Source organism: Gossypium arboreum, chromosome 9 (assembly GCF_025698485.1).
Source record: "Gossypium arboreum isolate Shixiya-1 chromosome 9, ASM2569848v2, whole genome shotgun sequence".
NCBI classification, from domain to species: Eukaryota; Viridiplantae; Streptophyta; class Magnoliopsida; order Malvales; family Malvaceae; genus Gossypium; species Gossypium arboreum.
In genome coordinates, this window is record NC_069078.1 from 75,499,977 (window position 1) to 75,572,065 (window position 72,089).

Sequence of the window (72,089 nt, forward strand, 5' to 3'; positions counted from 1 at the left end):
ACCGTTTGAAGTGATTGAGAGAGTCGGACCATTAGCATATTGGTTAGCTTTCCCGGTTGAGTTAGAGAAGATTCAAAATGTATTTCATGTGTCTATGCTACGTCGTTATCATTCAGATCCGTCACATGTGATTTCTTAGACAAAGGTTGAGATTCAACCAGACATGACTTACGGTGAAGAACCGGTAAAGATTCTAGCTCGAGAGGTAAAGCAATTAAGGAATAAAAGTATTGCACTTGTGAAAGTACTATGGAATAGACACGGGGTAGATGAGGCTACATGGGAACCCGAAGAGGCTATGCGAAAATAGTACCAAAATCTCTTCACAGGTACGATTTTCGGGACGAAAATCCCTAAAGGGGGGGAGAAATGTAACATCCCGAAATAGGGCCTAAACGGAACAGTGGTTGCGAAACCACAAATCCGAGGTAGAATGTAACGGCCTAATTTTCAGTGGTGTCAAAAATGGTGATTTTAAATCACTAAATCAGACAAATAAGATTGAACAAGATAGTAACTTAATATTTATGAGTCAAGTAAGAATTTAGAAGAATTTGTGAAATGGTGAAATTAGTGAATTAAAATAATTTATTAGGTCAGACGGGTCAAAAACAAGGTATCGAGACCTCGAATTTGAAAATCGAGCTATAAATATTTTTATAAATATTTATGAAGTGTCATTGAGTTAGTATTAAAGTTTCGTTAGAAAATTTTGATGTTTGGATAGCTAATTAATTAAAAAGGACTAAACTGAAAATAACTCAAAATTTATTAAATTGTGAGTAAATAGCTTAAGTATTTAAAAAGATGGATTTAAAGAGCAATTAGACCCAAAGGTTAATGGCTGGACGGTTTGGGTATGAAATAAGCAAGAAAACAATGTGAACAAGGGACAAAATTGGAATTAGCATAAAAGTTAATAGTTAAAAAATGATGTGATTGAAAATCTAGACATTTCTTCATCTTTCTCAGCCGAAACACCGTAGCAGGTCTCCTATGCTGGTTTTTCATATTTTTGCACCATGTAAGTTCAATTTTACTATTTCTTAGTAATTTTATGTTTTTGTGACTTTTACAATTAGGTCCAATCATCTAATTCATTAGTTTTTGATTTGGTGGGTGAAATTGGAAGTTACCCTGGCTGAGTAAGGGTAGTTTATGATGAATTATTATGAAATTGAAGTTCTAATTTCATATTAAGATTGTTTTATTAAGTCATTTTGATAGAAAATGGTATTTAGGACCTAATTGTGAGCAAAATTGTGAATTAGATGTTGGTGTTGAAATTCAGAATATCAAAGGCTGTGAAATAGTTTATAATGATAAAATAAAAGTGTTAATTTAGAAAAAATTAGTTCAATTGATGGGTGAATTGAGTAGGGACTAAATTGTAAAAACTATAAATTTTGGGGTAAAAGTGCAATTTCGAATTTTGAACAGCATAAATTGTGAAGTGAAATAGAAATCAAATAAATGCTAATGGGTAGAAATATTTTATATTATAGATCAAGAATCCAAAGAAGAACGAGGAAAAGAAAAAGTAAAGGACTAAAGTGTAAGGTTTAGTCACATTTTGTATCAAGGTAAGTTTACAGTAAATAAATGCAATATTCTTTTATTTTACATTATTATTGTCAATTTCCAGCATTATATATTTATGTTATGAAAATATTTAAAGTCAAATTTAAGGTGAAGTGACAGAGGAAAAGTGTTAGAAAGCCGGTTGAACCCTAGGAATGTTAGGATATTAGGGTTGACAGATGTAGCAGAAATGAGCCATGTAAGTCCATATTAGAAATATGGCTTTGGAGACAGGATTGAGCCATGTAAGTCCATATTATATATGGCATTGGAGCAGGAATAATTCATGTAAGTCCATGTCAAAGACATGGCATTGGCGAGATATTGATGAGCGAGAACGGCCCTAGTATCCTTAGTATTCCGAGTGGTTCAACGGGTTAGGATACGAGTTAAATTACAGTGAATTAACAGCAAAGGAAAAGTAGATTATACTTATGAAAAGGAAAGGTCGGGTAAGAAAGAAGGTAAGGAATAAAGAAGAAGATAGAAATTGAGAAGTAAAGAAATTTATGATGTTAGATGATATTATGCATAATTATCCATTATGTTGAATGTTGTGATTTATTTGCTTGTAAGCTTACTAAGCCTAGTGCTTAATCTCTTTATTTTCTTCTTCTTATAGTACTTATCTAGTCACTCGGGGATCGAAGGAAATGTCGGAGGCCGATCACACTATCAAAGAAATAACTCGGTATAACTAGACGTTTTGTTTTGGGTATGGCATGTATAGAAACTTAGCTACTTTTGGTATAATATGAATAATGAATGATGTGTAAATACTTACTAGTGATTAGCTAAGAAAATAGCTGATGATATACATGTTTATTAATATGTATGATTGAATGATGATTATCACATGAAAATTATGAAAAATGTGAAAGTAACCTAAAACAGATTCAAGTAATGAAATGATGTAACTTTGAAAAATCACTAAAAATTGTAGAAACATAGTTTGAAGATGAATAATATAATAAATTAAAGCTTATTATGTATATTTTCTTATGGAATAAGCAAAACAGGTAAAAGTATTATATTTTATGATATATCTGAGTTTTAGTGAAACAGGGTCGAGCAATTTTGGATCCCCTGTTTCAACTTTGGAAATTCACCATAAATTGTACAAAACTAATTAGAAGGTATAATTTATATGGTTAGAATTCTTGTTGAATCTAGTTTTGAGAGAAACAAACAACTTAGTCATATGAATTTTTTACATTAAGAAAAATGGTTCGTAGTAAGAAGAGGTCAGTGCAGTCGAGTTTTGAAATAGGGGAAACTTTAACTAATAAACTGTACTAATTGGCTATGTCAAAAATTCTAGAAAAAAATTAGTAGATATATATATGAGTCTAGTTTCATTAAAAATTTACGGATCTTAATTTCGAGTTTTGAAACTCGAGAAATGAATTTTTAAGTAACCATGATGCAGAAAAACAGTTTATTCCGAAAATTAAAATAAGTGATTTAGAGTTGTTTAAAAGGTAAGATAAGTTTAGTAACACCTCAAGCTTGACTCCGGTGACGGTTTCGGGCGTGGGGGCGTTACACCGAGACACTGCAAAGTCTTGAAGGAAATTCATCTCATGGAATTAGCCTTGTATGCTGATACCCTTACCCAAGATTACGACATATGGAGGAAGCAACGGGTAAATAGTCAGCAAATCTCGTCAACAAACTACACTATCCAGAATCCTTTCTCGGAAGAAATACCGTCCGAGCTGGAAATAGTTAGACAAGAATTTGAACGAGAAAAAACTAAGATGTCTCGAGACCTTAGTGCCCTTCAAGAAGAAAACTATCAACTGAAGATTGAAGTTCAGGTTGAAAGGTCCAGAACTGAAAAAGTACAAAGAGAAGCCGAGATTGTGAGAAACGACTTAAGGGACCTTCATTTGGAAAACAAGAAATTAAGAAACACTATAAAGAATAGTGGGTTGGGCAAGTCGACAATGAGAATGGAAGGAAGAAATTAGCAATATCAAGGGAGGAATGGAGTTTTGGAAGGGAAAAGCAAAGAAAGAGGAGGAAAAGGCTGCGCGCGCTGTGATAGAGTTAAGAAAGAAGAACGCCGAGTATGAAATAGTGACTGCAGAATTTGCGAATAGTCAGTCTGAACATCAATAATTAAAAAGGAAAACACGAGATCTAGAAAATATGCTGCAATCTCGTCAACAACAATTAGATAACCTCCTGAAGGCTCTAGAAGAAAAGAGTGAGCAGTTTGATAGGGACATTCACGCGTATGAAGGAACTCTCAAAGAAAAAAAAATGCAACTCGACTTCTTGATCAATGAAATTCGCAAAGCGGCTATGCAAGTTGTTCAATTATCAGATGAAGCCGAAGTTCTCAGTTGCCAATTCCCTTCGAGCCAAAGATCGAGCATATCAAAATTTTTAGAGTAAGTGAAGAAACAAGGCAATGTGGCTAGGAAATTTGTGTAACCGTTGGAAAAATGGAAACATTGTGTAATAGACTATGTTGATAAATGAAATGCCTAAATATGGGGCTATTTTGAAATCAACACCAAATTCTTGCATGTTTACTCATAACTAACATTTATGCATCATTTATTCTTTGGACATTCATCCATTCATATACTCAGTCATTCATTCATCGCGTGTACACATCACCATAATCATCCACTGAAACTAAATAACCGTATAATCCGCAGTTGCAAGATTTCAAATCTGGAACCACGCCATTCCTATAAAACGCGCCGGCAAACTAGAGTAATGGAAGCTGAATTCAATGAGAGAATTGAAAGGATGGAAAGGGCTCAAAAGGAATTATAAGAGCAACTGGCCAAATCGCAACAAGAGACGAGAGACCTAATGGTGAGATCTCGAGAGGAATCACTCGAGCAAAGAGATCAGTGGCTAAAATGATGGAGATGATGACAACTTTGGTCAAAGGAAAAATGCAGAACCTCGATGTTATGGAACCTCAGTCAAGAATTCACCACGATCAGGATCCACTCTATCCCCCGGGATTCACTCCACCGCCCGCATATACAACACAAAGAGGGTATACTCAAGGGGAACCCACTGGCTTGGAACATCGACCTATGCCACCTGCTCCACCCACTAATTTGGGGCAAGGAATATTCGCGTCGAACCCAGGGGCTAGTCCTGCTGATCCACTAGTTCCAGATCTGGATGACCCAGCAGAGGTAGCCAAGTTGAAATTGGATAACCATGATGCAAAATATAGGAGTCTAGAGGAAAGACTCAAAGCAATAGAAAACCTGAAGTCTTCTCCGCACTAGGTGCCAAGGAACTCAGTTTGGTACCTGATCTAATTTTGCCCCCGAAGTTCAAAGTGCCTGATTTTGAGAAGTATGATGGGACAAGGTGCCCAAAAGCACATCTCATTATGTTCTGTTGAAAAATGACCGGTTATGTGAACGAGGATAAACTACTCATACATTGCTTTCAAGATAGTCTAACAGGGTCAGCTCTTCGGTGGTACAATCAACTTAGTAGAGAAAAGATTCGATCTTGGAAGGACTTGGCGTCAGTATTTTGCGATCAGTACAAGCATGTATCGGATATGGTGCCAGACCGTATGACCTTGCAAATGATGGAGAAAAAGTCATCAGAGACTTTTAGACAGTATGCGCAGAGATGGAGAGACGTCTCGGCTCAAGTGGAACCCTCACTAACAAAAACGGAGATAACCGTTCTCTTTATCAATACTTTAAAAGCACCGTTTTATGACAAATTAGTGGAAAGTGCCACGAAGGATTTCGCGAATATTGTAATATCCGGTGAACTCATAGAGAATGACGTCAAGAGCGGTAGAATGGAAGGATCAGAAGGCTCAAGAAAAGCAGCACCCGTAAGGAAGAAAGAGCCAGAAACCCACATGGTGGGAACTGGGAGTCGTTACATTCCCAATTCGTATCCTAACCAACCCCGACCTCAAAATTATCCACCCCCGAATTTCTATTATCCCCCTCAAACCCCTTACTATCAAGCACCACATCCGTCCTACCCCGTATACGCCACGAACAACCAAAGACCCGTCACCACTTTCCCACAAAACACGGTACCGGCCCAAAGCCAACCCAGAAACGAACCAAGACCAGTAAGGCATAATCCCGAGAGACCGCAATTTACCCCCATCCCTGTGTCGTATGGGGAATTGTACCCAAAACTTTTGGAAAACAGCTAATTTCTCCCCATTACATGGCACCCCTTAAACCTCCATACCCAAAGTGGTACGATCCAAACGCTAGTTGTGTATACCATGCAAGAAACCAAAGGCACTCTACTGAGAACTATCTTACTTTTAAAAGGAGAGTTCAAGGACTCATTGACGCGGGTATCCTACGATTCAATAGTGCCAGTAACGCCACGAGGAACCCGTTCCCTAACCATATCGAAGGGAACATGAGCACAATGGGGAAAGAGGATGAATGGAAGGTCAGAAGATGTGTTTCAGAAATAAGGACGCCTCTGCAGAAAATCTGGGAGGTATTGGTTAAGAAAGGATTGCTCTGTCACTCTGATAGAATTTTGGAGAAGAAGGTCAAAGTTTTTGCAATTTTCATGGGATTGTTGGACATGACATTCAGTCATGTGAGGACTTTAAAAGGTTACTTCAAGACCGGATGGATAATAAGGAGATCAAGGTCCTTAACAAGAGGAAGATGCCAACGAAAGAGAAGTATCGTCTCGATAGCCAATCATCGGGGCCCCTTATAGTCTGATCGACCGTTGGTAATTTATTACGACGCGATGAGAGAGCCATTGAAACCACAGATGGTAATTAAAGTACCGTCTCCTTTCCGTATAAGGACAACAAAAGCGATCTCGTGGAGATATGATGTTAATATCGTTACACGGAAGTTGAAAAGTCCAAAGCCATAACTGAAGATGTTGGGGAGGTAGGTCATTTTACTCGAAGTGGACGATGCTATTCTAAAGAAATTGAACCGGTAAAGAAAAGTAGCGACTCGAAGCAAAAAGGGAAAGCAATGATGCACGAAGTTGAAGTCGAGCAAGAAATTCCACCCGTGCAAGAAACTAAAAAGCCTGTGAATGAGGAAGAAGCTCAAGAATTCTTGAAATTTATTAAGCACAGCGAGTATAGTGTGGTGGAACAATTGAGCAAGCAGCCAGCACGAATCTCAGTTCTGTCTCTACTGTTAAATTCAGAGCCACACCGGAATGCTTTATAGAAGGTGTAAAATCAAGCTTATGTGGCCAACAACATATCTGTCGAAAAGCTTGATAGGTGGGTAAACAATCTGAATGCGGACAATTTCATCTCTTTTAGTGATGATAAGATACCGCCAAATGGTAGAGGCTCGGTGAAAGCGCTGCATATCACGACCCGCTGCAAGGGCTACATAATACCGAACGTACTCATCGATAATGGGTCAGCATTAAATGTTATGCCATTGGCCACGCTTTCCAGAATACCGATGGATTTGTCCTACTTAAGGCCCTGTCATTCCACGGTAAGGGCATTCGATGGGACGAGGCGCGAAGTTATGGGAAAGATCGAAATCCCTTTGGAAGTGGGCCTTACATTTATGAGGTCGAGTTCAAGTCATGGACATTACACCCTCTTATAAGCGCCTTTTGGGAAGACCTTGGATCCATTCTGCTGAGCAATCCCATCATCCCTCCATCAAAAGTTGAAATTTATCATGGATGGTGTTTGGTCACGATCGAGGCGAAGAAGACATTGTCGCATCTATCTCTGCCGATCGCCATACGGAAGTAAGCAAGGACGTAGTGGAATGTTCCTTTCGATCCCTTGAATTCATCAATGCCACTTTCGTCGCTGAGGGAAACAGAATTCCGATGCCAAAACTGTCGAGAAATACCAGAATGGGTGTCAAGTTGACCGTAGGAAGGGGAGCTCGTGCGGAAGAGGTTTAGGGAGACATCTGCACGGAATAGTTAGGGCTTTAAAACCAGTGCACCACAAGGCCCGATACGGTTTAGGGTTCCAGCCTGACATACGTCAAAGAAGAAGACAGTGGAAGAAGGATCAAGAGAGAAGAGTTGCAAGAACTTTGGGCCGAGAACCAGAATGGGAACCAATAGAGTACCCTCCTTTGTCAAAAACATTTACATCTGCGGGAATGATGTACCCTGGACAAGATGGTCCACGAAACACGCTATGGTTAATTGAAAAGGGTCTTCAAAATGTCAGTATAAATGTTATTGACAAAGGGGCTGATGTGAGTAAAGACGTCTCGAGGATACGTCCTTGTCCCCCTGGTTTCATGTTGAACAATTGGACTGCCGAGAAGCTTCTTGTAGTTTATAAGTTTTCAGAGTAATGCCAAACATTAACCTTCTATTGTGTCTTTAGATATAGTAGAATTCTTTTGTAAGAGCGTGCATTCACTCTTTATCATTCAAATGAATATCAATGAAGATGCATTTTGTCACGATTTTTTTTTCGCATTATCGTTAATTTCATAATCATTTTCTCATTTCATAGCCTATACTCACATTTGCCTCATTGCCATGACATGACATTTCTTTGTTGGTTCCAATACTTGGATGCCCCTCTATAGCTTCCTTTTCCATTCAACTTTCAGGTGCTCAGATATTGACGACATGAATAAGCCCTATTCTGAATCTTGAAATTGATTTTGAGAAAATTTGTTTGCTTAGGAGAATTTGAAGTCGAAGAAAATGCTGAAGATTATGTCTCGTCTCCTGAATTGTTAAGAATGGTGGAACAAGAGGATAAACAGATTTTGCCTCATGAAGAATCTATGGAAACAATAAATTTAGGCACGGAAGAGAGGAAACAAGAAGTGAAGATTGGGACTTCTATTTCAGAGAGTACCAGGCATAGTTTGATCACTTTACTCCGCGAATACAAAGATGTTTTCGCATGGTCATACCAGACATGCGAGGCTAGATGAAGATTTAGTGGTCCATAAGCTCCCATTAAAGCGAATGTAAGCCCATCCAGCCAAAAATTAAGACGGATGAGACCCGAAATCTTGTTGAAAATAAAAGAGGAAGTCAAGAAGCAATTTGTCGGCTTCCTACAAGCCTCAAATATCCGAATGGGTGGCTAACATAGTCCGGTACCAAAGAAAGATGGCAAAGTACGAATGTGCGTGGATTAACGTGACCTGAATCGAGCAAGCCCAAAAGATAATTTTCCCTTGCCACATATTGACACGTTGGTGGACAACACAGCAAAACATTCATTGTTTTCTTTCATGGATGAATTCTCGGGGTATAATCAGATCAAGATGGCCCTTGAGGATATAGAGAAAACTACCTTCATAACAATGTGGGGAATGTTCTGCTACAAGGTGATGCCATTCGGGTTAAAGAATGCTCGGGCAACATATCAGAGGGCTATGGTAACGTTATTCCATGACATGATGCATAAAGAAATAGAGGTCTACGTCGACGACATGATTGCTAAATCCCGAGGGGAAGAAGAGCATGTAGTGAACCTCAAGAAGTTGTTTGAAAGGCTGAGAAAGTTTCAGCTAAAGCTTAATCCAGCCAAATGTACATTTGGGGCTACCTCGGGAAAGTTGCTAGGCTTCATTGTCAGTGAAAGAGGTATCGAAGTTGATCCGGATAAATTAAAAGCCATCCAAGAATTACCACCTCCAAGACGCAAAAGGAAGTTAGAGGATTTTAGGAGATTAAACTACATCGCCCGATTTATCGCTCAACTTACCAACCAATGCGACCCAATCTTTCGCTTCTTGAAAACATAACCCGGAGAATGGAACAAGGAATGCCGGTGGCCTTTGATAAGATAAAACAATATTTGTCTAGTCCTCCAAAGGCTAGTACCGCCAACTCTGGAAGACCATTGATATTGTATTTGACGTGTTCGAAAGTTCAATGGGTTGCATACTGGGGCAACACGACGAGTCAGGAAAGAAAGAAAAAGCGATCTACTACCTCAGCAAAAAGTTCACTGAATATGAGGCATAATATCCGTCCATTAAAAAATACTGTTGCGCTCTGGTTTGGGTAGCTCGGAGACTCAGACAATATATGTTATATCACACGACATGGCTAATTTCAAAGCTGGACCCAATAAAATACATGATGGAATCGCCGGCACTATCAAAAAGAATGGCACGATGGTAGATCCTCCTTTCGGAATATGACATTGCCTATGTAAGTCAGAAGTCGATAAAAGAGAGTGCAATAGCTGACTTCTTAGCAACTCGAACGACAGAGGAATATGAGTCTTTAAGATTTGATTTCCCAGACGAAGACTTAATGTGCATCACAGAAATAGAATCCGAGTCATCAAAAGAGAAGTCATGGAAGATGTGCTTTGATGGTGCGTCAAATGCTTTAGGGCATGGAATTGGAGCAATCTTGGTATCACCAGACGGGAATCATTATCCGTTCACTGCAAGACTAAACTTCTTCTATACCAATAATATCACAGAATATGAGGCCTGTATCATGGGGCTTCGTGCAGCTATCGAACGAAACATCGAGATCTTGGAAGTGTACGGGGACTCAGCCCTAGTGATTTACCAAATCCGTGGAGAGTGGGAAGTGAGGGACTCAAAATTGATTAAGTACAGTGATTTAGTGGCTGAATTGATCAAGGAATTCAAAGAAATAACTTTTCATTATTTCTCGCGAGAAGAAAACCAATTGGCTGATGCCCTGGCCACTTTGGCTTCAATGTTCAAAGCAAGTAAAGAAGAAAAAATAATGCCTCTCAAAATGAGCATATACGAGGTCCCTGCACATTGTTGTAGCATTGAAAAAGAAGCAGATGGGCGTCCATGGTTCCATGATATCTTAGAATATATCAAGAATCAAGACTACCCCGAACAAGCGAATGAGAACGATAAAAGAACAATCAGAAGAATGGCAGCGGGATTTGTTCTTGATGGGGACATCTTGTACAAGAGAGGAAAAGATCAGATGCTCTTGAGATGTGTGGATGATGTTGAAGCTAGAAAAATACTTGAAGAGGTCCATGAGGGAATCTGCGGAACACATGCTAATGGTTTCAATATGGCCAGAAAGATCATGAGACTCGGTTATTATTGGCTGACGATGGAAAGTGACTGCATCAATTTTGCAAGAAAATGTCACAAATGTCAAATCTACGGTAATAAAATTCATGTAGCCCCTTCGCCCCTTCACGTCATGACTTCTCCGTGGCCTTTTGCTATGTGGGGCATGGACGTTATAGGGCCAATTTCTCCAAAAGCATCAAATGGACATCGATTCATTTTTGTGGTCATCGATTACTTCACAAAATGGATAGAAGCCGCTTGTTTGCCAATGTGACGAGGACTGCAGGTTTGCGAGTTTTGAAAAAGAAATCATTTGCGGTATGGTTTGCTCGAAAGAATCATTTCAGATAATGCCACTAATCGAACAATAAGATGATGAAAGAAGTGTGCGAGCAGCCCACATAAAGCATCATAACTCCTCGCCCTATCGTCCAAAGATGAGCAGGGTCATTGAAGCGACCAACAAAAATATCAAGAGGATCATTGGGAAAATGGTGAGACATATAAAGATTGGCACGAGAAGCTTCCATTTGCTCTGTTTGCATATCGCACATCTCATGCGAACATCTACTGAGAGCAACTCCTTTTCTCTAGTCTATGGAATGGAAGTCATGCTACCTATCGAGGTTGAGATCCCTTCTCTGCGAATCTTAATGGAATCAAAGTTAGAAGAAGCAGAATGGGTACAAGCTCGATATGATCAGCTGAACCTCATTGAAGAAAAGCGTCTCAGGGCAATTTGTCACAGGCAGATGTACCAAAAAAGAATGATCGCTGCCCATGAAAAAAAGGTACGACCAAAAGAAATCCATGAAGGAGAACTCGTGCTGAGGAAAATTCTCCCAATACAAAAGGACCTACGAGGAAAATGGGCACCAAATTGGGAAGGACCATACGTCGTAAAGAAGGCATTCTCAGGAGGAGCTTTGATCCTTACCGAGATGGATGGCAAGGAGCTACCGAATCCAGTGAACTCAGCTGCGGTGAAGAAGTACTATGCTTGAAAAAAGAAAGTCAAGATGAAAACCCGAAAAGGGCATCTTTAAAAAAAAAAAAAGGGGATCAGAGCGAAAACCTGAAAAGGGCGCTTTGATTAAACATAAAAGATTAGAATGAAAACTCAAGAGGGCGTTCTAATGAAGCAAATATTCGGCTTACAAGGCAAGGCATTTTAAACTGTACGACAAACAGTGAGACTACAGTATTTGAAGCATCTCTGAAAGCTCGAAATCTTCTACGCAAGGAGCCAGACTCTAAAAGATTCTTAATTGAGGAACGTGAAGAGTTCATGTGTCGAATATCTAAAGCATTTGTATCCGTTGAATACGATCTCTTCTTTGCACATTTGTACTATCATTGGTTAACTTTCTTTGTTTGCCACATTTGAAATAAAGGAATATGAGATATCCTTTTTGTCCCTACCTGACCATTTTCATGTATCTCATTATGTGTTTATTTAATGATAAATAGTGAAATGACATACTCTAAACAAAAGAAATGTTAAGCATTACCTGGATGAAAATTTGATAAGTACAAGAGCCTTAAAGCAAGGACAAAATTCAACTAGGGAAAAAAGAGTGTTATCTGAGAAACGTCGATTACTCGTGAAGCTTTTAGAAGGGTACATGGCGTAAAGAGAAAGTCAAGAGCCGAAGTAATGAATGCGGACCATCACAAGAATCGTGACGAAAAAAGACATACGACAAACATGCTTAAGGAACACTGCATAATCATGTAGGCATAAAGACATTTAAGACAAACATGTGCATATCATGATAACATCATGCATGGCATATACAGTTAATCCAATAGAGCAAAGGATGTGATGATAGTTGTATTGAATCAAAGGAAAAGACACATGAGTTCCACCAGATGATATGTTTTGGGTACTCTGAGGTATCTTTAATTCATGTTTTCAAAAATCAACTCATATTATGAGAAATGAGTTGAGCCTCAGGTCACACGCTGAGGTATTTTTAGTTTATGTTTCAAAAAAATTGACTCATATTACGAGAGGTGAGTCAAGCCTCAGGTCACGCTGAGGTATTTTTAATTCCTGTTGTTTCAAAAATCAGCTCATATTGCGAGAGGTGAGTTGAGCCTCAAGACACGTTGAGGTAATTTCAATTTATGTTCCAAAATCAACTCATATTGCGAGAGGTAAGTTGAGCCTCGGGGCACGCTGAGGTATTTTTAGTTTATGTTTAGGAAATTGACTCATCTTGCGAAAGGTGAGTTAAGCCTTTTAATTTCTGTTTTTCAAAAATCAACTCATATTGCGAGAGATGAGTTGAGCCTTGGCTCACGTGCTGAGCTATTTTCAATTTCTGTTTTTCAAATTCCGTTCGTCAAAATCAACTCATATTGTAAGAGATGAGTTGAGCCTCGGGTCACATGTCGAGGTATTTTCAAATTCTGTTATTCAAATTCTATTTTTTAATTTTTACTTTCCTAAAACCAACTCATATTGCGAGAGGTGAGTCAAGCCTCGGGGCACGCTGAGGTATTTTCAATTTTTATGTTTTAATTTCAACTCATATGGCGAGAGGTGAGTTGAGCCTCAGGACACGCTGAGGTAATTTCAATTTCTGTTGTCAAAAAAAATCAACTCATATTGCGAAAAGTAAGTTGAGCCTCAGTTCACATCTTTGAGATATTTTTAGTTTTTGTTTTTAATGTCTTTTTAAAGAGTCAATTCATATTTGAGAAACGAGTTGAACTCAAGATCACATGCCGAGTCAAGAATAAAGATTGGAGCTAATTGAAGATGTCGATTTTGTCTCCCGAGTTCTGAGTGGAGTGATCGAGGATATCGATCTTGCCTTGCTAGAGTTACTGAAGAGAAGATCGCAAATTTCATCTCACAGAAGCAATAGAAAAGCATATCAAAGCTGTAGACTTTATTTCTCTGGAGTTACAATAAAGTAGATCGAAAACACAAATCTCATATCCTTAAAGTTACATTGGAGTAGATTGAAGCTACAAGGCATATGTCAGAAGATGTAGTGGATTGAATCTAAAGCTACAAGATGCAGTGGACTAGAAAAAGACTATCTGAACAAGAAGAGCACCAATGAAGTCTAGACTCGCAAGACAGGGCAAAATTGGTCTTTCTTTGTGTCTTTGCTCTATTCTCGTTACACGAAAATGAGCAAAGAGGGGCAGCTGTACAGGCCAATTTTAGCTACTATTACAGAGAACCCATTTACAATTTTATAATCCCTCAACCCAAAATTCAAACCCCATTTACAACCAGAACCCAATATCCCTGAACCCATATACCCGAAGCCCAATAACCTAAACTACCAGCCCACTAAACTAACAGCCCATTACACAAAATCAGAAACAAAAAATACCTAATCCCAAACCCTAGCCCCCTAGCATTCGGCGTCCACTTGCCTCTGTCACCACTGACGTCTGCCACGCCCCATACCCCCACTACAACAGTCCCATACCTCCACAGTCCTCGTACGTCACGCCCACACCTCGTACGCATGACAACAGACTCTGTACCTGCAAAATTTTTGTACTCTTCTTTGGAACATTAGGCTATAAAGCCGAAATGGAAAATCTGTAAAGGGGGGGAATTTTTTTCTCTGTTTTTCGTTTTTTGATGTTTATACGAGTGCTCAAGGAAAAATATTTAAGTTAGAATATCATACTTGTACAAACAGTGATTCGAACACTCAACATCAGAGAATCAAAAACGAAATATTAGACTTCCGAAACTAAGGTAATTTTTTGGACTTTTTGAATCGATTTTCTTTGTTTTGTTTTGCTCATACTCTTAAATATGCATATACATATACACATGTAAAAAAATATATATAAGATAAATTTATAAAAAAATAAAAAATAAAAAATAAAAAAAATAGAAAATTACCATCTCCGCCCACGTGCAGTGCTTAAGACACTGGCCATGAGCCTCGGTGGCCGTCAGATGGCCAAACCTGGCCGTGCTCTCCCTTCCTCTCTCCTTCTCTTCCTTTTTTTTTTTCTTTCTGCTATCTCCAAATGAATTTTAAAATTTTTTTTAACTTATATAAGGGACCAAAACGCACCGTTTTGGTCCCCCCCCAAATAAATAAAACGACGTCGTTTTGGAAGCGGGTCGGGTCGACCCGATCCGCACCAGGTCAGATCCACGTGTTTTTAAGGGAGGGGTTATTTGCGCGTTTAACCCCTCCGCTTTTTCGTGGATTTATAATTAAGTTATTTTACCTTTTAATCTAGCCCTTTAATTTGTTGCGCTTTGTGATTTGACCTCTCGCCATGCTGCTGCGTTTTTAGGAAGTGGTTTATTACCGATTTGGTCCCTTAGGTTTGTTTATGTGTGCAATTCAGCCCTTTTCCGTTTATTTTCTTTTAAAATTTACTTGAACTTTGTTATTTAATTCAATGTAGTCCTCTTTTTCAATTCATTGTCTTATTTTCAATTTACTCACTATCATTTTTTATATTTATCGATTTTAATATTTGTATTTATTATATTAAATGTATTTATTATATATCTTGCTGTATAATTGTATATATATGCATGTATGTGTATGTATTTGTATTTAGTTTTTCTAGTTATTTTATTTTAATATTCTAATGCTATATTAGTCTTTATGTTTCAATATTTTTATGATCCTTCTTGTTGTCATAATATATATATTTGTTATATATGCAATATTATTTGTTATGTATACTATTATCTTATTATATATTATGTACATGTTGAGTATTGTATTACCCATGTATTTTATTATATGTATATATCGTTAATATATATATATAAGTATTTTTTATGTAACATTAGTATTATTATTAATATTAATATGTTCTTAGCATTGTAATTATGTGTTATATATACTAGTATATATATATATATATATATATATATATTAGTATTATCAGTTGTGTTCTATTTATGTTTTTGTTTTCTTGTGTACATTACTATATTATCTTTATTACTATTGTTGCTAATTTTAGCATATGTATGTGTATATTTCTAATATGTATGAGTATATATATATTGTATAATATTTTAATAGGTTTCTCTCCTCATGTGTATACATCATGTAAATATTAAAGTTTTAGATTATTTTATATGTATATATATTTTTCAATATCGTATTTTTACATATCATGTATACATTTCTAATATTATATTATATTTTTCATATTATATCATGTACATATACATATATATATTTTGTTGTATACTCTTAATATTTTTGTGTGTTTTCATTATGGTCCGATCTTCAACATTATTATTATATTCAATCTTGCAAGCATAGCTAGTATTTTTATTGTCATGCATGTTCTTTGCTCCAACGTATTTTACCCTCTTACTTTTATTCCATATTAATTTTGTTTTACATTGCTTTAAAAATCACATTCTTGTTTTCTAATTAATTTCGATAATCAAGGCAATATATCGATTCAACATTAAGTCGTAAATTTCATCGCTATGTTGGATGGAATTTATCGACTCGTGTTAAAACGATATATCCTTTCCAAAAACCAAAAATTAAAAGCTTTCGTTTTTTTCTTCCATCGGATCACGATTGAATTTTACGTTGAACGCGTGTTTTTAAAAATCAAGACAATACGTGTTTAGGAGATACCAATTTTTTGGCGTCGCGAGGGTGCTAATACCTTCCTCGTGCGTAACCGACTCCCGAACCCTAATTTTTCTTTGGCTTTTAACGTAGACCTTAACTCGGCCTTTTCTCGTTTTTTTTAAGAAAAAAGAAATTTAATAGGTGTCCGATCACACCTAGAAAAAAGATCGGTGGCGACTCCCGGTTTATTTTAAATCAAAGTTCAATTTCCAAGTTTTTTAATCGCCACAATTAGCGACCGAAGCTAAAGCTAAAATTTTTACGTCGCTGCATTAGGTATTAAAACACAACTTTTACTTTTTACGCGATTTAGTCCTTTTTCGAAATTGGACTAGAAATCGCTAAACTTAATACACCAAAATTAACATGCACTTATAAAATCATATTATAACACATAAAATAATACTAAAATAATTTTCTCTGGCCTCGAAATAGTGGTCTCGAAACCACTGTTCGGACTAGGCCCAAAATCAGGCTGTTACACACCGACTGAATTTCTTTCTATCATAAATATTTCTAAATAAGGTAAATAAAGCATACTCGAATTATTCAAAATATCCTTGCTTGACTAAATATCTTCACTAAAAACAACTATGAAAATTTCTACTCAGAACCCCCTTAAAATATGCATAAAATTAATAGTCATTATAACACTTTCAAAATATGCCAATAACATAGGCAAGTTGCAACTAGTAGCATTAACATTCTCCTCCTTAGGCTTATTTTGACCAAAAACTCTGCAGCAAATTTTCCCAATCAAGTAAAGCATAAAATCTTAAAATTTAAACCCCTTAAATATTATAGCACAAATTATGAACAATAATATTAATTCACCATTAGATATGACAACAAAATATTAGCGTCACCCATCAAGTTAAGTATAGACCCAAGGCAAAATAAAAGAAGTTTGTTTCATCATCAAAATCAATAAAAACAAACCGCTATATCCATTAGCCAAAGCATAATATCAACAAGAAAAACAACAAGAAGCAAAATAGTAGCAAGAACATCCAATCCAACTCCCCCTGAGCAAAAACTCCCCAGTAGCAGTAGTTCCCCATCCTCTCCTAAGACAAAAATCCAAAAGATATCAAGGTGCACAAGCAAGAATATCAACCTTATAATAAACAATGTGATTCCTCCTTATGAGAAGCTTGATCTACTTATTTAGACTCTTGATTTGTTTATCTATACACTCAATTTCTTCCAACTACATAGGTTTTTAAAGTTTTTATTATATATATATATATATATATATATATATATATAACAAGTGCTTCATACTTTTTTCTTAGTTTTAATAAAAATTCATCAAATTAAACAAAATTAATTTTAAGTCAAAATAAACAAAAAAATACAAATAGATATTAAACGATTCACTTAAAAAATCAATGGTGCAGAATAAAACTAAAAAAAATGTTAAAAAGTTAAAAACAATTGCAATTGTACTGTCACACATAAACATTGAGCATTTTATTCAAATTTTTCTAGCTTAAAAAAGTCTCCAAAATCGTGATTTAAAAGCATACATAAATACATGCATGCATATGGTAAAAGCCAATGTTATTATAAGATTTACTTCTAACTCCAAAACTCATTTCAATTTAAAAAAAAAAGAAAAAAAAGAAAAAAGAAAGAAAGCAAGAGAAGGATTATAAAATCTAAAATCCAAGTTATAGTAAAGGCAAACAAAATAAAATTTAAAATATACAAAATAGAACCCTAGTAGCCAAGAGTGCTCTCCTTGGTATCCTAACGAAAATAGTGGCTGCTACGGCTTGGGATGACGGAAAGTGGTGGCAACGACGGGTTTGAGGGAGATGAGGTCTCCCTATTATCGGAGGAACTTATTCAACTATAGGTCAAAAGCTCGATGGTGGAACCAAACGACAAGCCAACTCTAATCTACACTATTTGGACAGAGAAATCTTGTAATCCGGACAACTTCAGGGCACAGATGAAGAGTATTTGGAAAACAAAGAAAAAATTTGAGATACAATTGGTAGGGCAAAAACATTTTTTTATTGTGTTTGAATCTGAGAAAGATTTAGAAACTATTATGGAAGGTCAGCCATGGTTATTCAAGAAAAACTTAGTTATCTTTGATCGATTGACTAAACCGATGGAAAGAAATCAAATCAGGCTTACTTCAACCCCATTTTGGATCAAGATTGGGCCGTGCTTACCAGAATTTGACAAAAAAAGATCTCTTGCATGCTATAGGGGTTATTTCTGGAGGCATTCTCAGATTTGAAATTAATGGTGAGTTTTGTCACCTTAGAATTAAATTAAATGTGCAGAAACCCCTTCATACGGGTATATTTGTCTCAGTAGATAATCAAAATAGATCTTGGATTTCTTTCAAGTATGAGAAATTATCGACATTTTGTTTTGGTTGTGGAAGAATGGGGCATGGTCTCCAAGAATGTATAGTAATGAAACCTGCAAAAAAAAAAAAAATAGAGAATATCCACATTTCTCTTTGGCGTTAAAAGTAGAATTAAATTTGCTTGGAAGGGAGAGTTTAAAGTTTAAGGCCCTATCAAAAAAGTTGCAACCACAATGTTAGTATATAGGAAGTATCAAGAAAAATCAGGAAACGCACCCACAAAATGAAAAGAGCAATGGTATGATTCAAGAAGTACAAGATGATTCTCGGTTGACATTAACAGAAAAAGTGATAAAGATACAAAAGGAAAGGGAAATCATTGAAAAAGAGACTAGGAGGAATAAAACAAATGAAGATATGCTGAAACCAACCAGGAAATCCAGTTGCAAAAGAATTGAATCAGCAAAAGTGATGAAATATTATGGTGCAGAAAGCAAACTGAAGAAAAGAAAATCGGCAGAGATTGAAGATGATGATTACGGTATAGACGAGATCCAGGAAGATGCAGCAAAACGGATGAGATATGGTGGATAGGATTTAATAAGTGATGTGATGTGAATCATGATAAGTTTTATAATTTATGAATGTTCGTTCTTGAAAACTAACTATTATCACGACAAAGGCAAGCGCACCTTATAAAACAGTAGTATAGCTTATGGCAAGACCGGGATGTCGAACCCAAATGAACTAAAAGTACTAGTATTAACTTTCTTTTTATTATCTAGCCTAAAAATAAAGAGGTTGTTTATAATTACTAAACTAAGAATTGACAGAAAGTAAATTGGGGAAATAACTTTTGGGAAAACTGAATAATTTGGACAATACCTAAGGGAAAAATCCACCTAGACCTCACTTGTTATTGACTCTGAATCAAACGATTTATTCACTTGACTTGATCCGTAGAAATCTCTAAGTTATATTATTATCTCTCTCGAGACTAACAACATCTAAACCTAGGTTGATTAATTGAAAACTCTTTCTAATTAAAACCCCTAGTGTTGCATTAACTCGATCTATGGATTCCTTTATTAGGTTTCACCCTAATTCGGCAAAATTATGTCACCCTATCTCTAGGCGTGCAATCAACTCTGCTTAATTATGTTAGATCTACTCTTAGACAGGGACTTTTGCTCCTCTGAATAAGCACATCAATACTTGAATCAATATCTTGGAATATTAAAGTAAGAATTAAGAACTCATAACTAAGAACAAGTCAAATATTTATCATATAATTCAGATAATAATAACAAAATCCGTCTTAGGTTTCATTCCCCTTAGGTATTTAAGGGGTTTAGTTCATATTTATGAAAGAAAACATCTTAAAAGAATAATGATAACAAAACATAAAGAAAACCCAAGAACTCCTGAAGGGAATTGAAGGGAGATCTTCAGTCTTAAAGGTGAATTCGACTTCTGAGATGGATCAATCGGCTTTCTTCGAGTAATTCTTTACCTCTTACTCCATGTGTCCCCTCTAATCCTCCTCTATTGTATTTAAATAGGCTTTAGAATGCCTAAAAGCCCTCAAGAGTGGCCTTTTCCGAATAGGATTAAACTTGGGCCCTACAGGGACACGCCTGTGTTCAATTTCTTCAATCCGTGTTCAAGGCTGTTAAATAGACACGGGTGTATGGTCTACCCATGTAAGTCATACTCGATTTTACTAAAAGGACACGGGTGTGTGGTCTGCCCGTGTACGAAAGTTCAGGCTATGTTGATTTTACATGTTGGTCTGTTTTCTTTGTTTTCGGCCCATTTCTCGCTCTTTTTACTCTCCTATGCTCACCTAAGTATAAAACATGAAATTAAAGGATTAGGAGCATCGAATTCCCAAATCTAAGGAGAAATCATCCATAAATGTGTTAAGCATGGGATAAAAATATGTATAAATTACGGTTTATCAATAAGAGAGTCTGGAACAAATTTGTCAGTAGAAAACCCCAACCAAAATAGATTAGCTGCTACTAAGAGGCAAGCCGACCGGACGCAATAAAAATTATACGCTAGAACATCTGCGGATTGGGGAATCCACGGGCAGTGCGAAGGTTTCGGTTTTTGCTGAAGCAACATAACCCCCAAATGGTTTTCTTCATAGAGACTAAAGTTAATGAAAGACGTATGGAAAAAATTAGGATGAGGTGTGGTTTTATGAATGGGTTTGATGTAGGAACAAAAGGTACGTGTCGTGGGATCTGCCTGGCATGGAAGAAGAAATCCAGGTCAGTTTAAAAACTTTCTCAATAAGTCATATTGATGTGTTGATCAAAGAAAAATGTGTTAATGAAGAATGAAGATTCACAGGGTTTTATGGGTCACATTATATACAAAATAAAACTACCTTATGGAATTTACTAAGAACTTTGGGCCAGGAACAGGATCATCCTTGGCTAGTGAGTGGGGATTTTAATGAAATAATGTATTCTTTTGAAAAAAAAAAAAAGGAGGCCAGCCAAGGGAGGAGAAAAGAATGGTAGCATTTCAGAAGGTTCTAGAAGAATGCCAACTTATAAATGTAGGCTATACGGGAGTATGGTATACATGGAAGAGAGGGAATTTACCGGAAACAAATATTAGAGAAAGACTGGATAGGGGTGTTGCAAATGAAAAATGGATGAAACTCTTTCCAAGAGGTAATATACATCATTTAATATCTCCACTTTTAGATCATTGTCCCCTTTTTATTAGCACAACTAATGGAAATAGTTTCAAGGGTACCCCAGGATTTAAATTTGAGGCATGGTGGACCATGGAGGAATCGATTGAAGAGGAGATTAAGAAATCATGAAAGTCATCAAGCGGATAGATTTTTGAAAAAATTGAAAGACTACAAATCAGTATGACAAGATGGGCAAAATCAATAAAGATGGGACGAGAAGGGTTGAATCACAAGCTCACAAAAGGAGCTAGAAAATTTAATGGAGAAGGAAAAAGATGAAGATACAATGGCACAGATAATTGATACGAGAATTCAACTTAATATGGAGATAGATAAAGATGAAATGTATTGGGAACAAATAGCATGGGCCAATTGGCTTCAGCTAGGGGACAATAATACGACCTTTTTTTCACAAATATGCCTCAATTCAGAAACGAATCAACACAATAAATAGGCTGGACACAGAAGATGGAAAGGAAATTTTTAAGGAATCAGAAATAAGTAAGACTGCTACAAAATATTTTCAAAATCTATTTTCGTCTAATGGAGTAGGGAATTTATCTCATCTTTTGACAACCATTGATAATAGCATTTCTTCATATATCAATACAGCTCTATTGGCAAAACATACGACAGAAGAGGTCTTCTTTGCGGTGAAAGGAATGGGATCTACTAAAGCACCAGGCTACGATGGCTTCCTGGCACTATTTTTTCAGAAATTCTAGCACATGGTGGGTAAATATGTCGAAACTTTTTGCTTGGGAGTTTTGAATGATGGTAAGAATTTCAAATATTTAAACCTAACTGAGATAGTGCTTATCCCAAAAATCTCCAATCCCACAAGTCTTATTAATTTTAGACCTATTAGCCTATACACAGTTATATACAAAATTGTAGCCAAAACAATTGCTAATCGTATTCATGAATTTATTGGAAGATGTATGACAGTGCTCAAAGTGCGTTCGTTCCAGGAAGGCTAATATCTGACGATGTACTGATAGCTTATGAAATTCTACATACGTTATGCCAAAAACGAACAAGGAAAAAGGGATTCATGGCAGTGAAGCTAGACATGAGTAAAGCTTATGATAGAGTTAAGTGGGCATTTTAAAAAGAAGTAATGCTTCGTATGGGATTCGCAGAGGAATGGGTGTGATCGCGTGATTCGTAACAAGTAATAAATATTTATAATGAAGATCAAACCTAGACTAACTATTATCACGACGAAAAGGCAAGCGCACCTATCGAACAATAGTATAGTAATGGCAAGACTGAGATATCGTACTCAAGGGAACCAAAAGTACTAGTAATAACTATCTTTTTATTATCTGGCCTAAGAATAAAAGGGGGTTTTATTTGTTTTAATTAACTAATTATCTAAACTAAAAACACACAGAGAAAAGAATTGGGGAATTGCTTTTGGGAAAATCGATTGACTTGAGACAATACCTGTAACATCCCCTAACCCTATACCGTCGCCGGAACAGGGTTACGAGATATTACCAGTCAGTACAGTCCAATTCTGGTCATTAATTAAAATAAATATTCACACTCATCCTAGTTTTAAGATGTCGTCCCTTTAATAGGCCCTCGTGGTCCAATATGAATAGTAAATTCAATTTGGAACTAATTTAGAATCACTACGAATTTTTAATAAATTTCAAAATTCATACTATATACTGTTTCCAACCATAATTTACTTATTTCATCAATACTTTTACAACCTAAATGACTCTCATTAAACATCCTAGGTACATGTCATTATCAATACTCAACATACTTTACCTAATTGAATTTGGGATCGGCCTGGGATGCTGATTCAACAATCTAGCCTTAACTTAACCTGCGCACGGAAACAAACCGTACGCTAAGTATACACTTAGTGGTATTTCTATAATCTGAACACTTAAGCAATTATAAAACTTATTATTTTATATATATATCGAACTATTCAAACTCAATGAGTATTCAAACATTCACTTTCCAACCAATGTTTAATTTCAAATCATTTATTAATTTCAATAGCAATTAATCAATCAGTAATGTTCATTAACAATCAGAACAATTATTTAGTCAGTAATAGTCAGTTATTCGGTAACAATCAATTATTCAATAATAACCAGTTATTCAGTATCGATCAATTGATCGGTTATCCAGTAACAGTCAATTATTCAGTAAAATCAGATATTCAGTAACAATTAAGTTATTGAGATGATCATTCATTCAATGACAATCGCTTTTTCAAGAATGATCAATTATTCAAGAATATTATTGATTATTCAAGAATCTAATATCCAATAACAGTCAATTCTCCGGTAACAGTCAATTATTCAGTAATAATAAGTTATTTTATACCTTTATTTACCCCTATTAACATGACTCGGATTCAGACGGATACACGGATCCAACCAACACACCAGTACGGCACATAGTGCCTCATTGGTCGAGGCGAACGAGAATGATAAGATAAAGAGCGATGACGGTACACGAGTACCTCATCGAACAAATCCGAACGAGAATATAGAATGATATTCAACACACAAAGTAATTGAATCGACACGATAATAGTAATGATTCGACACACAAAGTGCCGAATCGAATAAGATATGATAACGATATGATGAGTCGGAACATAAGTGCTCGATCAAGAAACCGCAAAACCCGTACTCTTCCATATCCTATGGCATGCCAACTATATTCGACTAGCCCGACTAGTTAATAGGGTATTTAATTCACTTTTCAATTTTCAATTAATTTATATTTTAATTAATTAACTATATATTTTCAATTCAATATAATTCCATTCACTTTTCACTAATGAATATTTAATTTCACAATAATCACAATTTTCTATCAATTTCATCACACTTCCAACTACATATATTTTCCAATATAACAAATATTTATTATTCAATTTCCACATCAATATTCATTTCAATTGAAACATTCATATATATATTCATAAATCAATTCAATATAATCAATATTCAATCCAATTCAAATAATCATCTCAAAACACCTACTACATATATATATTAAATAATAAATCCAACAATTTAAGTATTAAGTTTGGATTATAGAAATACAAACCGTAGTTTTTGAGCTAACTCCCGTTGACTTTGTCTTGTCCTTTCTTAGCCGAGATTTCCGGTACCACATTGACTACGAAAGTAATACAATTTATAATCATTAATACATTACTAATTTATATCTTGAGTTACAGAATTCTAAATTAAGATCCACTAATTTCTTCTGAAACTAGACTCACAAATCTTCTTACCATAAAATTTTCAGAATTTTTCGTTTAGCCATTAAGTACAGTTTATTCTTTAAATTCACCCCTATTCTGCTGTCTGACAGTTTCGACCCTTCTTCACTAAAAATTAATTATCTCACAGTACAGAACTCGGATAATATTCCCGTTGATTTATCCTAAAAATAGACTCATTAGGGATTCTAAACATATAACTTTAAGCCTATAATTATTTTTCTCCAATTTTTGGTGATTTTCCAAAGTCAGAACAGGGGAACCCGAATTCATTCTGACCTTATCTCACAAAATTCATTATATCTCATAATTTACAATTCAATTGCTTATACCGTTTCTTCTATAAGAAACTAGACTCAATAAGCTTTAATTCCATATTTTATTCATCCTCTAATTCAATTTCTAAAATTTTTTGTGATTTTTCAAACTTAAATTACTGCTGCTGTCCAAAATAGTCTTAGTACAAAATGTTGATTTTCTACTTTTAATTTCAATTTAATCCTAACTAAATTCACTTACTTTTCTATCTTAATTCATACTTTATTTCTACTAAATTTTTAACATTCATACTTTATTTCTACTAAATTTTTAACCAAACTTAGACATAATTATCTATTTTTCATCATAAAACCATAATTTCGAAATTCTTTCAATTTAGTCCTTAAAGCATAAAACTTATTAATCACTTTACAATTCAATCTTTATTTCATTTCTAACTTGAATTTCTATCAATTTAGCTCTTAATTCATCATTTTACTCAACATGAACATTATCTAGAAATCTAATAACTTTCAAAATATCAACTTAATTTCGTCAAAATCTTGTTTCAAAGCTTCTAAAACATCAAAATTAAGTAAAAATGACTAAATTGACTTACCAATTAAACTTTCAAACCTTGAAATTTGAAATTTCCCTTTTTTCCCTTTCTTTCTTTTCTTTCCTTCCTTGCTCTCTGTTTCGTTTCATTCTGTTTCTTTTCTATCTTTTTTTTTTCATTTCTTTTCTTTTGTTTTACTTTATATATATATATATATATAATATGTTAACTTAATAAATATCTAATTAATATCAAATATTTATTTTACATTTGTATCCATTTATTATCCACACATTTGTCATAATTTAATATATTTATTACATAAAAATCTTATAATATAATTATTTAATTAATAAATATCTTTTATAAATAATAAATATCTACTAATAATTAAATATACATATTACAAATGTATGTATTCAATTTATTACACATGTATTTTATAATTACCACACATTTGTCACTATTTTAATTTATTTCATAATATAATATAATATTAATATTAATTAATAATTATAGCAATAATTTAATATTTAAATAAATATCTATTTATTATCAAATACTTGTATTACAAATTTGTATATTTTTATTTCTACACTTATATCAAATCACTTTCATACACTTATCTTTCTTTTATTTATTTGTCATATAATATCAATTTAATAATAATAAATACATTAATACTTACTTAAATAATAAGTAAATACATACATGTATTACAAATGTATGTACATTATTTATCACACATGTATTTTATTTTATCACACACTTGGCACTCACTTTGGCTTATTTGCTTATTTAATCCTCTCAATTTTCTTTATTCTATAATTAAACTTTCACACTTCATTCAATTTAATCATTTTATCCATTTATCCTTAATTAAGCTAAATTTACTTCATTAAACTCTAATTAACCACTCGACTAACTTCATAAATATTTTAATAATTATTTACTAATCCATTTTTCAGAAACGGAGACCTGAAAATACATTTTTCTGATAACCTTAAAATTCGGGTCGTTACAATACCTAAGGAAAAATCCACCTAGACTTTTCTTGTTATTCTGGCTCTGAACCGGACGATTTATTCATTCAACTTGTTCCGTAGAGATCCCTAAGTTATGTTATTATCCCTATTCAAGACTAATGACGTCTAATCCCTAGATTGAATAACCAAGACTTTTCTCTAATTAACACTCTAGGGTTGTATTAACTCGATCTATGGATCCCCTTATTAGGTTTCACCCTAATCCGGCAAAATCTTGTCACCCTATTTCTAGGCGCGCAATCAACTTCGCTTAATTATGACAAAAGTACTCTTAGACAGGGTCTATTCCTCCTCCGAATAAGAGCATGTCTTGAATCGGTATCCTGGGATATCAAAACAAGAATTAAGAACACATAATTAAGAACAAGTTAAATATTTATCATACGAGTCAGAAAATAATAACAAGATTCGTCTTAGGTTTCATTCCCCTTAGGTGTTTAGGGGTTTTAGTTCATAATAAAATAAAAGTACATCTCAAAAGTATGAAAATAACAAAACATAAAGAAAACTCTAAAACCCCTGAAGGAATTCTGAGAGAGATCTTCAGTCTTGGAGTAGCTTCGGCTTTTGGGATGGATCGTCTGGCTTTCTTCAAGTAGTTCTCGGCGTGCAGTTCTGTACTCCAGAAAAGTTCTGGAGAGAGCGGCCCCTTTCTAAGTCATACTTAGGGTGTTTATATAGGCTTTGGATTGGCTTTCTTCCTCCCTAAGTATCCTTTTTCGTGTAAAATATAACTCTTTAAAAAAGGGACACGCCCGTGTGCCACTACCGTGTGACGTGATTGCCAGGCCGTGTTTGATCCGTTAAATTAGACACGGCCGTGGGTCAATGGCCAGGCCGTGTGAATAGTGAAAGCCTTGGTCGACACCCTCAAAAAACACGGGCGTGTGAGCTGCCCGTGTGACAAGGCTTAAGCTGTGTCATCTTCTCGATTTGGTCCGTTTTGTCCCTTTTTTGGTTTCTTTTGACTCTTGGTGCTCTTCTGAGTAAAAAACATGAAATAAGCGAATTAAGAGCACCAAAATCCATAAATCTAGTAATAAATATCCATAAATATGCTAGGTATTTGGGGTAAAAATATGTATAATTTGGCGTTTATCAAATACCCCCACACTTAAACATTTGCTTGTCCTCAAGCAAAACTCTCATTTACTGCTAGAATTCATTCCTTTCAATCACATAATCATTACTGATAATGTTACAAGTTATTCCACAAAAAAATCATGTAGTGAGAATTCAACTATAGGGGCATTAAAAGCCTCAAACAATCTAAATTGAATATTTTGATAATAAAATCATAGGTAATCTCCTTCCTTTAAGTAATTAACTTTAGTCCTAAATATACAAGAGATGACATCCTCATTAAAGATTCACTCAAATCACTCAAAGTGTTTAAGGTTCAAGATTGAGCACTCGATTGTCTAACATGAGAAGTTACTACCATAGGCTTGCATGAAAATCAAATCTCCACCACTTGTAAATGATATGATACACAAATCAAAAGGTCTTTGCATGGTTGTAACGAGGTTTAGGTTACGGGTATGGATACAAACTGAAGAGACAAAGGTTAGAATCAAGATAATTTCAATATATTACCCCACTATCAAAAACTTAATTACTGAATCACAAACAAATATCTAGAACTATATTACATGAGCTTTCTCTCTCTCTTTTTTTTTAGAACAAGTTAAATCAATACAATATAGAAATCATACTTCCTGATTCAATAACAAAAAATGGTGAACATAGTGAGGTAACAATATTAAAAATAATCCCAATAAAAAAGGGTAAATTAAGTAAGAGGATTTCAACAATAATGGGTTAATGGGTTAATAATGAGGGTTAATTAATAAAAAGGGTTAGTAAGCTCAAGGGGGTTTACTAAGGGTTTAATTATGTGGGAAGGCTTTTTATGGAGTAAGTGAGTTAAATCCTAAGTGCCTTTATCATCTCAGTATATCAAATCATATGTGTGATCTCGACATGTATAATCGAAGCAAGTTCTAGAATAACAGTTCAATGTTGACACACTCAAACCACAAAAGAAGTGCTTAAGAAAGAAAGCTATATGCTCAAAAGGCTCAAAAATCTCACCAAAAATTTGGGTTTTTGATGTCATTCCTATATACTTCAGATTTCAAGATAATACCTCAATTTAAGAAAATAGTCTAAAAATTTTAGTTCTCAAAATATCAACTTATCATGCTCGATTCTCTAATGTCCTATAATCAAATAATCATGCATAATTCCCATGGTCTAATTCATGACATATCAACAATAATTATAGATCAATCAGAATTCATTCGATCAAGATTATGAGAAAATCACTTAAGCACAAGACCAAATTCAGGGATTTGAGAATAATGCAAAAATGTACAAAGATAGACTATTCAAAATAAAGAAAATCATAAGAGGGAAAGAGTTGAAACTCCCTGTTATATGGATATGGAGCTTGATTTTGAGGCTGGAGTGTTTGGGAAAAGTGGTAGTTGCCACTGTTCTTGGCTAGATGAAGAAATTGGGTCGTTGAACATGGCACTCGTTGGGTATTATTCCCTATTTGTTTTCTTATTCTGTAAAATACTCCTAGCAGCTTTGCTTGGAAGTCTGTAGAATCATGAAGAGCTTATTAAGAGTTGGTGTGGAAGAGAGCGTAGTGGGAGTACTTGTTAAAAATACCAGAAAAATGAAGAAAGTAAAATTTACTAATATAGATATGTCTTTCAAAAGAAAATAATAAAATTGAAATGAATATAAAAATAAAAATAAAAATAAAAATAAAAATAAAAAATAAAAATAAAAAGATAAGAGGATTCAATGATCCTCGTCAGTGGGGCCCTCAGGTGGTGGCGCTGGAGTAGCGATGTGGAAGTGTTGGCACAACTGCTGCATGATGGCCTGCATGTCATCCATCTGTCTGTCACGTCGTCGATTTCGGTCGTGAATCATCTCGAACTGTGTAGTGCAATACTGCTCGAAGTGAGCAAGTCGATCAGAAAGGTGTGCCAATGAAGCAGCAGCATGAACTGGTCGTTCCCTAGGTCGCGTGGTAAAAGGCTCCTCAAGATCCTCCTCGTCAATGGCTTGAGTGAGACGGCACTAAGGAGGATTGGACCCCCGTTGGCGCTCGATCATCCTCATGTGTAACATAGTCGTGATGTCTTGCGGGGACATCTGACCGATCAGTGTAAGCGCTGATGACTGGGCCACAGTGTTGAGGATGCCGAAGAGTCTGGCAAGGCGCGTCACGTAGGGGCCGATAGAGATTACTGCCTTTCGATGCCACTCGATCTGATGGCGAATGGCGAAAGTGATAAAATATGCCAAGTCAGTCACGTGTGCATTCGCCATGCACTATAAATAGTAGGCGTCGTAGGTGTTGACGATGCCGGTGCTCTCTTTCTTTCTGGTTAAAGTGTGTGCTAATATGGCATGGAGATATCGTAGGGAAGGGGCGAGAGCTGAGGCCTTAAAGCGGCTGGGGTCGTAGGTGGAAGAGAGTGATGCCAAAGCCTTCCAGCACAATGAGGGAGAAATGTGGATATTGCGTGGTAGTGCATTCATGTCCTCCTCCTCCATAAACGTATCGGTGTAAAGTCCCAGAGCGACTCCAAACTCTGGGACACTCATCGCTCGAACTAGACCGCCTAATCGGAAGTGAATGGTGTCTGGGTCGTCATTGTTCGTCATCACTACCTATAAATGAAAAGTAGAGCATAATTCTAAATTTAGCTCTAAATAAGTGGGCTCAGTAATATCGAAGAACTCTTCTCATGGGTCTGTGGTTAGGAGGGCACGAATGCCATCAGCTAGCTAGACTTGTTCTACAGCAGCCCAGTCAATACAGCGACCTGTAGTGAGGGGTCGCGCGCGTAGTATCTGAAATAGTTCCTCCTGTGAAGCTTGCGAAAACTCAAGGAATGGGTGCCGAACTTCGACTGTAGCACGTACCGAGGAAGAATTCGGTCCTTTACGTCTCTTTGAGGATGGGACTACGGCTTTCTTGCCTCTCGATAATGACATAATGTACCTGAAAAGGTATAAGCATTGATATAGTAGTTCCAAATATGTTAACATTTACCGATATTAAGCGAGAGGTGAAAATTTTATATGATTATTCAGAAACATATACTGAAATAAAAAATGCATCATCGGTTAAGCAAGAATCCTAGAACTAGTATATGCTATTTAGTAGTTTAAACAATCCAAATATAGAAAATACTAATGTAAATTCCTAACTTAATTAGAACAAATTGGTAATATTAACAATATCTTTGTAAAGCATATAGAATTCTAATGTAGCAACACAAATTGGAAAAACAAGGTTGATAAAGTGAACCAAAAATTGCTGTTGGGCAGCGCACGGGCGTGTTGATGGCGAGCACCGGCGTGGGGCGTGAGTGTACAACCGTATGAAGGAAAAATAGAGGGAAAAGAGAGGGGAAAGTGAGGATTGATACAGGGGGAGTGGATGAGGAAGTGAGAATCTAGGGAATGGTGGCTGGAATAGGGATTAGAGAGTGGAGAATGGGAGATTTTGGCTAGGGTTTTGAAAGGAAGAAGAAAATGAACAGTGATTTGCTTATATAGGGGAGGTGCATACGGCCTAGGGCCACGACCGTGTACTCCAAATGTGAGTCTGCGGTTTTTCAAATTTTGAAATTTAGGTCGTTTTCGACTATTATCCCACGCCCGTGTGTCTTAGGCGTGTGTGGCACACGGCTATGTCGCACGGTCGTGCCTAGCTTTGTTCGCTTCTCCCACGTCCGTGTGTTTGGGTACCACGCCCGTGTATTATTGTCCACGGTTTAACGGCACGGGCATGTCTCATGCCCATGTCGAAGAAACAGAATCAAGCCTTGCCCCTGGCATGCTCGTGTTGTTCCATTCCCACGCCCATGTTAATCCTATCAAGTTCACCCACAACCATGTCGCACGGCCATGGGGATGTATCGTATCCCGTGTTTTGGGAAGATTATGTCCTACTTCTACAAGGCCGTATCGCACGGTCGTGTCTCTTCCCTTGTTTGGCCACAGCTTTAGGCATGCCCGTTTTCCTGGCCATGTGGGCTGAAAAACTTTGCAATTCAAAGATAAAGTTAATGATTCAAAGTGTTAGAAATTAAAAATAAAGAAATAAAAATATGTTAGTGCTCGGGTTGCCTCCCGAGAAGCACTTATTTATAGTCTAAGCTCGACTTACCTCTTTAATGAATGGTCAGGGTGGTTTGAGGTGTTTATACTCCTTATTCTTGCAATCAATCTCATCAAAATAGGGTTTTAATCGGGTGTTGTTTACCTTAAAAGTGCCGAACTTGAGGTGACTCACCTCCACCATATCGAATGGAAAAATACTGAGTATCGTAAGAGAGATTTCCTCATTCGGTGTGGTAGTGGTAATATAGGGATCTGCGGCATCTAGTAAGACTTTATCACCAACCTTAAGTTGATTAGGAGGGGTATCGGGCTTGTTTTGGCGTAGTTTCGATTTATCATATGTTCTTGGTTTGTGTGCTTGCCATTCATCTAGCTCCTCTATATGTAGCCTTCGTTCTTCATGAATGTGTCATTTATCATTTCTGGAACATGGCTCATGAACTTCTTTGAAGCTTAATTTCTGCAAAGTCATATTGTCAGTTTTAGTAGATTGGTGTGGACTATTAACTTCAATGTTCGATGTGATGCCAGAAGTACGAGCTTGAAGGGTGGTCGTTTCGTCTCCCACACAAAGTGTAAGCTCACCTGTGCCAACATCAATAACTGTTTTAGCAGTTGCTAAAAAGAGCCTTCCTAAAATCAAAGGGGTGTTATTATCCTCCTCTATGTCTAGAACAACGATATCAACGGGGAATATGAAGTTATCTACTTTCAAGAGTACATATTCAATAATACCCTTAGGGAATCTTATAGTTTTATCTGCCAATTGAATGCTCATCCTAGTTTGTTTAGGTTTCCCAAGACCTAGTTGTTTAAACATTTTGTAAGGCATAACGTTAATACTAGCCCCTAAATCAGCTAATGCATGACTTATATCTAAACTACCAATTAAACAAGGAATTGTAAAACTCCCTGGATCTTTCAATTTGTGGGGTAGCTTATTCTATAGAATAGCTGAGCAGGTTGCATTTAGCTCCACATGCGACGCTTCGTCTAACTTCCGTTTATTTATTAAAAGCTTTTTTAAAAATTTCATTACATTTGGCATCTATGACAAAGTTTCAATAAACGGTAAGTTAATATGTAATTTTTTTCAAAAGTTTAAGGACATTACCGAATTGTTCATCTGAGTGGTCTTTCCTTGTCGCGTTAGGGTATGGCACACGAGGTTTATATTTGACAGTCACTGGTTTGTTTGTATTTTGACCTGCCTCATCTCTCCCTTTGCTTCCCATAGTTTCTTGCCTCGGTTCTGGTTCAGGCTCAACGACTCCTTCATCTTGAGTATTAATTGCGTTGAGTTGTTCCCTTGGGTTAGGTTCGGTATTACTTGGCAAACTACCTTGTGGTCGTTCGGAGATCAGTTTGGAAAGCTAGCCTATCTGAGTTTCGAGTCCTTGGATCGATGCTTGTTGATTTTTAAGTGCTGTCTCAGTATTTTGGAAATTGGTTTCTGACATTTATATGAATTTTGAGAGCACCTCCTCAAGGTTCGATTTTTTCTCTTGTTGATAAGGTGGCTGTTGAAAACCCTGAGGATTTTGTGGCTTTTGATTTCTTTGACCACCCCAGGAGAAATTTGGGTGGTTCCTCCAACTTGCATTATAAGTATTACTGTATGGGTTATTTTGAGATCTAAAGTTATTATTATCCATATAGTTGACTTGTTCCTCTTCGGTTGTGGGATTGAAGGATTGATATTCTGTATGCACACCTCCTCCGCTTGAGTCACACCTCATTACTAGATGTACCTGCGTAGAGCCAAGTAAACCATCAATCTTTTTATTGAGAAGTTCTACCTGATTTGACAGCATAGTAACTGAGTCGACGTTATAAACGCCGGCTGTTTTTGTTGGCTTAGTCCTCATGACTTGCCACTAATAGTTATTCTGTAACATTTCTTCAATGAATTCATAAGCCTCTTCAGGTATTTTGTTGTTGATGGTTCCGCTAGCAGCTGCGTCAACTATTTGTCGAGTCAAGGGATTCAGACCATTGTGGAATGTTTGTACTTGCAGCCAAAGCGGTAACCCATGGTAAGGGCACCTTCTCAGTAAGTCCTTGTATCTCTCCCATGCATCGTAAAGTTTTCTAAATCCATCTGCACAAAAGAAGAGATATCATTACGTAATTTAGCCTTTTTAGTCAGCGGAAAATATTTTAGTAAAAATTTCTCGGTCATTTGTTCCCAAGTAGTGATAGACCCTCGTGGTAACGAGTTCAACCACTGTTTAGCTTTGTATCTCAGTGAAAAGGGAAATAACCAAAGACGAATGGCATCATCAGAAACGCCATTGATTTTAAATGTATCGTAAAATTTTAGAAAATTTGCTAAGTGAGCGTTGAGATCTTCATCCTGTAGACTATCAAACTGAACAAACTACTGTATCATCTGAATAGTGTTAAGTTTTAATTCAAAAGTATTTGCAGCTACAGCAGATCTAACTATGCTAGATTCAGTTCCTGTTAGAGAAGGTTTAGCATAATCATACATAGTACGTGGAGCAAGATCTTGATTAGCGCAATTGCGGAGGTAGTGATTGCCTTGGTTTTCGACCATCTCTTGATTGGGGTTGAGTATCGTCTTCTTGCTCGTTCTCTGTGTATCTTAAGCTTCGTATTATTTCTCTTTGGTTTCTACTGAATCGTGCGATCGATTTCTTCGTCAAAAGTAATGGTCCGATGGGTTTCTTCTAGTCATAAACTAGGAAAACTCGCCAAGAGAAAGAAAAAAGTAAATTAATTAGTAATAATTAAATTGAAAGAAAAAATAAATGGCTAAAGTAATAAAAAATGAGTGTTCCTAAGATTTTAGTTCCCCTGCAACGGCGCCAAAAACTTGATCGCGTGATTCATAACAAGTAATAAATATTTATAATGAAGATCAAACCTAGACTAACTATTATCACGACGAAAAGGTAAGCAAACCTATCGAACAATAGTATAATAATGGCAATACCGGGATATCGTACCCAAGGGAACCAAAAGTACTAGTAATAACTATCTTTTTATTATCTAGCTTAAGAATAAAAGGGGGTTTTATTTGTTTTAATTAACTAATTATATAAACTAAAAACGCACAGATAAAAGAATTGGGAATTACTTTTGAGAAAATCGATTGACTTGAGACAATACCTAAAGAAAAATCCACCTAGACTTTACTTGTTATTCTGGCTCCGAACCGGACGATTTATTCATTCAACTTGTTTCGTAGAGATCCCTAAGTTATGTTATTATCCCTATTCAAGACTAATAACTTCTAATCCCTAAATTGAATAACCAAGACTTTTCTCTAATTAACACTCTAGGGTTGCATTAACTCGATCTATAGATCCCCTTATTAGGTTTCACCCTAATCTAGTAAAATATTGTCACCCTATTTCTAGGCGCGCAATCAACTTCGCTTAATTATGACAAAAGTACTCTTAGACAGGGTCCATTCCTCCTCCGAATAAGAGCATATCTTGAATCGGTATCCTGGGATATCAAAACAAGAATTAAGAACACATAATTAAGAACAAGTTAAATATTTATCATACAATTCAGAAAATAATAATAAGATTCGTTTTAGGTTTCATTCCCCTTAGGTATTTAGGAGTTTTAGTTTATAATAAAATAAGAGCACATCTCAAAAGTATGAAAATAACAAAACATAAAGAAAACTCTAAAACCCTTCTAGAAATTCTGAGAGAGATCTTCAGTCTTGGAGTAGCTCCGACTTTTAGGATGGATCGTCTGGCTTTCTTCAAGTAGTTCCTGATGCGCGGTTCTGTACTCCAAAAAAGTTCTGGAGAGAGCGACCCCTTTCTAAGTCATACTTAAGGTATTTATATAAGCTTTGAATTGGCTTTCTTCCTCCCTAAGTATCCTTTTCCGTGTAAAATACAACTCTTTGAAAAAGGGACACGCTTTGTGTGCCACTGCAGTGTGTGCGTAATTGCGGTAGTGTTCGATTCGTTAAATTGCACACGGCCGTGTGGGTCAATGGCTAGGCCGTATGAATCGTGAAAGCCTTAGTCGACACCCTCGAAAGACACGGACGTGTGAGATGCTCGTGTAGCAAGGCTTAAGCCGTGTCATCTTCTCGATTTGGTCCGTTTTGTCCCTTTTTGGCTCGTTTTTGGCTCCTTTTAACTCTTGGTGCTCTTTTGAATACAAAACATAAAATAACCGGATTAAAAGCACCAAAATCCATAAATCTAGTAATAAACATCCATAAATATGCTAGGTATTTGGGGTAAAAATATGTATAATTTGGCGTTTATCAGGGTGTCACTAGTTTTGAGATGTATTTCTATAGTCTCTTATATAGTGACCATTGGGAGTAGAGGCCACTAGTTTTGAGATGTATTTCTATAGTCTCTTATATAGTGACCATTGGGAGTAGAGGCAATGTTTTCAAACCTACTAGAGGACTCTGACAAGGTGACCCACTTAGTCCTTTTCTTTTTTCTGATTTGTAATGAGGGACTTTCGTCCTTGATCAGGCTGGAAACAAAAGAGGTTCAATAAAAAGAGTTAAAGCTAGCAGAAGAGGCCCAGCAATTTCACATTTACTGTTCACAGATGATTGTATTTTGTTTGGTGAAGCTACAAAGAGAGGAACAAAGATTTTAAAAGATATTTTAAGGGAATATGAGATTTGCTCCAGCCAATATGTGAATTTTAATAAATCCACGATTTTCTTTATTTCTAATTCAGCGAGAAGGGACAAAGAAGACATCTCGAATGAAATGGGAGTGAGGCACTCAACAAATATGAAAAAATATTTAGGACTCCTTAACATGGTAGGTAGACGAAAGAAGGAATCTTTTCAAAACCTTCAGGATAGGGTTAAGCAGAGGATTGAAAAATGGAGTACATGACTTCTATTTCAAGGGGGAAAAGAGTTTTTCATAAAATCTGTACTTCAAGCAATACCAACTTATGCTATGACATGCTTTCTTCTACCAAGATCACTATATGGGGAGTTTGAAAATATTTTTGCTAGATTTTGGAGGCAAAAAGGTAAAGGAAGGAAAGGAATTCACTGGTGCCAACGGAAAGTTATGTGCAGCCCTAAAGAGGAAGGGGTATGGATTTTAGAAATATGGCTCAATTTAATATTTCTTTATTACTAAACAAGGATAGAGGATTATTAATAACCAGAATACTCTCGTTACGCAAGTATTTAAAGCAAATATTTTTCAAATGACCATTTTTTAAATTTCCGTTTGGGAAATTCTTGCTCTTATATGTGGAAAAGTATTTGGGCAGCTAAAGCTATATTGGCTAAATGACTATGCTGAAGGGTTGGTACGGGTACTAATATATCCATTAATGATGATGCTTGGATTCCATATGCAATTAATTTTAGATTATTTATAGCGATCAATTCGATGCGTGATTTTAAAGTAAATGAGTTGTTTGATAGCAATAATAGACTTTGGAATAGGTTGTTGTTAAATAATACCTTCACAGAAGAAGACGCTGGAAGAATCCTTCGGATCCCCTTGACACAAACACCTCATGAGGACTTCCTCATCTGGGAGGAGAATCGTCGGGTGAATTCTCGGTCCAAAGTGCCTATAAACTATTACAGAGTTCTGATGCAAATCCTAGAGTTTATGCTTTACAAACCATCTACAGGAAATTTTACAAAAAACTTTGGAGCCTAAATCTACCAACAAAAATAAAGATTACAATCTGGAGACTCTCATGGAATTATTTGCCTACAAAAGTAAATATGCAGTACAGAAAGTTAGCAACCAACAAAAGCTGCCCCCAATGTAGAGAAAGAGCCGAAACAATGGACCATTTATTCCGAAAATGTCCTATTATAGTAGAAGCATGGACAGCATTATCACTTCAGAATATTTTAATGGTTCAAAACATAGACTTTGTACAGTGGCTTGCCTTGGTGTTTGAGCAGTTCACCCCTTGTCAATGTCGCCTTTTCTGCTGCGCACTTTGGGCCATATGAGGAGATCGAAACAAAAGAATACATGACAAAAAAGTTAGTAATGGAGAGGAAATTGCAAACTTCATCAGTAACTACATTACTAAACTTACTGGTTTTGACAAAAGAAAATCAGTAAAAATAACAGAAAACAGAAGATGTAGACACCACCTTGTGAGTTCATCAAGATTAACTTCGATGGTGCATACAACGGGAGTCAAAATCGTTGGGCTTCAGGTATTGTGGCTAGAGATGTGGAAGGAAAAGTTCTTTTATCCTGCTCAGAGATCCATAATGGTATAACCTCTGCATTTGCTGCTAAAGCAATAGTCTGTTGGAAAGCAGTTCAAATAGGAGTCAAAAAAGGATGGCAGTCCATCATCTTCGAAGGAGATTCCCTCGCAATAATAAAGAAATGCAACACAAAGGGTCAAGATCGGTCACTAGTAGGGGTATATATCTATGATATCCGACAGAAGATAAATGATTCCAATAATATCAGATTCAAACATACACCGAGATCTGCAAATACTCTTGCACAACTAAGAAAGTTTCCGAAGATGAAGAAAGGAAGAGAGAAAGCTTCAAAACAAAAAGGAAAATGAAACGTTTTAGAAGGAAAAGCTTTCTGAATATTGAAATCCTCAACTAGGCAGTGAAATGATGGAAAGATAGGATGACAGATTTCAACAAATTCTGATTGGGCACTAGTTTGGCGCATTAAATGTTGTTCTAGATTATTCTATAGTAATATCTACATATTTTGTTTAGTTTTTGGCCATCTGAAATCTTCTGGGCCATTTATTTAAAGTTTTATTTATTTTATTTTGGGCCTTTTGCAATCTTAGGCCTCTTTCTTAGGTTAATAGATATGTACTCTTATACTTTGTAGTTTGTTTTCTCTTATTAATACAAGCCTAGTTTAAAATAATTTCAAATATATATATATATGCTAAAACAAACACACATAGAAGTTGACAATGATGTGAAAAAAGCACAACAACAACAACAATAATAATAATAATAATAATAATATGTTAGAAAATTTTAGAGTTTGTGCAGAGGAAATTTAAAAATTTTCTAATACGAACATTTGTTGTGATATCTAAAACAATAGGCTCAATTAATAACTACTTATGTATCAAATATTTAGAGGATAGTTCATTGTCGCAAAAGGCCTTTAGGAAGTTGCCTAAGCTTTTCGATCAACTTGAACCAAAGTTTGAATACTTCAAACTTTCAATCAATTGATCTTCTTTACTCATTTCGAACTTACAATTGTTTAAAGAGTGAGCTCTAAGAATAACTTTATGCAAACCTTTATTAAACCTAAAACTGAAATTTTAACTTCTAGCTCTAAATTATAATTGTTGGATTACTGCAATTATGATTGCTCTTAATCCACCATATCAAGTCAAGAAAAATAGAATTTATTTGAGTACAAAAAATTTTACTGAAATAAAATTCCATTAAATTTCTATAGAGTTTCCTCTTAGAATTTTTTTGCTATGTATTTTCGATTAACCTTGAGGGTTTACAAAGGAAATTATACAAGAATTTAATTCTCATTCAGAATTCTTAATTAAATCGAGAGAGAATTTTAATTTGAGTAGGACTCCATAAACCCAATTAATTTCAACAGAAGGTCTCAAGTTTGGTGAACAAATCTCGATACCATGCTTTCTAAGTAAAGTTATGGCTATCGACTTGCAATTTGCATTATGATTAAAATGTCTAAGGTCACAACATTTTAGAAATATATATTTTTGAGTTTTATAACACTTCGCTAACAAGTCTTGATACCATGCTCTTCTAGATGGAGTTGTGGATATTAACTTACAATTTACAGTATTATTAAATTTTTAAGGTCATGGATGATGGATGGATGGATGGATTATGCTTTACTTTTACATGCTATTTTAGCAGATCTCGGAAACTTGGAAAATAAGTGTTTTACGGTTAATAATTTTATATACCATTTTTAGTTTTTATGTTATTTTTTGTATTTTTATAATTTTATAATTTTTAAATTCTTTATAATTTATTGTCATTAATATTAAACTTTTAGTGATATAAATGTATGCTACTATTTTGCTCAATAGTAACGTGAGATTATTTTTTCATAAAGAAAGCATTAGATAATTTTTCACTAATAAAATTTTTGAATTAGCGACACAAACGAAACATCAAATAAAAATAAAATGTCTCCAAATAAGTTTCCTAACATTTTTATTTTTAGTTCTTGATAAGTGACATTCCTAATATTTGTTAAAATTATCATATAAAATATAAGAAAAATAACTTGGAGAAACAAATTATTATGTACTTCACATTAAGCCTATTTTTGTGACAAAATAACACGTCCCCGTTTATACATCATAAAAATTAATGAATAAAATTGTCAAAAACAAAACCTATTAATAATAGTGACATAAAATGAAAAAAAATCTTTAGAATATAAATAATTTGTCACTAATAAGAATTTACACATTAGTCACAATAAAAATTCGTTGCAAGGTTTCAAGACATCACAAAAACATTTCTCACCAAAATTTTTAGAGGTAAACTTTGATGCCAAACATATAAAGACATAAACTTATGGCGTTTTAAGAAATTATCATGTAAGATATACCACCAATTATGAAACGTGAGGATTTTTGCTTTCATCACATTTGTAGTATATTCTAACATTATTTTAAGTATCACATAGAAAATTCATCACTAATTGATTGATTTGTTGTAGTGTTTATAAGACTTGAAAATATTTCAAGTATGATTAAATCAAATTGCAACATTTGATTAAAGGAATTTGGAATTATTTTGCTATATCAAAACCTTTGAAAATCAAAATTAACAATATTACATTATCTTAATATGGCATTAGAGCTTTTTATTTAACGATATGGTTCTTAACCTTATCCTATACTCGTTTTCTCACCCTTTCGTTCAAATGAACATATTCTTGAACCTTTATATGGCTACAACAATTTATCTTTTTCAATTGAAACAATGTTACTTCTTGTTCATTAGAGTTACTCAATCAACATTATTTTATCACCAACCAATCATTGGCTCCTATATCTATTCAAAGTGGCGAAGTTCAAGCCTAACTAGATTGATAGTTAGTAAAGGGGTTTTGCCTAATGGATGTTAAGCCACACCTTAGATATACCAATGTAATACCCCAAACCCAGCCTAGAGGTTTAAGCCGAATCTGGATGAGTTACACCAACATAATCAAAACGTACTTCTTTTTAGAGTTTTAGCTTTGAAAAATAGAAATTCATTTTAGTCGATTTAGATAATTTTGCAATTTTGTTTTAGACTGGCAGATACTGACAAGATTATAAAAAGAAAAATAAGACAAGTCCAAAACAAATTACAAATCCAAATGATTAAATTGTAGTTATCTTAGTGCAAAACAATCCGAGCTCGCGCACGCCGTCCAATATTAAATCAGATGTCTTCCTGACAGATAAAAGTAAGACAAAGGGTGAGTCACTAAGCATCGTGTATAACCAAACTCAAATACAAATAAACAGAACATAATATATAGATAATTGTAATGCAAGCATTATATAAAAGTTGTATAACCAATACGGAACAGATCTAGAGTATCACAGAGACTTCAACAGAGGTAGTACAACAGAACAAAGCAAAACAGAACAAAGTAGCACAACGCAATTCAAACAGAACAGAACCGAATAGAGCAGAACAAAACATAATAGAACAAAGCAGAGCAATGTTGAACAGAACACAACATAAATATTTATGCAAATGCAGTATTTTTCAAACAGATCAGAATGCAGATTTATCAAAAATATCCTACCCAACTTCACTACACACAGAAATAGAGTTCCTCAGAAGTCGTGTAGCCAGATCACACCAACAGATAACTGTGGATAGTGCCACCAGTATTTTGCAGTTAAAACTGCCAAATCGAATACATATGGTCAAGCCACTATAGTACAGTCAAACTGCAAGAACAGAAGTGTGGATAAACCACCAGATAATGCGGATCATTAAACTGCTAGAAACTTCCTCTCTTTACATCAACCTAAGTCCCATGCAATATGTCATGGCATGCTTATGCAGAATCAGAGTAATGAGCATGTAAGTCATGTTATCTCTTAATAACAGAACCAGTAAATATGAGAGTCCATATTTTGTAAAACAGACTTATCAAACCTCAACAGACCATATTAGATTTGCCATGAAGTCACATGCACAGTTATAAATCAGAATCAATAATAATCAGTCTAACATGTTCAGATATCGTATATTCCTCATCAACAAAGTAATGAAGAGGCATACCAACAAACTTAATTGAATACAGATCGTACATGGATAATTCGCACACATAGACAATAACACATTACGTTATGAGATCCTACTCACTTAGGTTTAAACATAACAGATATACATACGATCACAAGTTATTCATTATCAGATCATCAGATATCAAGTTATATAACCTAATTCAGATTGTACAAAGCTTACAGTAGGCCTGCGCCCGTTTCGAATGACGCTTATGGCCACGGAGAAAAATTTCAAATATAGCTTCACACGACCTAGAGAATTGGTCTGTTTCACTTGCTCGTGTGGTCCTAATTCACAAACAGTGAGTTATACGGCCTGGACACATGCCCATGTCCTTTCCCGTGTGGCTCACATGGCCTGAGCACACATTCATGTCCTTGCCCGTGTGGCTCACGCGACTTGGGCACACGCCCATTTCCCTAGTCGTGTGGTCCTAAATCATAAATAGTGAGTTACACAGCTTAGACACATGCCCGTGTCCTTTGCCTATGTGAACCCTACACTAACATGGCTATACACGGCCTTGACACTCGCTTGTGTCCCTTGCCCGTGTGGTTCAAATTCAATAAATAGTTAGTTACATGGCCTGGGCATACCTATCTCCCTAGCCGTAAGGCGTTGACAACTACGTTTTTTAGCGTCTGAAATTCGCAAAGACATGGGTTTTAGGTATGCACCTGATACGGATTAGAAGAAGAAATAACAAAAGATGAGTTCTAGTCCCTAAACGACAAGCAATTGTCCAACAAACGGTTAACTCGCAACCAAACTGCTAAAAACTAACATTCCAAATTCGAAGTTGCGTCAAAGAACTTTCGACACCAAAACTTTAAATCAAACTTACTAACCAACGGATTAAACTAGGAGGATAAGTCGGATCCCATACAGAATCAGCACAACGTAACATAACAAAAAGAATGGTCACTTTAAAAGAAAGTAACCAAAATGAAGAAACTAAATATTAGGAAAGGAATGACAGAAGAAACATGACAAGAAGGAAAAAAGAAAGAACAAAAAGATGAGAAACATCACTGGAGGTTTCTGGAAGTTTTAAATAACCAAGCAAACTAACTACCGCACAACGAAATGAAAAAATACATTCCCTAACACAAGTCAAGATTTGAACATAGGACCATAAACACAGACAAATGTTTAACTATCGAACCAGTGGGCTCATTCTTGATATCAATTGATTGAGTTTAACTTATAAACCAACATTCAAAGGTAAGAGTTTAAGCAAAATGGCAATTTTCAAAAACAGGATTCGAACCCGAAACCTCACACACATACCTAGAACACTTAACCACTAAACCAAATCAATTTACTTGTAAAAATTTCCAAAGTCTAAACTCAAATCAAGGGATGACCTCTTTTGGTTTCAAAACGAGATTTCTTCTAAGTCGGTTTTTTGGGATGTTACAATCAACAACTTCGTAATTTATAATACTACATCATAATCTCCAAAATCATAATTTTCCCAAATTAGCTATTAGCTATTGTAACTCACAAAAAGAGCTCACATTAAAACATTTTTAGTCACAAAGTCCACTTTTTTCCCTATCAATTGTTCACTAAGTTCTATCATCATCAATCTAAGATTGCTTCTCTATCGACCATCAATCTTTGAAGGTTGTACTATAGTTTTATGATTTGAAATATTCAAATAAATTTTTTATCTATCTATACTATATATTTAAGGTTTGGTTGAGTTGGTTTCACTAATCAATCAAGTCTTAAGTCCAACTCAACTAGAAATTTACCAAAAAAGCCCATGATTTTTTTACAAAGCAACAAATATTTTTTTGAAAGTATTTGTCTATTTATATTTTGATAAATCTAAAAAAAATAAATGCACAGAAGGGGAATAATGTGATTTGAACTTAAAACAACATGCTCTTCACAATTTCAATTTTGCCATTTCAACCAAAACTACATTGAATTTTTATATCATTTTTTTTCATAATATTTGTCACATAATTTTTATTTTATACAATACCTAGAACTACGCATAGCCCCTCCCCAACTCATAAACAGGAGGATAATACACTTCAGCACACTCGAACCCATATCTTCCTACATTGGCAATAATGCCCATGCCAATCGAGCTATGACTCAATCGGCTTATCACATAATTTTTGAATCAACATCATTGGTGTGTCATAATCTAGCTATCATTATCCTATTTTTGAATAATTATTAGTTGTATAAACAGAAGTTTCTGTGAATAAAGAGATTCATTTCAATATTCTCCTATTACTTAATATTACACACCTTTAATCTGTGCATCATTTTTAAAGTTTGATTTTTTATGAAATTAAAGAGGGAGTTTGTTGTCTTTTTATCAACAATGGCAAATACAATTAGAAAATTTTTTTGGTTACCATATTATGCAACTGCCAAGAACGTAAGCTTATACTTGCCATATAACCAAGTGCCATCTATTTAGACAATAGGCTTACAATGTGGAAACCCTTTAATGCATTGCTTAAACGTCCAAAATACTTAATAGAATATTCACTTACCCTGTACTAGTTGTCCAACATTATCTTATGCAAGAAGAAATTTCAATTTCACCATGATACCGAGAATGAACTATTGCATTGCCATCAAATATGTTAGAAGCTTAGCATAAGATTTATCCTAGTTACCAAACAGTTCTTCCATCACATTTTGTTTTGTGTACCATGCCTTGTGATACGAGACAGTGTAGCTATATCTGCTTCGGATGTCAGGGATTAGCACTAAGGTTAGAATCTAATTTATGCATTGACTTTAAGCATTGACATTATAGCACCATTGACTTTATGCATTGACATATGATTTTAGAATCTAATTTATGATGGTCTTGCGTTCACTGTCAACAATGCACGTATATGGACCATTATGCTTTCGTATCTCCCAAATCTGCTTCTTCTTTATAAGTGATGCCTTAATTCACCAATTACATCTATCGCCAATTTTAACGTACTTGCCTACATATATGGTTAAGGTCGACTCTGCCATCTTATAATCATTGGAGGCTTTAATATTGTAATGCTTTATGACTGCTTATGTAGTATTGAAATTGGCATGCATGCAGCACTTGAAGCAGCTAAGGAGCAGACAATGCCACATAAGTTATGTGGATGAAGTATGAAGATCAAACTGCTGTAGTATTTCTGGATGAAGTACATGCAGCTACTGAAGTTGATGCTACTGTTCAATTTCAGTTTCATTTTGTTACTTTAAGTAATATTTTGTAACTTAGTTAAAATTAGAACTAAGTAAGTAGTGTATTTAATGTAATTGGGTGCTGATAAGATTGATAGAACAACTTACCTAATTGTGTAAGTTGATTTGCAAGTTGTAATATGCAAGCGGTGTAGGTAAGTCTAAAAATAGTAAATATGTTAAAGCTGAGCAACTTATGACTGGTATATGTATTGGCAGTATGCCATCTTCTTTAATCAATGAATTTTAACAGAAATCATTCAATAAAAATACTCTCTCAATTTTTTCTTTCTTTCACAAAGTAAAAATCTATTTTGTTTATCATGCAAATATCGAGCCTTTTGAAGCTCAATCTTCCTTCATTCTTCATCCGGATTTATTACGTTGTTGCTCAAGTTTTGACTGAGCTTCATACTTCATCCGGATAAATTGTTCAAAAACCTAACAATTGGCATTTAGAGCCTTATTCTTAGTGGACCTGTCATTTTCAACGCTTAGAACCATGGCTTCATCAGGCTTCTCACCAGCTGCACCATCAGTTTTCAATTGTGAGGGCTACCACATTTGGGTAGTGAAAATGAAGACCTACCTGCAGGTATTCGATTTGTGGGAAGTGGTCAACTCAGATGTTGAACCAGAACCACTCAGAGCCAATCCAATAGTGGCTCAGATCAGGCAGCATGCTGATAAAAGAACAAAGAGGTATAAAGCTATGTCATGTATCTAGAACAGTGTATTTGATGTGATTTTCACAAGAATCATGGCTTGTGAGCCACCAAAGTAGGCCTGGGATAAGTTGAATGAGGGGTTCCAAGAGACTGAAAGAACAAGGCAGCAACAGCTACTGAATTTAAGAAGGGACTTTGAAAACTTGAAGATGAAAGAGGAAGAAACTGTCAAGCAGTACTCAAACAAAATCATGGCTATAGTAAACAATATAAGGCTACTTGGAGAACAATTTAATGAAGCAAGAATTGTAGAGAAGGTGATCTCAACCTTACCTGAAAGGTATGAGGCAAAGATCTCATCTCTTGAAGACTCGAAAGACCTGACCGGCATCTCATTGACAGAGCTGATAAATGCTCTTTATGCTCAAAAGCAAAAGAGAGCAAGTAGACTGGAGGAGCATCAAGAAGGTGTCTTCCAAGCCAAAACTAGACCAGCCACAAACTCTTCTGCCTACAATGGGAAGAAAACCTGGAAAGATAAGCCAAAGACAGATGGTACAGGAAGATATCCGCCTTGCCCACATTGCAGAAGGCTAAGTCATCCGGGTGAAGTATGTTGGTTCAGACCTAATATGCAGTGTCAAATCTGTAAAAATATGGGTCATGCTGAGAAAGTTTGTAGAAACAAAGGCTAGCAGAGACATGACCAACCTCAGCAGCCAAGAGCTGAAGCTCAAGTGGTAGAAGAAGAAAGTGATCAAGAAGAACGAGTATTTGCTGTCTCTTGCTCATCTACCTAAATAAAAGCCACAGAAGGATGACTAATTGACAGTGGTTGCACAAACCACATGACCCCTAATGCTGCTATCTTCAAGAAAATTGATAGAAACTTCAAAACAAGGGTGAAGGTTGGAAATGGACACTTCATCAAAGCTGAAGGCAAATGAGATGTTCAAATTAACACTCTTTCAGGTACCAAACTTGTTTCAAATGTACTTTTGGTGCCTGAAATAGACAGAAATTTGCTTAGCATGGCTCAGCTACTCGAAAAGGGCTACTCAGTGGTGTTCAAAGGCAAAGAATGTCAAATCAGTGAACCAAATAGATCCAAGCTCATGTCAGTAACCATGGCTGACAAAAGCTTTATTGTGGACATGGCACAAAGGCAATCTCCTTGATGGACACATCAGGTGAGGCCATTGAGTTCTGATTCAGACCTTTTGTATCATCGACCCATTATTGATAATAGTAGTCCTAATCTTGGATATCGTCGTTCACCAAGAGGTGCTACACAATTTGATCTGTTAAACTAAAAGAAGCTTGGCACTCTTATTGCAGATTTAGAATCTCAACTGAGGCAAGCACAAAAAGAGCTGAAGAATCTCAAAAACCAGTTGGCTTCAGCAGAAGCTGCAAAGAAAGAAGTGCAACAAGAGCTGGAAAATAAGACCAAGAAGCCTAAAGCTTGAGAAACTGTTGAAGTAAATAAAAAGGTTTCTCCGAAAAGAACTCAAGATTCTAAGAAATTCGATTGTAGCATCAGAGATAAAGTCTCTGAAGACCTTACAATAGATCAAGTTGAAGTTGATTAAAATGGTCCTGAAATAGACATTGATGATAAACCAGTCAGAGGCACTAGACCATTGGCTGAGATTTATGAAAGAGCTAAAGTAGCTGCTGTTGAACCATACTGATTTGAAGAAGCTGAAGCTCAACAAGGATGGAAGCAGGCCATGCTCGATGAGATGAGCATGATTGACAAGAATCAAACTTGGGATTTAGTTCCAAGACCAGGCAACAAGAAGGTTATTTGAGTGAAAATGGTGTTTCGAGCCAAGCAAAATGCTGATAGTAGCTTGAACAAACTCAAATCAAGGCTGGTTGTAAAGGGATCAGTCAGAACTATGCAGCATGCAAGTCAAGGAGGAGTGTTGAAATTGGCATGCATGCAGCACTTGAAGCAGCCACGGAGTAGACAATGCCACGTAAGTTATGTAGATGAAGTATGAAGATCAAGCTGTTGTAGTATTTTTCAGATGAAGTACATGCAGCTACTGAAGTTGATGCTACTGTTCAATTTCAGTTTCATTTTGTTACTTTAAGTAATATTTTGTAACTTAGTTAAATTAGAACTAAGTAGGTAGTGTATTTAATGTAATTGGGTGCTGATAAGATTGATAGATCAGCTTACCTAATTGTGCAAGTTGCAATGTGCAAGCGGTGCAAATAAGTCTAAAAATAGTAAATATGTTAAAGCTGGCCAGCTTATGACTGGTATATGTATTGGCAGTATGCCATCTTCTTTAATCAATGAATTTCAACAGAAATCATTCAAGCAAAATACTCTCTCAATTTTTGCTTTCTTTCATAAAGTAAAATTTTGTTTTGTTTATCTTGCAAATATCGAGCCTTTTGAAGCTCAATCTTCCTTCATTCTTTATCCGAATTTATTACGTTGTTGCTCAAGTTTTGACTGAGCTTCATACTTCATCTGGATAAATTGTTCAAAAACCCAACATGTAGCCTTATTCGACGAAAATTTGTGTCCTAATAGATAGATTATCGGAATGTGAAATTGTAAGCTTATGAGTCGATAATATATAGAGATATTCAGGGAATTCTAACGCATCCATTGCATCTTCATCGATTAGGTGCATTTGAGAGGAAGGTTAATATGGTAGAAGATCCACTTCTAGTTCGGCAGCATATACTTTTTCATCACAATCTAGATCATTAAATTTTGTTATGTTCGTGTTAGCATCTCTCTCATCTTCCTGTTCCTCTTTTCCTTTTCTTCATTGTAACTCAATAAAAACATGTCTGTTGAAAGTTGTATCAGCATGAAAGTTCTCACTCCATTGTAAGAAAATGGATCTTTATATAGAGGAGGTGTATATGTTGATAGTGCAACGAACTGGTATAGATTTTCTAGACTTAAATTCAAATCAAAACTTGACCCGTATATAGAAGATCATCCTCCAACAAGTGAGATATACCGATATTTATTAAAAGGATCACATTGAGGATATGGTGCTTAAAACATTTCTGCACAGGATTGGATGAAGATGGAACATTAGGTAACACGTTCCCCTACTCAACATCACCCCAACTGTGCATAAAGCTTCGCTACATTATTCTCAGATAAGGAATGTGTTGTGATCATCACTTCAACATCATCATCTTCAACTAATTTCAATTAGAGCATAAATGACTAGGTTTGAAGATGCCATAAGTCTATAAAATAGAGTGGACACTACCTTCTCACAATGAGCGATGATTTTCCTACTAATTCTTGCTTTCAATTCTTTTATTTTCATGTTCTTATTGAACATCATATTTAACGACTGTCTCAAATCAAATACAACATTATTTTTAGTATAATGAACTTATCCGTTTTAATGAACCACAATATTAAATTTACACTCTATCTTTTTAAACGAACTTGCATGTGTAGAAAAATAATAGAACAATATAACTGCACACAAATAATTTTTAAAAAAGGCAACTAAGAAAAGAAAACTTACTTTAACAAAATAGAGAGTAGTTTAAAGAAAAGAACTTGGAGAAATAGAAGAGGCAGTTATATAGACTGCATTAGGGTGTTTTGATAATTTTATTCCCAATTTTGAAATCCCATAGTCTAAAACTACAACTTGACATGGCTATTTTAGAAAAAATAATTTATTAAAGCGCCATGTGGCGAGATGTTGTCAAGGACTAGGATTTTTATAGACTTAAAAGGAGTAGACTAGATAATTTAAAAAAAAAATTGAAATTTTTTGTTCAATGGATACATCAATTGACTGTAGGGTAAAGGTTTGAAACCGCCCCCTAAATCGGTTATTATAGAAAAAAATTGTTATTTTGAAACTATTGTTTAAGGGCGCACTTTTAGAAACAATTTTTTTTTTTTTAATATTGAAATCTCCATGTAAGTGGCACTTCTAAAATAGAAAAAAATATTTTTTATATCATAAAAGAAACATGTAGAAGTCAGGTGAAATTTCCTTTTTTATATCTTGAAATCGCCATGTAAAGGGATCCTTTTAAAATTTTAAAAAATATTTTCTATATAAGAATTAAGAAACGACGTGTCAAAGTCAAGTGAAATTATCTTTTTTATATCTTGAAATTAATAAAAGAAATATATATATATATATATATATATTGTATTACAAATGACATGTATTGGAACCAGGTGAATCTACCACCTGACATGGAGGTTTCACCCGTTTTCAATATGGGTCTTACTATCACAAAAATATATATTTTATTGTGAAACTGTCAAATGACGTGAAAGTTTCACCTAAATTTAACATGTTTCCGTCACAAAAAATATATATATATATTATTGTAAAACCGTCATGTAAAGAGGTAATTAAAAAAATAATGTGAGAGAAAATTGTAATTTTTTCTAAATAATCTATAACATGCCATATTTTTCTAACTAGTTTTTAGAAGTAATATTTTTATAATAAATTGTTAAAGTTCCTACCAATGAATTTGCTGAAATCAAGCCTATTATAGTGTTTGAATGTATGAGATATGTGGAGAGTAGTATTATTTCAAAGTTGAGCATGTCTACTGGTGTCTTGACCCTAGCAATTATGACACATTTTATCACACTCAAGTCTATTAACATATAAATATCAATGGCTTCATTGGAAATTTAGTTTCAATGTTTTAGTCTTCTATTCAACAATCAATATCTCTTGTATTTAAATTTCCAAATTGCAGACAACTTAGCTGATGCAATTGTCCTGTCCATGTGAACTCCCACATATTGTAAATAAGCTCACAAGATAGAATTGAACGCCTATATATTTACCATTATTGGGCTTTAGATTTTTTTTTTTTATAGAAAGTCTACAATGCTACCTTGAAATCATCTCTTCTAATGCTAAATGCTATCTTTGTAATGATCTGGTTAGAGTAGCTTCTCGTTATTTAATCTCCTCTTCAATTCCAATTATGTGTTCCAGGGTGATGCGGGTTATATGCTGCCAAAGCACTCTGTGTTGGTTCATAAGTGAGATGGGTTACCAATAAGCTGATAAAAATAGACTCTCCCTCAGAAATTTATTTCCTCTTTAGGTGTTTGTAAAGTTCACTAATTCTTGGGTGAAATACAATGTCGTTTATTCTCAAATTGCTGATAAAAAGATATTTTCCCTGAATAGCTTAGTCAAAATAAAAACATGTGCGTGCTTATTACAACTCTCCAAGCTGCACTTTGATGCATGATGAAAGCCCTAACTTAATAATGTCGGCAGCGCACCTTTACTTGCAGGTGTCGAGCGGAGCACCGCACAAGCAGCGGTTGTGAAAATACGTGGAGTAATCGAAACTCTGCAACCGCCCTCCCACCGGGATTTGTCCGCACAACCTATTGTAACTTACATTCATGAACTGCAACTCCAGATCCGTCAACCCTGCAGGAATACTTCCCGTAATCTTGTTATGATTCAGATCCAGCCTTGCCAAACTCTTGGGAAACTGCACTTTAGATAGATCGAATTGGAACATGTTCCTAGAAAGATCGATTTCGAATGTCGTTTTTTTCGGGCCAAACAACACTGAAGGATCACCTTCAAGCAAGTTCCTCGACAGGTCAATGGTGTTAAAGTCCATGTTGGCTAAAGAGGCAGGGATTGTACCAGAAAGTTTATTGTGAGACAAGATGAACAAATACAGGTTTTTGCTAGGAAACATACCAAAAGATTCTGGTATGGTACCAGTTAACTTGTTTCTATCCAAATGCAAAGCCTCGAGATTTGGGAGTGTTGAAAGGGAGCTTGGAATAGATCCCGAGAGGTTATTAAATGAAAGGTCCAAGTAAGTCAAGTTCTTAAGTTGGCTAAGAAAATTAGGGACTGGACCGGAAAGATTGGTCCAGCTCAAGCGAAGCGTCTTGAGGTTCTTGAGCTTGGCAATGGCGGGTTGTATGGTTCCATTGAGGTTAGGGAGGTGTCTGAAAAGAAGGGTTTCAAGGTACGGAAGGTCGCCAACTTCAGGGGGGATTTGGCCGGTGAGACGATCATCGGAGAACAGGGTGAGGGAAACGACACGGTGGGTATTGGGATGGCATTCAAGACAGTACCAATCACAGCAATCAGTGTTGGGGTCCCATGAGGCCAAGAGGTAAGGGTTGCCTAAGGCCTTTTTGATCTTGAGAAGAACCTTCTTGTCTTGAGCGTTGCAGTGGTCTGAGACAGAAGGTGAAATGAAGATGGATACGAAGAGGAAACTGAGGAAAGCTGGATATATCTTCATGTTTTAATTGTTGGATTGGATGTTGCTTGTTAAAACTCAAAATTTATAGAGTGAGGTAGAGTCAAAGTTGATTAATAAATTAATCTCGCTTACCCCGTTATTATGTACTGGATTAAACCATTTGAAAGATGGTCAGAAGATGATGTGTTTTTTGGGGTTCAATGTTGGAAAGTGACTTGTTTTCTCAAAACCAATTATCTATGTTTTATTTTATGTCTGGATAATTGTGTTTGTGCCGAAATATGGTTTCAATCAGCGGATAGAGATATTTTGGAAACTTTAAGCATCAGAAGTTGAATGACTGATTTCTTTAAAATTTTAATTGAAATCTACTTGTAAATGAATGGTTGACTTCAAATATGCACCAACACAGCCGCTTTGCAAGGGTGAGAAACAGAAGCAGATCCAATCACGAGTCATGGGTCAACAAAGATGGCTTCTTTCTTATGACTCGGTAATAGCTGGATTCATTATTAATATTTATTTTATTTAATACTATGCAGGTCAGTTTACTATTTATGATTATCTCTTTGAATCTATTATTTCACTTAACCAGTTAACATGAGTTTGATTATTAAAAAATAATTTATTTATAATGTGTAATCCATATCATGAATTATTTATTTGTCTATATCTAATTTGGAGTATTATCAATTTGCCCCACAAAAAGTTTGTCATAAAGAAAAAGGAGTTTCGTGAAGAAATTGAAAACCTGTGGCACATGACTTATTTATGTCAGATCCTCTGCGCCCCCGTTACCACGCTTCACCGCATAAAACCTTCCTCACTCTATGATTTATCTACCCACTAGTTTTTCTAACGCCACGCGCTGATTTGCTTTACGTGCTTTTATATTTTGAAATTATATAATTTATTTTAATTTTATAATACTTTAATAAATATATATTTATTTTATTGAATTATTGTCGTATAACATACAATTGATCTATAGTCCATACGAATTTGGAAAAAAATTGAATTAATAAGAATATGCTCATAAAATTATCATAGAGGACAATAATTGTATTACAGAAACATCTTTACATATTAAATCAAAAATAAATTAATCTTCTTATTAAAAGAATTATCAATTTATGAATGGATGAAATTGATCCTTGTATGTCAATATGAGGTAGATGTGACGTGTCACATGTTATTATCTAGTTATTTCGTCAACCATGTCAATTTTTAATAATATAAATAAATGAAAATTTTAATATAAAAGATCGATCTTCTATTTAATCTAATGTACATGGACTAGTTTGTCCATTTTTTTGAGTAGATGGGGCAAATGCAATTTAACTCCTAATACAAGAGCCTCCATGGTTCTTTTACCGAATACTCTTTCTTTTCATCATATTACTAAATTAATTTTAAAAATATTTTTAATTTAATTTAGAATTATTAATTAAAATAATTGTGCTAATCTTAAAATAAAGTTATTATTTGAATAGAACTCTAAGTATAAGATTTAGAAAAAATTTGTGATAACTATAATTATAATTTAATTTACAATTATTAGTTAAAAATTGACCTAAAAAAGTGTTTATTGTATTTTTAAATTTTGTTAATTTTATTAATGTCAAACAGAGTTATTATTTGAATAAAACTCTAAGCATCTTAATTATCACTTAATTAATATTAAAGTTATATACTAATTAAAATTTAAGGTTAGCTTTATAAGTAGCATTCAATAATTAGACATATTCAATCAAGTAGAATCTAAGAAGAATACAGATAAAAAAAGGGACATTTTCAACATTAATAAGTTAAAATTATAAAAAAATGGAGAATTAAAGGAATAGTTCTTTCAAGAGGCAATAATAAATCATATTCGAACAATAACGACATCGGAGAGTGATCAAGATTATTTTAATTGATAATTAGGTACTATAATATTATGGTATTATTTTTAAAAAAATATAAGTTTATATTGTGTGAAGCAAATAGTACTTTTAAAGTAATTTTTTATCTATATGTTATTTGTTTGGTGCAGATAAAAAATATTTCATGGGTTTGTTTTAAGAGAAAGTCAAATTTCAACATTATTTTTAATAATTATTATTAAATTTATTTATTAATTTAGTTTAAATATATTTCCTATTTATCATGAATTATTATTATAATTGTGCATGTTGCTTTACCTTTTCTTATTTTTTTCAAATTAATATTATAATTTATGTTCTTATATATTTCTAAATTTGTGTAATATTTACAAACTAAGATAGATTATCATTATCAACAATAGGTAACAAAGATTAAAAATACATCATTTAAAAATTAATTAAAATTAAACACATAAAATTGCGTGTAACACATGTAACATTAGAGACTAATATATATAAAAGTACAAGTTTAAACTAAAGAGAATATAATTTATTGTTAATAGTATTACTAAATTGATATTGGAATTACAATTTATTAGTATTATTATATGATAATAATAAAAATATTTTAATTAAATATTAATTAAGATGATAGTATATTAATGTGAATATATTATTAATTAATAAAATTATAAATCTATAAAATCATTGAATATAGTCGAATAAATTAAAAATAATAAATATATAATTTTTATATATAGTATGATTTTATTTTAAATATGATAATTAATAAAATTATCTATACTATATATATAGTGACTGATTAAGTTGGTATCACAAGTTAACTCAACACCAACTTAGCTGTAAAATTATTAAAAATATTCTTATTTTAAAGGGTATTTAATATAATTAAAACAGTATTTTCATTTTTTCATACTTTTATATAATCTTCAAATAAAATAATTAAAAAATATTATTTGACAATCAAACACAAAATCAACAAATTTATATATAAAAAAACCTTTACCACTCCACTAACAATCATTTATTAATATTTTTTATAAATATTTTTAAACATAAATTATTTTGGTTCACCAACATCATGATTATGATAAAATCTAATATATATATAAAGATAATATCAATATATTAGTAATCTAATCTATAATATATAAATTTATTTTTAATTTAGATATCAAAACCCAAAAGAAAATAAATATATTTTATAATTAAATTAAATATTAATTTAATTTTTAAAACTAATTGTATTTAATCAAATTGGTTTAATTCAACAAAATCCCTACTCGATAAATAGTCTGGCTTATAAAGAAATTAAGATAAAGAAAATTGATCAATTATGAATTAATATTTTATATTATCTATTTTTAAAATTTTTAAAATTTATAAAATTAATAATGTAATATAAATTAATTACATTCATTACATTCATTTAACTTATTTTATCGAAAACCATTTCAAAAATTTCTTTGAAAGTCAAACATAAAGATAAGCATTTCTTTTATGGAGAAAAGAAAATCCAAATGAGAACCTAAATCCTTAACCATTGAGCAGAGAAGAGAGATCCTTTTTATCTCCGGTAAATTCCTTAGTTCATTCATTTTATTTTGTAATCTGTAAAGTTGATTAGTTTTTAAAAGGGATTCTTAATTTTTTATTTTTATTTTTACTATTTTACCTATTTGAAATCATATTTTGTTGCTTTGTGTGTTTTTTCTTTTCTTTTCTTTTCTGGGGTCATCGTAGGTGTTTTGCTCCTAATGTATTAAGCATGTGATGCTACTCACATTGGCTCATTGGGCTTTATATTTGCCTTCCCTTCTCGTAACGAAATATTATTTGAATTAAGACCTTTTTTAATCAATTTCGATGCTGATTATAGGACTTTCAATTTTGGTCTGTTCATTGTGGGTTTCGAAAATGATTAATATTGGAGACATTTTGTGTAGATGGTTTGGTTTGATTAACTGACTATTTGCTTTTATTGTTTAACAATACACCCAGATAATAGACTGAGATTGTTTAGAGGTCAGGAATCCTTTTTGGGTTGCAATAGCATAAGTTAAAACTGAAAATTTGAGAGCCGAACTACTTATTTTTGGGGAAAATCTTGATATTATCTTTTTCTCTCTTCATATGGCTGGTGATGTTCTTTTTAAGTGCAAAATGTCTTCAAGCTAACTAATTGTGAGCTAAATCATTGGCAAAAGCTTTGGAAGTGAATGCTAAATGTGGATTTGGTTAATCATCTTACACCAATTCATCTCATCTCTTTTATCTTGATTTTTGTTTGTTTGATTATATGCTAATCAATGTAACATTTCGAATTAGGGTCTAGTCGGAACAGTAGTTTCGAGACCACAAATTCGAAGTAAAAATAATTATTTTATGATTAATTGATGACCCATGATATGAATGCATGTTTTTGTGAAATTTTCATGAAGAAATTTTATGCCTAAAGTGTCCAATTTGAAGATAGGGACTAAAATTGAATAAGTTGCAAAACTTGAGTTCTAGAAGCTTTAAGCATGAAATTGCTATGTATTATTAATTAGAGGTCCTTAAATAGAAATTTGACCAAGTTCTAAAATTTTGGACAAAAATGAGCATGAATAGGAAAAATTTGAAAGAAAGGCCTTAAGGGCATTTTTGTCATTTGGTTAATAAAAGAATAAGTCAAAAATCTTGTCCATCTTCATCTAACTTGGCCGAAATTTCCATGCTCACCATAGCTAGGGTTTCTTCAACTTTCAAGCTCAATAGTAAGTGCATCCTAGCCCCGTTTTTAATGTTCTTTACATTTTTTAAGTTGTCATCAACCGATCCAGCTATTTCTACCATTATTTTGAGCTAGGGTTCATGTTCAAAAACTTACCTATGTGTGACATGCATGTATTTTGATGTTTAATGGAAGAATATGAAAGTTTGATGTGTGATAAACATCTTTTACAAAGTGATTTTGCATGAAAACACCTAAAAAGGACCTATTTGTAAAAGTTGTAAAATGGGTAGTAAATATGAGAAATAAAGAAAAATTTGGGCTGCTAGGAGTAGGAATATGAATCGGCTAGGCTTGGGTAACAAAGAAAATGCATGTATTTTGTTTTACGAGCCTAAAGACCAATTTGTAAATAAGTGAAAGTTAGGGGTAAAAAGGTAATTTTACCAAAGCATGTGTTATGGGTCAATTCGAACAATGTATGTGTCGAAACCATTTTTTTGAAAACGGGAATCGACTTTGTTTGAAAATGAAAATTAAAACAGGAGTCGCCACCGATCTTTATTAGGTGTGATCGAATCACCTTTGTTTTAATAAAACATTTTAATTTACTAAAACGACAATTTTGGTCTACGAAACTTGAGAAAACGGGTTCGGAGTCGGTTACGTGCGAGGAAGGATTAGCACCCTCATCACGTCCAAAATTAGTACCGTATTGATTACTTAATGTCCTAATGTCGAAAGTTGAAAATCGGGAATAGATTCAAGATACGATCCCTTTTTGTCAATGTCGATTTTGAAAACGCTTGAATTAGCTCAAAATGATTGCTAAAGATTTCCTTGTCTCGAGATATCGGAGTATCACATCCCGTAAGTTAGGACACAATGCCATGAACTCCCGAACGCAAGTTTTAATTTTAATTGGAATTCTATGTGTTTTTAAACTCGAAAGGATATTTGGCTATTTAGAATCAACGAGAAAACCGAAACCCCGTAAGTTAGGGCACAATTCTTCGATGTTCCAAAACGCAAAACATTGCCTTATTTAGAAAATTTTGTTTTTAAACCATAGCAAGTACGATACTTAAACAACGTGTATTATTTGTTTGGATTAAAACGGTCCATGTTTGGACAAATATATTTGAGGTCGATGCGCGATGTGATTTAAACGAAATAGAATAAAAGGGAGTATAGAGCATGAAATAATAATACAAGAATAACATTACAAATGTACGACAAATATAAAGATGCGAGTGACTGAATTATGGTATACACAATGACAATAATCACTCAACATGCATTAATGTTAACATTAGTAATCAAGGAACAATAAAATAAATAAATAAATAAATAAATAACATATATGACAATCTAAAAATAAAATAGTAAAAAGCAAATTAAAACGAATAAAACATAAAAACTATGATAATAACTAAGTTTTAAAAGTAAGTAAAGTGAGAAATGAATCTTTAAAGTAATTTAAGAAAAGATGATACATTTATTTACAAAAATTTAGATCAAATGATGCGTACATATATATATATGTTTATATAAGTATAAAGTAGGTAATAATATGAGGAAATAACTTATAATGAATAATAAATAAAATATTTAAAATAAATAAATTGAGTTCTAAAGGGGACATAAAACAATTTAAAATAGTAAAACGGTTTCCAATAAATAATACATAAAACTATTTTAAAATGAAAAGGCAATTTAAAGTAAACGATATGTTAAATGAATAAAAGGATACTTTAAAATAACTTACAAAAGAGCTTAAAATGAGTAATGTGTAAAGAGAAATTTAAAATAAATATTGTTCAAAAGTAATTTAAATAAATATATGTATATACAAATCCAAAATAATATATATATAGAAGTTTAAAATAAGTACCTATATAGTCCTAAGAATAATAAAAAGTTTATGATAAATAATAAAAGAATTTAAAATAGTTTTCATATAAAATAGTGTAACTAAATAATATGTAAATTTTAAAATAGAGTTTAACTCAAATGACATACAAAATATTTAGAAAGAATAATGTGAATAGAGAAATTTGATGTAAGACAAGGCATAGAAAAATGTTTAAAATAAAATATATGTATATATGTATACATGTAATAATCTAAAATACCAAGATACGTACAAGAATCTCAAAATAAATACTACATATGATGACTTAAAAAATGATATATATATATATATATATATATATATATATATATAAAATATTTAAAATTGGTAATAATTTAAAATGCATGATATGTCCAAAAATAAATACAATAATAATAATGTAGATAAAAACATAAAAATGATAAAATAATAATAATAATAAACTAAGGAATAACAATGACATTAATAATAATATAAATAAAAATACAGACAACAAAAAAAAAATAGCAATAACAATAATAATAATGGAATGAAGGCAATAATAATAATAGCAAATAATATGCACGAAAATAAAATACAATTATAATACAATAATATTAGATAATAAAATAAGAAAAAAAGGACGAAAAGGGGCCAATTTGAATTTTAAACAAAAATTCGGGGCAAATTCGAAAGAAAATAAAAGAGAACAGGGGCAATTAGTATGCGCGAATAATATGGGAGGACCAGATGGGCAATAAACCCGTCTCTCCCAAAACGCGCAGTTCTATTGGGGACCAAAATGAAACAACAAAAAAGTTGCAGGGGTAAATTCGAAAAGTAAAAGAGGGGATAAAGACCAAATTAGAATCGACCTAAAAAGCGGAAAGACTGAAGGGCGCAAATATACCCTCAGTCCAAAACGCGTGGATCTTAGGCCGGGTTAGGGTCGGGTCGCACGGGCATAGCATAAAACGATCTCGTTTTTGGGTTATTGGACTTAACTCAAAATGGCGTCGTTCCATATATCTATAAAATCAAATTTTTTTTAACATTTTCATTTCATCAGTGCATTTTAAAAAAAAAAAACAGGGGAGAGAGGGAGAGGCTTCTTCGGCCTAGGCGATTTTCGACAGCCGGATCGCGGACCGCTCTTCTTCGACGACCACCGTGCGCGGCGGTCGGATGGGCAAAACGAAGCCCTCTTTGCCTCTTTCACTCTCCTTACTCCAGATCTAAGCCCTAAGCACATAAAAAACCCCTAGCAAGTCAGAAAAAGCCAAAGGAACCCTCCGATTCTGACTTCCCCAACTCGCCGAAGGTAAGACCGATCGTATCCCTCCCCTCTTTTGTCCTTTTGTTTTAAAAACCGATTCGAGAACACAAAAAATAAAATAAAATAAAAGGAATAGGGAGTAAAAAAATCACCTTTTTGGTTTTTTAATTGCTTAATCGTGTATTACAAACTTTTTGTGTTTGTGGCTATATAGCCGAATACAAAAATCTATTGTTTGCTACTGTTTTGGCACTGCTTTTGCTTTTTCCTTTCTTTGCCATGTTTGCAGGTCCATGGAGGGTCAACGGGGGTGAAAATCGGTAATTTTGGTGCAAGGAAGCAGCCATCGGGCGTCGTGCGTGCCGAGGGCGCACATGAGAGGGGGTACGGCGTGAGGGTGACCTAGGGTTTTCATTTTCCTAAACATGAGTTTAGGTCTTGGGCTAACGGGCCTAATCTGTAATGGGTTAGTGGTTTAAGTTAATGGGTTTGTAATTGGGTTTTGGAAATATGGGCCGATTTAACTTTGTAACTAGACATTTAATGGTCTTGGGACTTTATTTGGTTATTTTGGTTTCTAATGGGCCGGGCGAAATAGGGCTCTTACAGCTACCCCTCTTTGCTCATTGTCGTGCAATGAGAATAGAGCAAAGACCATAAAAGGGCCAATTTTGCCCGGACCAGCTGAGTCTCGACTTCTCTTGACGCTTCTTTTCTTCGAATATCCTTAATGTGCTTTACTGCAACTCCAAAGATATAAGAATCGTAACTTCAACCTGCCCGACTGCAACTTCAGGGGGATAAGGTTTGTGACTTCAATCTGCTTCACTGCAACTTCAGGAGAATAAGATTCACCAAGGCATAGTTGGCCCGACTTGCTCCACTGCAATTTAGGGAAATTAAACTTGTAATTTCAACCTACTCCACTGCAACTTCAGGGAGATAAGGTTCTTGGGTTCTTCCATCTGCTCCACTGCAACTTCAGGGAGACAAGATTCACTATTTTTAGTCTGCTTTACTGCAACTTCAGAAAGACGAGACTTGTTTCGATCTACTCTACTGTAATTCCAGAGGGATAAGATCCACAATTTCAACCTGCTCCGTTGCAACCTCAGGGAGATAAGATTGATGGCTTTAGTCTGTTTCATTGCAATTTTAGGGAAATTAGGCTTGTAATTTCAATCTACTCCACTGCAACTTCAGGGAGATGAGGTTAGTGGCTTTAATCAGTTTCACTGCAACTTTAGGAAGATAAGATTTGCCATCTTCAGTCTGTTCCACTGCAACTTCAGGGAGATAAGACTTGCAACTTCGACCTACTCCACTGCATCTTCAGGGAGATAGGGTTGGTGGCTTTGATCTGCTTCACTACAACTTCAGAAAGATAGGATTTGCCAAAACTCGTAGTTACGATCGATCTTGCCACATCGTCCTCTGAGGGATATGACCTGTAGAATCGATTTCTCGAGCCCATGCATATGCAAAATGATTAGGATGTCATGAATGAATTAAATGATCCTAACTAGATGTGCATGGATGATGTTGGCGTGAATGCAAATTTTTTTTGTTTAATTTGATATTACTTGTTGTTCATCAAGGTTTTATCAACGACGTATTATTTAGTCATTCTCTTCAGTTTGGTATCTCTTGAAGAATAATCACAATTTGGGCTATTCTTTTCCAATGTTTCTTTTAAATTTGGGGAATTCAAACCAATTAGTCCCGTTTCAGGTCCTTGTATTATTTAAAATCATTTCAGAGTAATATGAAAAACTCCTTTTGAATGCCATTAGTCCATTAATCGTTATTTCAATGAAAAGTGCCTGAAAAAGATTATCGCAATGGACAAGACGAAATTTATTAAGAAAAAGCTCGAAATAAATAAGATAATCAAAATGGCAATTTTTTCTAAGATACAATAATGGATAATACAAATAGGTGCGCCAGATATCATAGCATGAGCTTCTCTGCCCAAAACTTCTTGAGGACCCTTTGAACTTGATATGTGTTTAGAAGAACAAGAGTACTTTGTTGATGCCCCAAGATGTAACATCCCTCCATCTTGTTAAGTCAGAGAAGACCAAATTATTACATACCCCATTTTCGATCAAAATTTGAATTGCCCATTCCTGGGTTTTCAACTCGAAACCCCTTTGGTCTCAAAGCGCTCTCTTGCGGGTTTTCGCTTTGGCCTCTCCGTTTTCCTTTTTTTTTTGGGTAAAATACCTCTTGACCGAATCTGAATTCACGGGGTTAGGCAAACTTTTTCCATCCATCTCAGTCAAAATCAGAGCCCCTCTAAAGAAGGCTTTCTTCACCACATATTTGGCATCCATTTTCCTCTGAAGTCCTTTTGTATGGGGAGAATCTTTTTTAAAATAAGGTCTCATTCATAAAATTCTCTAGGACGAACCTTCTTGTTATAAGCCCGCATCATCCGCTTTTGGTACATTTGACCATGGGGAATAGCTTTCAGCCTCTTTTCTTTGATTAAGTTTAGCTGATCATATCGAGACTGGATCTATTCTGCTTTATCTAGCTTTAGCTCTGACAACACTCGAAGGGACGGGATTTCAACCTTGATAGGCAGGACCGCCTCCATTCCATAAACTAAAGAGAAAGGTGTAGCCCCAGTAGAGGTTCTGACTGACGTTCGGTAGGCGTAGAGGGCAAATGGTAATTTGCCGTGCCAATCTTTGTAAGTCTCAGTCATTTTCCCCACAATCTTCTTGATGTTCTTATTAGCTGCTTCTACTGCGCCATTCATTTTTGGGCGATATGGTGACGAGTTATGGTGTTTCATCTTGAATTAGCTACAGACCTCCACTATAGTGCTGTTGTTCAAGTTCAGCGCATTGTCTGATATGATCCTCTTAGACATTCCATATCGACATATGATCTCTTTCTTTAAGAACTTGCTAACTGCTGATTTTGTGACGTTGGCATAAGAAGTGGCTTCTACCCACTTGTTGAAGTAGTCAATGACCACGAAGATGAACCGATGCCCGTTAGACGCTTTCGGTGAGATCGGCCCTATGACATCCATGCCCCACATAGAAAAAGGCCATGGGAAAGTCATGACATAAAGAGGTGAAGGCGGTACATGAATTTTATCTCCATAAATTTGGCACTTATAGCACTTTTTTGCATAGTTGATGCAATCCCCTTCCATAGTGGATCAATAATATCCAAATCTCATGATTTGTCTGGCTAGCGTGTGTTCTGCAGACACCCTCATAGACCTCTTCCAAGATTTGCTTAGCCTCGACAGCGTCTACGCATCTTAAGAGCATATGATCATTTCTTCTTTTATATAGGATCTCTCCGTCTAAGACATAGTCACTGGTCAGCCTTCTTAATGTCTTTTATCATTTTCTGTTGCTTGGTCTGGGTATTCGCGATTTCTCACATATCGCAATATATCCTGATACTAAGGGTAATCGTCCTTTTCCTCTTCTTCGTCACTGTTGTAGCAATGAGCCAGATCCTTGTAAATACTCATCTGGATAGGCTTCACATCATCTTGCTTGTTTACTTTGATCATAGAAGCTAAAGTTTCCAAGGCATCAGCCATCTGGTTTTCATCTCGTGGGAGATAGAAAAAAGTGATATTGTCGAACTCCTTAATTAGCTCCAAAACCAGCTTTAGGTAATTGATTAATTTAGGGTCTCTCGTCTCCCATTCACCTTTGAGCTGATAGATCACTAATGCAGAATCTCCATATACTTCTAGCACCTTGATTTTGCGTTCAATAGCCGCACGGATACCCATGATGCATGCTTTATACTCTGCCATGTTATTTGTGCAATCAAAATCCAATTTACTAGTAAAGGGATAATGATCTCCATTTGGGGAAACCAAAACTGCCCTGATTCTGTTACCTATAGCATTCGAGGCTCCGCCAAAATTCAGTCTCCAAGGGTGATCTTCTTGAGAGTCTTCTTCCGTGGTCGCAACATACATTAAGTTTTCATTTGGGAAATAAAAACTCAAAGGCTCATAATCTTCTAGAGCCCTACTGGCCAAAAAATCTTCTATCACACTCCCTTTTATAGCCTTCTGGTTCACGTAGACTACGTCAAATTCAGAAAGCAGAATTTGCCAATGAGCCATTCTTCCGTTCAAAGCATTTGACTCCATCATGTACTTCAGAAGGTCTACTTTTGAGATGAGCCAAGTTATATGGTACAACATGTACTGTCTCAGTCTTCGGGTCGTCCAGATCAAAGCACAACACAATTTCTCGATTCGCATCCAGTGAACTTCTTGCTAAGATAGTATGTCGCCTTTTCTTTCTTTCCTAACTCATCATGTTGGCCTAACACACACCCCATGGAGTTCTCGAACACTGCCAAATACAGTATCAGTAGTTTATCTGGGCAAGGTGGCATAACACCGGGGCATTAGACAGGTAATGCTTGACTTTATCGAAAGTTCTTTGGCACTCCTCATCCCATACACCTGGGTTGTGTTTCCTAAGGAGGCGGAATATCGGGTCACATTTCTCCGTTAGTTGTGAAATGAATCGGACGATGTAATTTAGCCTTCTTAGGAAATCGCGAACTTCTTTTTGAGTGCATGGCGGAGGTAATTCTTGTATGGCTTTGACTTTGTCTGGATTGATTTCGATCCCCTTTTCACTGACTACAAATCTTAATAGCTTTCCTGACCTGGAGCCAAAGGTAAATTTCGCGGGATTGAGCTTTAGCTGAAACTTTCTTAATCTTAAAAATAGTTTCCTCAAGACTTGTACGTGCTCCTTTTCTGTCTTGGATTTCGCGATCATATCATCGACGTAAACTTCGATCTCCTTATGCATAATGTTATGGAACAGAGTTACCATGGCTCTCTGATATGTTGTTCCTGTGTTTTTCAGTCCAAATGGCATCACCTTATAACAAAATGTCCTCCACATGGTCACGAATGTGGTCTGTTCCATGTCTTCAGGATGTATCTTTATCTGGTTGTATCTCGAGAAACTGTCCATGAAGGAGAAAAGTGAGTAACCTACCGTGTTATCCACTAATGTATCAATGTGAGGTAACGGGAAATTGTCTTTTAGGCTGGATTTGTTCAGATCTCGATAGTCTACGCCCATCCGTACTTTTCCATCTTTCTTAGGAACCGGAACTATATTGGCTACCCATTTTGAATATTTAACCACTTGTAAGAAACCGACATCGAATTGCTTCTTGACCTCCTCATTTATTTTCAACAAAACATCAGGTCTCATTCTTCGGAGTTTCTGTTGGACTGGCTTACACTCTTCCTTTATGGGGAGTCAGTGTACCACAATATTGGTATTTAACCCGAGCATGTCTTGATACGACTATGCAAAGATATCCTTGAATTTTTGTAGTAACTCAATGAGGTCTCGCCTTGTTTCTGCGGCGATACGAACTCCAATCTTCACCTCTTTTCCCTCTCCTACACTCACGATTTCCACTGGTTCCTTGTGAGGCAAGATTTGTTTTTCATCTTATTCTACCATCCTTAACAAGTCCGGAGATAGGTTACAGTTTCGTTCATCTCCAAAATCCTAATAATCCTTCATACACACATCTTGCTCAAAAGGAGATTCTGAGTCAGTAGCAGCGTTACTCATGTCATTGATATCTGAAGACTTGTTATAAAGATGAAGAAAAGTCCAATGGACAAAAGAATCTAAGAATATTTATTGGTGGTATGATTATGAATGAAATGGAAAGAATAAAAGAATATTTGCTCAAAATGATACGCAAAGATGCATTTTTATTGAAATAACAATACTGGATAAGAGCCTATTTCACAAAAGGATTCTTATTTCCCCTAGGCTTAGAGCAATAAGCTTGTTTTGGACATTACTCTGAATTAATTTTAAAAGTTACAGGGATCTTCTCCGCTGTCCAATTGTTTAGAACGCTCCCAAGCACTTATGGGCAAATGCCAAATTGATCCTCTTCTCTTGTTTCTTCCTCGGATATGGTGTTAATGTTCAAAGCAGCCCCTTTCCTTGTCGACTTTCCTTCAGAGTAAATAGTCCCTCCTGACACGAATGTTTTGGATATGTGAGGAAAGGTCATTGGCTCCCATTTGACTTCTTTTCCATTTAAACGCGCTCTTCTCCTCTCTTGTCTCTTCTCTATCTCCCTTTTCTTCTGCCTTGCATCTGGCTTGTACCCTAAACCGAAATGGTCTCGTTTGTCCGTGAGCATGGGTGCCTCGATCCTTCCTTGTAGATTTCTTCCAAGCCCCTTTCTGGGTATAGCTCCTTTCCCGACTGTCAATTGTAAGCCCATCTTGGTAGTTTGGAGATTTTAGGCACCGGGACCTTGTTCCCTTCGACAATAAAGGTCGCGTTCACAAATTTTAACGATAAAAAAGAGCATTCTATTGCTTCATCATCTGTCCCCACATAAGGTGCGTCGTTGGTAACGGACGCAATGATATCCTCTTCCGCGTTTACAGTCACTAATCGCCCTTCCGTTATAAATTTAAGCTTTTGATGCAACGATGACGGCACTGCCTCTGCTGAGTGAATCCAGGGCCTTCCCAATAAGGAATTGTAAGAAGGCTTGATGTCCATCACTAAGAAATCTATCTCGTATGTGCTTGGACCGATTAAAAGGGGTATTTCAATCCTCCCCATTACCTTCCTTTCAGTACCATCAAATGCCCTCATTATATTCTGGCATGTCTTCATATGGGAGCTATCTACTAGCATCCTATTTAGCTTAGATAGGGGTAGGACATTTAGTGCAGACCCATTGTCAATCAACACTTCCGGTAGTGTATATTCTTTACAGCGGGTGGTAATGTAGCACCCCAAACCCGGCCCAGAAGTTATGGCCAGATCCGGCATGCCACATCAAAAACGTAAAAAAAAAATTTCCATTCTAAGTCCAGAAAATCGTACTTGATGTTCAAAAGATTAATTCATTAAGGGTTAAAGTGAATGGAAGTTGTGCACCAGGTAGGAAACCGGAAAAGAGGTGGTGAGTCCATCGGACTGCTTAAGTACCAAGCTCCCTTCGGATCCAATCCTAGACATGCATACCGCCATTGCCACACCTTAACGTCATGGATATTTCTAGGAAACTGATTTGATTAAGTCATTTTAGGAAAAGTAATTAATTTTGGAAAATACTTTCATTTGAAAGCTTTGCTTGTTGTCGTGTTATTTTGAAATCAATTGTTGTTTTTGAAAACGCTACCTAAAGCTATCCAATTTCAACATTTAAAATAAGTAACACCTATCTTAGTAATACATATTAAAACCATCAAAAATAATTAAGCGGCCTTATTACATTTAAAACCCAAAACTTCAAACGTAAATAAAAGGATGTCCAATTCACCGAAGAAAATCAAACTTTCGAGCGGGTGGCCACTCAATTCCCTCACGACTCCAAGCCCACTATGGTTGGGGATTTCTGCGTGGATGAAAATAAAAGGGTGAGTTTGGGAAACTCGGTGTGTAAGGAAAACCCATTCAAAGTCCAAGTTAGCTCAAGCCCATTGGGCCTAAGCCCATTCAGTAACATGGTCTGGGCGAGCCCTTTTCAGATTACAATAAACCGGGCCTTAGCCCTTATTCAGATAACAAGATGGCCCATAGGCCCATTTCAAAATACATGCAACATCGGTAAACATATGCAAGCCCATTTGGGAGACTACTCAACCCACCAACCACTACACTCCACCCGTACCAGCCATACACTCCATGTGGGAATAGCTCAACCCACCCAAATTTAACACTCCACAGTTTGCGACATTCTTTGCTTTCGATTATCGATAGAATTGAGGCAAAGCCTCCAAGACGTGGACAAGCCACTTTCAGATACTTCCTCCATCAATATTCCAATCCCATGCATCAGATAATAACAACATGGCATGCATAAATAACAACAATCAAACATGCATTTAGGTCAATTTAACCCTGGGGTATTTCGATAATTTATCTCCTAGGGGTAAAACGTAAATTTTCCACTTTTAAAGGTATTTCTGTAATTTATCTATTTTAAGGTTTTTCATGCATATTCCTACCTTTCACGTACTATAGAATCACGTACCGAGGGTTCTTACCGAATTGGGCCCGTTGGCCCATCATTCCAATTTTGGCCCATTAAGCCCAAAAATATTGAGGCACGAAATCATGCACTTTGCGGTCAAACATTGTAACTTACCAAAAACATTAATCGATTTACCTCACGAGCATTCGCACACTCGCAAATCTACAAAATACCGGTTTTCGGCATTTCGACTTTTCGACTTTTGCCGATCTAGACTAAGAAAGAGGGTGTTAGTTACACACCTGTTTGCGACGATATGCTCACGAGATCCACACACGAACCGCCTACAATTGGATTACTAACACGTTAATCTAACTATTCAAATACGAACTACGTATTAATCCCTTACAATATTCGGCCAACCACACCTACAGATCATAGTAAGCTTATAAGAAATCAATAAGCAACCCATTAACAAATTTTTGTCAATGTTTACCACATAATCATAATTTCACTGCAAGCTGTCTTCCTGAGCAACAGTCACTAAATCATTTATAACTGGAGCTACGAAACTCCAAATCAAGTTCCGTTAATTTTCCCTGAAAATAGACTCATATATCTTCTATCCATAAAATTTTCATAATTTTTGGTTTATCCAATCAATACCAGATTTTTCTAAAAGTTTCCCATGTTTTACTGTTTGACTAATCTGACCACTCTTCATTACGAATCAAATTTCTCATTGTAAAGAATTCAAAATATGTTCTTGTTTATTTCATTAGAAACTAGACTCAATAAGCTTTAATTACATAATTTATTCAGCTTCTAATTCATCTCCCACAATTTATGGTGATTTTCCAAAATCACGTTACTGCTGCTGTCCCAAGCAGATTTATTACCAAATCACTCTTTCATACACCTATCTTGCATGCATGTTATTTAAACATGTATATCACCAATCAATCATCACATATCTATGATTTTTACTTAAGCATAATCTCCATTTCATCATTTTAAAGCACAACATGTTAGCCGATTTTTCCCTTTAGCATCTAAGGCACATGCATGCTCATTTGTTTGGCTCAACTTCACATATCTTCCATTTTTCATCAAAAGAACATGAAACAACAACCATTTCCTTCATTTTAATTCATGACCAAATGCTCACAACACAACTAAAAATCAAAATATACTTCAAGAGTTAAGGTAGAATCAAGAAGAACTCATGAACCTCAAAATAGAAGCAAGGTACCAAGAACTTACCTTCAATTTTCTCCTCCTAATGACCGAATACTCAAGAGCTTTCTCCTCTCCTTTCTCTTCTCTAACTTTCAGCTATGATGAACAAAGATGGACAAAACTTTGTTCTTTTCACCCCTTTTTCTTTTAATAAAACTTCATATTTCATCCATTTAATTCTTTAATACAAAAGACATGATATTCTTATCATGAAACATTTACCTAACCCATTATCATGGAACATTTACCTAACCCATTATCATGGAACATTTACCTAACCTATTATCATGGAACATTTACCTAACCCATTATCATGGAACATTTACCTAACCTATTATCAATTTGTATCAATTTGTACCATAAATTATGGATATCAAGTCTACATTTTGTCTACAACAACATGATGGTTGGCCACTTCATGTAAAATGGGAGGTTTGTCATGCAAATCCTCCTATTTTGCACTCCTATTTATTTGGCCACTTCAATTTAGCCTATAGCATTTTCAAACATTTTCACATAGGTCCTATTTCATAATTTCACTCCCTTTTTCTTATGGAACAAAAATTAACTAAAATTACCGGGTTCTATCTTAAGCTTGGGCTTTCTAGAGGCCCACTAACATAATTAAACCTATGCCAACATTCACAGGATTCCCGAAAATTGGGGCGTTACAGGTAATGTGTGGCGCTTTTGTTGACCCCATTCCCTCCGGTGAAATTATCGGCACTTATATTATTGACGAGATGATCCAGCTTGTTGACAGAGATATCATCCGCGACATAAGTTTCATTTAGTACCTTCATTAACGCGCTTCGATGTGTCTCTGAACTCAAGAGCAAAGCTAGCACCGAGATGCGAGCCGGTTGCTTGTGTAACTGTTCAACCACGCTGTACTCACTATGTTTTAAGAACTTTAGGAATTCTCTAGCTTCCTTCTAGGTTACTGGCTCATTGATTGGCGATTCGAGCCTGACCGTCTTTTCCTTCCTTTGCTCCACTAATGGAGTCTTTCCTTTATCAGTTTCAGTTTCTATATCTGCAGGATCATAACGTCTTCCACTGCGTGTATAGAAACCTACATCTTAGTTCTCTCTTGAAGCGTTGGCTGGGCTCTCCCCACCCGGGATCGTCACGTTACAGTCGTAATTCTAGGGAACCCTTTTACTATCCTTGTAAGGGAAGGATACCGATTTCTGAATTATGACTCTCGGCGCCATTTGTATTCCCACTTCATTGTTCTTTGATCGTGAAATTATCACCACAGGATGATTAACTCTTCAAACCCCTTCTGTCGTTCCTTCCTCTGAGGCGTAAATCTCTCCTTCTTCTGATCTCTCGATTTCTTCGTAAAATTTCATCTCCTTATTGTCCATCAGATTTTGCACTATGGACCTGAACTTACTGCACTTTTGGATGTCATGGCCTTCATCGGCATGAAACTCGCAGTATCTTCTCGCTTCACTGGGCCTTTCCCTTGAATCTTGTGTGATTAAACCTTTTTTCCACTATCTTCTTCCAAACCCATTTCAACGGGGTTTTTACCTCCGAGACATCTATCTTGGTTCTCCTCTTTCCATTTTCAATTATTGCGTTTACCCCTTTGTCTGAATTACTAGGTAGCGGATTCCTAGCCACATTAGGTCCTGTGGGCTCATCGAACTTCACGACGCCCATGCCTATGAGCCTTTTGACTACCTTTTTGAAGGCAGTGTAGTTCTCAATTGTATGCCCCGAGATTCCTGTATGGTATTCACATTGAGCGTTTGCGTCATACCATTTAGGGAATGGGGGCTGCAGGGGTTTCAAGTAGTAAGGTGACACCACATGGGCATCGAATAAACTCTAATACAACTCCCTGTATGACATTGGGACAGACGTAAACTGGACTCTTTCCGTGTTAGGCCTCGGGTTTGAATCTTGCCTTGCAGAGCCCTGATGGCTGGTAGTCACTGTCTTCGGTTGGCTCACAGTGACTGGCTTGGAATAACTCTTATTGTATACGCTCGCGTTGTTCACTTCATTTTCTTTCCTTCTCGGAGCTGATTTCTTGGCATTTTCCCCTGTTTCGATCTTCCCGCATCTTATCGCGTTCTCTATCATCTCTTCTGACATTACTATGTCTGAGAAGCTCTTAGTAGCACTTCCCAACATGTGGTTGATAAATGGAGCTTTCAGAGTGTTGACAAAGAGTATAGTTGTTTCTTTCTCCAGTAGAGGTGGTTGGACTTGCGTCGCCACCTCTCTCCATCTTTGGGCATACTGCCTAAAGCTCTCATTTTGTTTATTTTCCATGTTTTGTAACGTGATTCGATCAGGCGCTATGTCTGTCACGTGGTCTTATTGCTTCATGAAAGCTTGTGCCAAGTCATTCCATTAATGGATTTGCGCGCGACTTAGTTGGTTATACCATTTGACCGCAGACCCGACCAAACTATCTTGAAAGCAATGGATTAATAATTGCTCATTGTGAACATACCCTGCCATTCTTCGACAAAACATGGTGATGTGAGCCTCTGCACAACTAGTTCCATTGTATTTTTCAAAGTCTGGGATTTTGAACTTAGGAGGGAGGACTAGGTCTAGGACCAAGCTCAAATCTTTGGCGTCGATCCCATAATGATAGTCAGTACTTTCCATCACTCTGGATTTTTCCTCTAACCACTTGTATCGGCCTTCCAATTCTTTCGAGAGCCCCGTTCTCACTCTTTCTTCTTCTACCATATTATCCAGATCAGGAATTTTAGGATTGATAGGGTTATCCCCGGGATTAGTGCTTGAGCCCGTTTGATAATTAATTGGTATCGAGGTATCGGCCTGAAATTGCTGAGGCCTAATCGTAATGGACGGTCTTCGCATGTGTAGCTCGGGTTGCATTTGAGCATTCATCGAGGCGAAACCAGGGGGTAGAGGGGATCCTCAGTAATGGATGGCCTCTGCATGTGTGTCTCATGCTGCGTTTAAGCGTTTGCCGGGGTAAAACCAGGGGGATAAAGAGAATCTCCATTGTTGTTTCCTATATCGGCCATAGGGCCCTTTCTTTTGTCCGGCCTACTAGTCAATAGTCGGGTTAGCTGTTTTATCATATTTCTTTGAGATTCAAGCATCTGGTCCCTCATTTCCTGCTGGATTTTTGCTAATTGTTCTTGCACTTGTGCTTGCATCTGCTCCTACATCTCTTTCTGCATTTGCTCCAGTCTTTCTAGTTTTTTATCCATTGC

At 35.3% G+C, this 72,089-nt stretch overlaps 1 protein-coding gene, 3 long non-coding RNA genes and 1 other non-coding gene across 7 annotated transcripts in view; 2 read left to right on the plus strand and 3 right to left on the minus strand.

Moving 5' to 3' along the window:
* LOC128280437 (uncharacterized) overlaps positions 1 to 2,358 on the plus strand; it is a 6,901-nt gene extending 4,543 nt beyond the window's left edge. The window contains exons 2-3 of the long non-coding RNA XR_008270580.1: positions 1,506 to 1,583; positions 2,204 to 2,358. This is a non-coding gene — a long non-coding RNA (uncharacterized LOC128280437). The remainder of the gene's footprint in view (positions 1 to 1,505; positions 1,584 to 2,203) is intronic.
* Positions 2,359 to 16,987: 14,629 nt separating this feature from the next.
* Positions 16,988 to 25,513, minus strand: LOC128280502 (uncharacterized). 2 transcript variants are annotated; one of them, XR_008270590.1, is made up of 4 exons: positions 25,380 to 25,513; positions 24,325 to 24,396; positions 23,020 to 23,077; positions 16,988 to 17,256 (listed from the first exon to the last, which is right to left on the minus strand). It is a non-coding gene; the product is annotated as an uncharacterized LOC128280502 (long non-coding RNA). The 2 variants fall into 2 exon arrangements; XR_008270591.1 differs by lacking the exon at positions 23,020 to 23,077.
* Positions 25,514 to 33,550: 8,037 nt separating this feature from the next.
* Positions 33,551 to 33,656, plus strand: LOC128281140 (small nucleolar RNA R71). The gene has a single exon (XR_008271352.1). It is a non-coding gene; the product is annotated as a small nucleolar RNA R71 (small nucleolar RNA).
* A 3,301-nt stretch (positions 33,657 to 36,957) lies between these two features.
* Positions 36,958 to 38,234, minus strand: LOC108457400 (uncharacterized). Of its 2 annotated transcripts, XR_008270943.1 has the most exons (3): positions 37,975 to 38,205; positions 37,632 to 37,791; positions 36,958 to 37,469 (listed from the first exon to the last, which is right to left on the minus strand). It is a non-coding gene; the product is annotated as an uncharacterized LOC108457400 (long non-coding RNA). The 2 variants fall into 2 exon arrangements; XR_001867091.2 differs by having other exon boundaries at positions 37,632 to 38,234.
* Positions 38,235 to 50,736: 12,502 nt separating this feature from the next.
* Positions 50,737 to 52,200, minus strand: LOC108457520 (polygalacturonase inhibitor). Its single transcript, XM_017756638.2, has one exon. The coding sequence runs from the start codon at positions 51,929 to 51,931 to the stop codon at positions 50,939 to 50,941; it is 993 nt and encodes a 330-aa protein (XP_017612127.1). The 5' UTR covers positions 51,932 to 52,200; the 3' UTR covers positions 50,737 to 50,938.
* Between the last annotated feature and the right edge of the window lie 19,889 nt (positions 52,201 to 72,089).

Bases quoted from the DNA above. Each gene is read 5' to 3' on its own strand.
- LOC108457520 (XM_017756638.2), bottom strand. From the start codon at position 51,931: ATGAAGATATATCCAGCTTTCCTCAGTTTCCTCTTCGTATCCATCTTC.